Source organism: Solanum dulcamara, chromosome 8 (genome assembly GCF_947179165.1).
Source record: "Solanum dulcamara chromosome 8, daSolDulc1.2, whole genome shotgun sequence".
Lineage (NCBI taxonomy): Eukaryota > Viridiplantae > Streptophyta > Magnoliopsida > Solanales > Solanaceae > Solanum > Solanum dulcamara.
The window spans coordinates 3,292,528-3,353,475 of NC_077244.1; the positions used below are offsets into that span (position 1 = coordinate 3,292,528).

General features: G+C 35.4%; 5 protein-coding genes and 2 pseudogenes across 7 annotated transcripts in view; 3 read left to right on the forward strand and 4 right to left on the reverse strand.

Annotated features, from left to right (window-relative positions):
* The window catches only part of LOC129899030 (FRIGIDA-like protein 3), a 4,038-nt gene extending 1,587 nt beyond the window's left edge, over positions 1-2,451 (reverse strand). The window contains exons 1-2 of the mRNA XM_055973779.1: positions 2,275-2,451; positions 1-984 (exon numbers count right to left, since the gene is read on the reverse strand). The exon at positions 1-984 is cut by the window's left edge and continues 75 nt beyond it. Coding sequence (XP_055829754.1) covers positions 1-973 — 973 coding nt within the window. The 5' untranslated portion in view covers positions 974-984; positions 2,275-2,451. The remainder of the gene's footprint in view (positions 985-2,274) is intronic.
* An 18,485-nt stretch (positions 2,452-20,936) lies between these two features.
* On the reverse strand, positions 20,937-21,572 carry LOC129898918 (uncharacterized; annotated as a pseudogene).
* A 664-nt stretch (positions 21,573-22,236) lies between these two features.
* Positions 22,237-28,500, forward strand: LOC129898923 (mogroside IE synthase-like; annotated as a pseudogene).
* Positions 28,501-29,122: 622 nt separating this feature from the next.
* On the reverse strand, positions 29,123-37,430 carry LOC129900690 (mediator of RNA polymerase II transcription subunit 19a-like). Of its 2 annotated transcripts, none has more exons than XM_055975705.1 (7): positions 37,277-37,430; positions 32,456-32,522; positions 31,459-31,748; positions 31,033-31,260; positions 30,112-30,171; positions 29,842-29,984; positions 29,123-29,279 (listed from the first exon to the last, which is right to left on the reverse strand). In XM_055975705.1, exons 2-6 carry the CDS (start codon positions 32,484-32,486, stop codon positions 29,934-29,936), a joined length of 660 nt encoding a protein of 219 aa, XP_055831680.1. In that variant the 5' UTR covers positions 32,487-32,522; positions 37,277-37,430; the 3' UTR covers positions 29,123-29,279; positions 29,842-29,933. The 2 variants fall into 2 exon arrangements, with proteins under 2 accessions (XP_055831680.1, XP_055831679.1); XM_055975704.1 differs by having other exon boundaries at positions 31,459-31,751.
* A 3,600-nt stretch (positions 37,431-41,030) lies between these two features.
* LOC129900249 (60S ribosomal protein L5-like) lies at positions 41,031-44,568 on the reverse strand. Its single transcript, XM_055975180.1, has 9 exons — positions 44,430-44,568; positions 43,518-43,587; positions 43,333-43,424; positions 42,962-43,088; positions 42,789-42,868; positions 42,580-42,696; positions 42,000-42,134; positions 41,682-41,851; positions 41,031-41,333 (listed from the first exon to the last, which is right to left on the reverse strand). The coding sequence occupies exons 1-9, from the start codon at positions 44,430-44,432 to the stop codon at positions 41,219-41,221; spliced, it is 909 nt and encodes a 302-aa protein (XP_055831155.1). The 5' UTR covers positions 44,433-44,568; the 3' UTR covers positions 41,031-41,218.
* A 5,450-nt stretch (positions 44,569-50,018) lies between these two features.
* Positions 50,019-51,790, forward strand: LOC129898924 (uncharacterized). Its single transcript, XM_055973634.1, has 2 exons — positions 50,019-50,449; positions 51,499-51,790. The coding sequence occupies exons 1-2, from the start codon at positions 50,019-50,021 to the stop codon at positions 51,788-51,790; spliced, it is 723 nt and encodes a 240-aa protein (XP_055829609.1).
* Positions 51,791-56,034: 4,244 nt separating this feature from the next.
* On the forward strand, positions 56,035-60,666 carry LOC129899302 (F-box/LRR-repeat protein 12). 2 transcript variants are annotated; one of them, XM_055974215.1, is made up of 3 exons: positions 56,035-56,193; positions 56,309-56,382; positions 58,665-60,666. In XM_055974215.1, exon 3 carries the CDS (start codon positions 59,067-59,069, stop codon positions 60,237-60,239), a length of 1,173 nt encoding a protein of 390 aa, XP_055830190.1. In that variant the 5' UTR covers positions 56,035-56,193; positions 56,309-56,382; positions 58,665-59,066; the 3' UTR covers positions 60,240-60,666. The 2 variants fall into 2 exon arrangements, with proteins under 2 accessions (XP_055830190.1, XP_055830189.1); XM_055974214.1 differs by lacking the exon at positions 56,309-56,382.
* The last annotated feature ends 282 nt before the right edge of the window (positions 60,667-60,948 follow it).

Here is a 60,948-nt window from a genome sequence, read left to right on the forward strand (position 1 = left end):
GCTTGTACAAGTCTTCCTGGTTAAAGTTGGAGTTAATACCAAAAGTAGCTAGAAGCTGTAAGAATGCATGAGCCTCCAAGGAGTTCCCATTATTTGCATCAATGTCAAGCTCATCTAACTTTGGTTTCCACTTCTCAGCAATTGCATTCGCATGTCCCTTTACACTTGTTGATATTAAACTTGAAATACAATCCAATTCCAGGGTTGCTAATAAAATGCTGAGGCATTCCATTAGCATAATACAAGTACGGCGAAGACCTAAAAGATTTGCATCTTTTTTAGCATCTGAAATTGACACTTCTGAAGGGTAAAAACCCTTGAGTGAGTCCAGCACCAAATAGGCAGGATCAACAGCAGTTCTTAAAGCAGATGGAATTTCCTCCCTTACAGCAGCCAGGTTCTTGCGGTTGTCAGATATGAATTTGTGGAGGCCTTCTGAGTCCATATCTTGGCATAATTTAACTAAATCTGGATAACATTTGACTTCCACAACACCATTCTTGAAAGGCTTCATATTGTCCTCTGTATTCTCAAGTGGTATGAAATCAAGGGGCTTTGCATCAAACATAAACGACTCACCTTGCACCTCATGAGTAGCACCAGTAGGTTCCACGCAATTAGGCTTCGTATGTTTCTCCATAGCAATAGTAATGGCAGAAACTGCTGCATCTCTTTTCTCTTGGAGGCTCTCAAGTGAAGCTTTCTCGCTAGAGATAACAGCAGCTTGACGATTCTCCAATATCTTTTTAGATTGAACTATTTTTGTTTCAAACTCCTTCTCTTGGTCTTCCAATTCGGTGAAGCGCCTCTTCAAGGACTTTTCAAGCCCATGAAAGTGCTCTTCGAGTTGCTTCCATTTCAGGTTTAGAGTAACAGCACGATGACTTTCCAACTCAGCAAATGCTTTCTGTAGCTGCTGTATCTTAGAGGTTGTGGAGTCCATCAGTGTTGCAACTGATTGTGTATCTTCCATGGTAAAAAATCCTAAAAGATTTTGAGAGATGAAACGCGAGAAAAAGCTTTCAGTACTGTTAACTAAAACAACTCCATTTTTGTTAATTTCAAAACATTTACATTTTGAATTGTAATGTCTAGACAAATTGTTAAAAGAAATCATTATACAAACCCATACCTACCAATAAAAACTCAAAAGATAAACCTGACTAAGATTTGAGGTTAGAATCTCATAATACAAGTTCATGTTCTAATATATCAGAACCAGCCCTTCTTATCTTATTTTCTTTTGGGATTTTAGTATTTCAGAGTCAAGTCACAGATGCTCCTTAACTAAACTCCACTTCTTCATCATGGCCAATGGAACATCTTCCCATGACAAAGCATCTACTACTCTTTTTCAACAACATCGTTAGAAATAAGGCAAGATTTGCTTATAACCAACAGGAACACACCTCATAATACACAGAGAAGGAAAAGGAAAGAAAATATCCAAAATAGCCTTATGATAAAGTACCTACTACTCTCTAATTCTCATGAATAACCTTACATGAAAACGACAAGTTCAAAATACGCTGTTAATGTGCCAAAACAAGATCACTCATACACTAACATACAAGTCTTCAACCAAACAATGAGAACATACCCATTGTAATCCCACAAGTGGGATACGGGGAAATAGGAACTAGGATGTACGCACAGGGGCGGAGCTAGTAGCCCGCATGCGGATATGGTCGAACCCAGTAAATTTTGCTCAAACAGTGTATTTGTGTTAGTAAATTCGTTAAATATGTACAAATATTCCCAATTACTATCCCTTAAAATCGTCCTTATAAAATTCAAAACTCATTAGGTTGAAATCCTAGCCTCTGTAGTCTGTACGCACACCTTACACCTACATTTGTCGGAACATGCAAGTCTTCAACCAGACAGGAAAAGAAAAAAAATTAACAAACAAGGAAAAAAACACAGAAGTTAACATGAAGCACACAGCAAATTACTAAACCACACAGAGCTAACAAGAGCCTTACACACCAGTGAAATATCTCACTCTAATATCTCAAGGACCTAACTAAACGGCAAACAAAGATATTCAGATCGCAAACAGAATTAAGCTAAACAAAAACAAAAATATCAAATTAACATGTAAAAAGCTCTTACACTAGCTAATGGAGCTCTATTGAGCTCCAAATTTCCACAAATTTTGTAAATTACAGCAAAAAAAGGGGGGGAAATGGGGGAAAATACTTGATCTGAAGCTACTGAGTGACCTAAAACCAGAAAGAAAATGATAATAGAAGATGAGAGGTAAGAGCTTACGAGATCAACGGCGGAAAATGAAGTGTCGGCGGCGAATTTCGCCGGAGAAATTAGAGCATTTTCTGGAGGCGAGGGTTTTATCGTTAAAGAGAGAAAAAGAGGAAAGTAAGAGATAGAATGTTGACTGCTATTTTACGACAGCTTCTGACATACACACATTGGAGCAGCCTTTTTTTTAGGACACTCTATTTTCCTATTACTACAACTTTTTTTCGACTCAGTGTCTGATATTCATAATAAAGCTCAACTAAATTTGAATGTGTGTGAGAATTCGATAATAAATATATAGTCACACTAGAATTCGTTTGGTCAAGAGAATTTTATTTTTTATTTTATATGATGTAATACAAATCAGTTTGAATATATTTTACTAAATTTTTATATGAAATGTGTATATTTATTTATTCAATTTTATACGAATTTAAATGTCTATTTGTGCACACTTAAAAGTTGGAAGGCACAGATGTAAGTTGAGGTTAAATTAAAGAGCATGTTTATGTATTATGCCTTTACACAGTATTATTTATGTTTAATGATGTTCTAAAATATTTAGCTTAAGTTTGGACATGCAATATGTATTCATGAGTTAAATTAACGTTTGGACATACGATTTGTGATCATGATTTCAAAATTTTCAAATAAATGCAATAAATGTAAAACTTAACTCATAAGTTTATATTTTAAAAAAAATACTATCATTTTAAATTTTGTAAAAAAAAATACGCATGCTCACCATGAAGATTTTTTGTGTCATGTGAAAGAATTATATTAAAAAAAAAAGTAGTTACTACCATTAAAAGGAACATAAAAATATGTGATCTATCACTGTACCGCTTTAGGATATTTTGATATTTTGTTTATATATTATGATTTATTCATTTGATAAAATTGTTTACGAATTTGAAATTTTTTTGATATCTTTCACAACTTGTGGGATATTCATATTTATGGGGGGAAATACAGCTTAAGAAATCTAAATTTTTGTCTCCAAAATGGATGTGCTCTTATAATTTTAGATTCATTTGGATTTAATATTTTTTTTTTATATAATGTAAATTTATTTATAAAAATTAATTAAAATTATAATAAATAGAAATTTATAATTTTAAATATATAAATATTTAATGCTAAAATCTTAAAAAATTAAATTCATAATATTTAAATCTTAAATTTGTAAATCCAAACAATTCGATAATTTTGTTATTACAAAACCAAGGCAATATAATGGAATTGCTTTCCATGGGCCAAACAGAATTTAAAATTCGAATCCAAGAATCTTCATTTGATTGCCAAACATTATCCACATACTGTTTTTTCTTCTCTTTTCTTACAATTATTGGATGAATAATGCAAATCACCTTTTTTTCTTTTTCTTTTTTCATGAAGGAATTATATTGTACATCCTAATATTTTGTAAACATTTTTCATATTACTATCAATTTTTAACACGTGATAGTGTAATCTGAACTTTTTAATAATAATTAAAAATAAAATCAGAATTTTAATTTTATGAATTTTAAATTTTAGGATGATGACTTCAAATAATGATAAGTGGATTCTAAATTTACTCTCTCTAGTATATATTAATTGAATTGTTTCATAATTCAAAATAAGTGCATTGTTCAAATTTAAGATAAATATTTGATTTTTTTTTTCCTTCATTTAAATTTTTTTAGGCGATAAGTTCAAGATAGTTAATTGCTTATATTTATGATTTACTTTGTGAATCATTTCTATTTTCAAGAATAATTTGTGAATAACTAAATGGGCAAAAGTGTAAAATGGTGTTCAATTTATGTCGTAATTTTTTTTCTTAATGGTTGTTCCTTATTTTACAAATTCATTTAATATAGACTAAAGAGAGTAATATTTGTACATATCTGATGAAATAATTGATATAAATATACTATATGAGCAAAATATATCAGGTTCGACCGAATTTGTATGAGGGTGTCACGATCCAAATTCACAAGCCCGTGATGACACATATGTTCCCAACTGATAGGTAAGCCAATCCAAACATTCTCATCAATTCAGTAAAATTCATAAGGTAAGGAGACATGCGACAAGTGGAATATCCAACACACTAAATCTGTCATAAGTATGAAATTCGAAAAGCTAAAATACCACCCAAGATTTGGTGTCATAAGTACAAGAGCTTCTAAAATAGGATTCAAATATAAAACTAAAATGACTAGTTTAGACGTAATAAATATTCTGTCTGAATACTAAAATAACATAATAAATGAAACATAGAGGGAGGTGTGGACCGCGAAACAGCCAAACAGCTCACCACAACTCCAAGATAACCCAAGCTCGAACTCAAAAAGCTCCACGAGATACACTCGTATTCGCAATCAAATTTGAACCACAAAAAAGTACAACAAGTGTAGTATGAATAAGAAACTACGTGTACCCAGTATGTCTCATTGACCGACAATGAAGAAGTAGTGACAAGGAGTATATATAAAATTCTTCCTCAAATTTTATAATTCTACATTACACTTATCAATCAAGTCTCACCAAAATAAGGGTAATCAAACATCACAAAATATTTAACACATAATCAAGTAAAAATGAAGAAGATAATGAGATGCAATGCAACACTATGAGATGATATGCCTCAAATACCAAGTAACACAACCGTATATACACAACACTTCTCGAAATATACTTCGAGAGTTTGTGACCCATGGGGGACTCGCGAGATTCATATACCGACACAGACGATCTCCAGGTGTCTGTGCAGACGATCTAAACGCACTATCATAAAATCAACCATCCCCAGCACGAACGATCTCCACGTGCCCAACTTATAACCATAGAATGCTCTTTCACGAATGATTTTTCTTCTGTCAAACCTTTACTCATACTCAATCTCATGTCAATGCATGTGCACAATATAATTTCGACAACATAGGAGATAATGATGCATCTCAATAAATCAAATATCAGTATGACATGTAATCACCTCAACTATCACAATTATACAGGTTCAAATAAGAAGCACAATCACACAAAATAAATCAATCAATAATACATCAACTAATGCCCATATGCTTTGGCATTCTCAAATTACAATCCTTCATTCTATAGTAATAAACTTTCCTTTATAACACTGGTACTCGTATCAATGCCCGTCATACCATTGATACGAAACCCCCATCTTTCGCCCTTAACCGTTATCTATTTTAATTTTTAATCTTTAATTAGAAAAACGTCCTTCAACGAAGTTTAAAAGTCTTAACATACCTCAATGCCGAACACATGCCACAAATTCTTAAGATTTTCCGCTTTCTTTTCGCAAGGCCTCAGAACATTTCAAATTTATCAAAAATGCATTATTCATAAGTATGAATTGGTATACACCCATATTACTATATGTCTAGCCTAGACCCAAAAACTCATCCCAAATCTATAATTACTAAGTCTCAAGCCTAGTGTTAAGTCTAAATCCTTCCAATATCATAAATATGATGATATTCATATAATAAAATACACCTAACATTAAATTGCCAATCTTAATATACCAAAATTAAATCATAAAATGATAATAATAAGAAAAATACACCAAATTATGAACTCTTCACAGAACCACAATCTAATAACCTCACATTCCTACGCCCTATATCCCTGTATAAATCCTTAATCCTATTCATTACCCCTTCATATCACATCACATTAATTGTCTATTACAAAAAGTACACAAAATGAAAGCTTACGTATACCAGCAGTCATTCCAATTCCAAAAGAAAAACTTTTCTTCCTTCTTTCTGTTCAACCTAATGATAACAACTTTAATTCTTTTTTTTTTCAATCTTTCTACCATACATTAATAACAATAATATGCTATGTTCCTATATAAAATTTGCACGGAATCTTACCTGTTCACTCGACTTTCTCTTCTTTTTTTTTCTTCCGCTGCAGTGAGTCAAAGAATATCGCATGTCCTTTTTTTTCTTGCTTCTTTCACTTTACAGATTATAAAAATACTACTCCTATTTTATCCAACCTAATTATTTGGACTTAAGTAGTAGTGGGTATGACCCACTTCTAATTTAACAATAATTATTGTCTTTCATTAATAAATAAATTATTAAAATAATAAATTACCACATAAATTAATTATTTAAAAGAATATCCTTTAACTAAATAACGATAGTTTAACGAATAGTTCAAAATTCTTATTTAAAATTTTACGGGAAGAGTCAAAATAGTTTCAGTGCTCAAAATGACCTAATGAGTTGTTACATCATCTACCACTTAAACAAACATTCGTCCTCAAACGGTTAAGGATTAGGAAGTATCTGAACGCTCAAAAAGTTGAGGATATCTGATCCTCATATCTGACTCAGTCTCCCAGGTAGCTTCTTCCACCGGACGATGCTTCTATTGAACCTTTACTGAAGCAATATCTTTCGACCTCAACCTTCGAATTTGTCTATCCAATATTTTTACTAGCTCCTCCTCAAAGGTCAAATTTTGATCAAGTAACACCGAGTCCCATTGAATTATATGAGCACCATCCTGATGATACTTCTTTAACATTGAAATATGAAATATAGGGTGAACACCAGACAACCTAGGTGGCAAGGCTAACTAGTAAGCAACCTCACCAAAATGCTCAATAATCTCGAAAGGACCAATATATCTCGGGCTCAACTTGCCCTTCTTCCCAAACCTCATCACACCCTTTATGGGTGAAACCTTCAATAGAATCCGCTCTCCAACCATGAACTCCAAATCATGAACCTTTCGATCTACATAACTCGTTTGCTTACTTTGAGCCATATGAAGTGTAACACCCCAATTTTCTTTTTATGGTTTTTCTAAAGGATTGTCAGGTGATCCACGTTATCTATAAAGTTTTACGTAAGCTATTGATTGGGATACCTTACATAACAAAGCTACTTGAGTAAACATCGAGCTTAGGTAGCAAGAATTATATAGGTTCTTAAAGTGAGACGAGATTACAAACCCACAAAAGAAGGAAAAAAAGGCGTAGCACCTACCTGAAATAAGTAGGTGATGCACCTACTTGGACCAAGTAGGTGATACATCTACTTGGGGTGGACCCCACGCTGCCACGTGGCAGCTTTAGATTGGGCGCATGGATGAGGTGGCGCCCTAGGAGCTGGATATGTGTCACCCCTAGGGGCTTCCATGTCACGCCCCGGGAGGGTACCCTAGACGTAACCGGCACTCAGAAACCATTTCTGGCTCCCAAGCGAACCACATAGCCTGATCAGACATCCGTTCATCTATTTAATCAGCGGAAGACTTAAAATAAAGAGAATATTAGGCGGGCAACTCAAATCATCAATCTAACTCAAAGAATAAAGGCCATGGGCCTACAAATCAACTCTGATATTTGTCATTAAAAATAGTTTGACAAGAATAATTCTAGAAAAGAAATACTCAATCAACCCATCACTATCTAGTTTATGAAGCCTCTATCACTACTATCTAATTGGTGCCAATGACATGTTCATGGCTACCTCAAATCAAAATGAAAAGGGCTAAACTCAAAGCAAGAATAACATAAGCAGTGTCCTCCGAATGTAGGGGATGACTCACCAATACGCTGAGTGTGAATAAATCCCCAATGATGCTTCTATTGACGATCTCTTAAGCCTGTCTCTGCATCATGAAATGATGCAGGTCCAAATGGACGTCAGTACATGGAATGTACGAGTATGTAATATGGCAGAATGAAACATACCTCAAGGAAGAATAACATCGGCTCAAATATCTCAAATCAAAAAGATAAGAGAGACTCAATCAAAGTATCATAAGTCTAAAGTAAGGGTACATTCTTAGACAAAGGCCAATCACACACCATACAATCCAATCCAATCCAATCATATACCCTTCAACTCAACATTCAACTCAATAATCAAATCCAATCTAATCACATACCATTCTATTCAATCCAATCACAATTCATCTAACCCGATCCGATCGTATAAAATTAACTCAACAATCAACTCAAAGGACTCAACTCAATAAATATACAAATTAAATTATGCAATATTTTATAATTTAACTCAATCATCTACAATCACAATCAAACCAATCATATCAAGCACAATCCATTCAATTGGGAGTTTCTCTAACCGACAACCATCACCATATGAGCGAGTGATAGTACAATAAGTCGACGTTGTTGCCGCGTTCGTTCATACTTTGCCAGGGTATGAATGAATCAACCAATCATGAATCTAATCAAACCAAGTCCTATCATGTTAGGACAATAATTTGGGAAACATCTGACTTTAACGGTTCGATCCTCTCCTACATTTGACAACGTAGTTTATTAGTTCAAGTATGGACTATACTCTTACCCAATTCGGTGCTCGATACTTCTCCCAAGACTCAATATGCTCATATCTATCAAGTGAGTAAGATACTCCAAATACTCATTTAGTCTCATTGGACTCTTTTCAAAACTCAACTCAAATCTGGCCTTATTAGACCCTTTTTCAAATCGACTCATCTTAATCATCAAACTCTTCTCTTTAAAATTTATACAATCTCAACTAAATCTCAAAGATTGACATTTTAAAGTAAAAAAAATGCTCAAATCATTTATACTCCAAATACTCATGTTCAAAAATAATTAAAAGACTTTTCAAACTCAACTCATGCTTAAACTCTTTTTAAATCATAGATAAAAATAATCATTCTTTAAAACTCAAAATAGTGTATAAATAATTTATGCAAAAATGCTCACAAGCATTTATTTAAAACTCCTTCTCAAGAGATCATTTATTTTCAAAATGCTCATAAAAATCCAATCAACCAAATTATGCAAATCACATATCACATAATCACATTAGACTCTAATCCATTTCGTCACACAACCTCCTCGTCAACATAATCTCTTCATCAATCATTCTACATATATTAAATAATCACCATTCACATCATCATTCACACCATCATCAAAACATCATCATTCACATCATTATCAACCTCATCATCCACATCATTATCAATTATTATCATCACCTCATTGTCAAATATCATCATCATATATACACAAAATAATCCATCTCAACCTCAAGACATTTATGATAAGAAATCTCATCTTAGGTTCATGTGAATGAAACATGAATCCATACTTTCAACAAAATTCAACTCAAGAATATCGTCAATATCTATAAATCTATATACAAAGATACATTTGTAATCAATAATATGAAAGTTGACTATTTAAGAATCAAGTCATGAAATCATCCATCAATTTCCAATACACAAAAAGAATATTCTAGAGTTTAGGAAAGATTTCAAGAAAATCATCCTAAAAGGTTCACATCTTTCACAACTCCTATCCAACACATACATGGGCATATGGAAGAACTCAATCCATATTTTTAGGTTAGCCTTACATACCTTGCTTGAAGACTTTGAAGAAACCTTGATGTTAGGTCTTCAATGGAAGGCTTGTATCCTTGAAACTCTTGAAGGTACCTTTTGTTGGAGAAGGATTTGGAGAAGAAGAAGAAGAAGAAGAGAGGGAAAATACTAGGCCTTTTATAGAGAGAGAGAGAGAGGTACTGAAAAATGGTCCCAAAAATGTCCAAGGATAGTGTATATATAATTTGGAGAAATACCCAAATTGCCCTTTCTCAAAAATTCGGAAAACAGGCTAAAACTCTCCTGGCGCGATAGTGGCGCATTGCGCCACTGCGGCGCCAAGTCAAATTTAGGCTTAAAACCTGCACATCTGATAGTGGCGCATCGCGCCAAGAACCAAACTACTGAGGCTGTTTTGTGGTGCGATAGTGGCGCGTCGCGCCCTTATAGCGCCAAGCCCATATTTTCTAGGTTCTGGAAAATAGGCTTAAAAACCCTTCACATCTCCTAGTGGCGCACCGCTCCAGGGAACAAACTACTAAGGCTTGTTCCTGGCGCGATAGTGGCGCATCGCGCCACTGTGGCGCCAAGCCCAGGTTTCTTGCAGTCACAGCTCAGGCCTGAAATTCCTGCAGTACCCGTCCATCTTAGGATCGTCATATATTTTGACTCCGAACTCCAAAAATTACACTCTTAATGGCTTTGGAAAGAAGACTCGATGACCTTTAATTTAATAGGTCGTGGGCCACCCAGATCATCATATTTCAAATGATATGGTCGTTAGAAGTCGACCCTTATACAAACTCCTTCGACAACTTACCCAAGACGAATTCTTTTGGACTTAGGTTGGTTCTAAGGATCACTTATGACCCCACATCACCTCTAACACTCTTTAATTACTTAGGAACTCATCCTAACTCTTGCACACACTTTACAATAATTGAGTTTGACCCTACACGAATACAAGAAAGGTCCGAATTTTAGGGAATTATTTTTGGGGGGTGTTACATTCCACGTGTCACACTTCAAGGGAGAATATATATACATGTAAAGTGATGACTAATTCTTGATAAGTCATATTTTGCAATTAGAAAGTGAGAGAAAAGAAGAGAGAAACTTAGAGAAAAAAGAGAGGCAGCCACGGATTTGGCTTGAAGCGAGGTAAGTCCTCCAATTTTGTTCTATAAATTAATTATCTAAGGTATCCTTCGGTTAAGTAACGGTGTTTAACAACATAAAATTTATAGTTGGGGTAGCGAGGAGGTTCTTGTTCTTTGTAGAAAACCCATTTTTGGATATGACTATCGTTAGTAATATTAGTATAACTCCTTATGTAAAGCTTCTTTTTGAGTGATTCAAGATATTTTGGAAATATATTTCATAGGGATATAACTTTTATTTAGTCTCAGAAGTCTATTTTTTCTTTTAGATGCTCGAAAAAGGGTGATGAAGTATAGGAGAGGTGCTGCCCAAATTTTGTTTTGGAAATACTACATGGACAGTTGTTGGTATTTTGGGCATATCTTTTTGTACAGAATTACTGTAGGGGTGATTCGAAATTATATGCGACCCTAATACACATGTCTATAACTTTCATTGAGGCTACAAAACCTATTTCCCTCATTTACTCCTTCGAAACTGAGCAACAATACAAGACAGTAAGTTGTCCAAAATTCCGATTTGAATAGTTTGGGCTGATTTTTATTAATTTCATATTTAGTTTCGATATTATGAGACTCTTAAACTTAAGTAAATATTTGATTGTGTATTTCAGGTGTATATGTGGTTATGGAACTATTTGATGAAGTGGATTTTGGTTGGTCTATGGCGGAGAGAGATTGAGCTCCTTGAGTTGTGGTAGAACCTGTTGTATACTAAAACGCCAAGGTTTATGTATAAACTTGAACTTAAAATATTTTATTTTCTGAAATTTGAAGTATTTTGATGGGTTGTTTCCTTTCTTCTGGTTTTGTATTTTGATATGACTATTATCTCAAGTATTGTAAAACTTTTGCTAAACCGCCCATTTATACGAATTGCTTGATCATTTTGCATTCTTGATGGGACTTTGTCCTTTTTGTTATAGTGACTTGTCATCGATATTGGCATGCTTCTCGATTCAAATGTTTCCCATCTTGAATTTGGATTTACATTTTATCTTGACGATGAAGTTTCGCCCATTCTCAAGTACAAGTGGAAAGTCACTTTCAACATGGTTCTTGATTCTCTTGATATTAGGTGACGACCCTTCATGATATAGGCTTCATTCCTTCTTGATTTTGGGGCTTCGGTCTATCTTGATATTGATTGTACTTAGTGTGAAGGCATGACGTACCTATTGGGCAAAATTGATTATTTGGCAACTCTTTCGAATTGAATTATAAGTTTCTTGATACTTGAGCTTTCAAATATTGATATTGATTTTGAAACTCTTCAAGGTTTGTATTCGATACTTTGATATACTTGTTCACTTAGGCTTACTTTTATCTTATTGATCCACCTGCGATGAACCAGGGAGATGAAGAATTTAATGGCTCCAAACCCAAAGTGTATACACCACTAAGCTTTATGCTTAGCGATAGTTATTTTCTATCGTAGGTAATGTGCGGGATCAGATGTGAAGATGGCCATTTGGAGTAGACTTTTGGAGCACTTGTGAAGATCACATCTGCATATACACCTAGTTTTTGTAAATATTTTGGGGGACTTGTACATGATACATGTGACACTTATGTATGAAATTTTGAAGGCTTGTAAAAACAGAACTGTATTCTTGTAACTTGAACAAGGTGAATAGTTTTGCTATTTTGGAGTGTGTTTTTAACTCAAATCATGCTTGTACTGTGTTTATATATTGACTTGTCATTTTGCACAAAGGAAGATAATAGTTTTGTAATAACTGCTGGTTCGAGTTTTATGTATTTTATGGATCCGCAATGGTGTTGACTATTTATGATTTTAAAAAAATAAAAAAATTACCTTTTGTTTCGTAAGTGGCATCCTCCCAAAGGGGGCGCTACATGTGTGAAGGTGAAAGATCATTGACGTCTAATATCATCTCTGTAGTAGTGGCAAGGAAGATAGTTAGATAAGGTGGTGAAGCATATCTTACTCATATATTTAATACACGTCTGGAAGGTCCAAGCCTTAAGGATATACCCGTGGTGTGTGAATTTTCTGATGTCTTTCCTGAAAATCTTTCCGGACTGCCCCCGGAAAGGGAGGTTGAATTTCCCATAGAGGTTGTTCCTGGAACCACTCCTATCTGTATGCAAGAATTCCTTGAGAAAGGTTTTATTCGCCCGAGTATTTCTCCCTAAGGAGCTCCTGTGCTATTTGTGAAAAAGAAAGATGGGACTTTTAGGCTTTGTGTTGATTATTGGCAACTGAACAAGGTAATCATTAAGAATAAATACCCACTGCCTAGGATTGATGATTTATTTGACTAGTTAAAAGGTGCTAGTGTATTCTCAAAAATTGACTTAAGGTCTAGGTATCACCAACTGAAGGTAAGGGAACATGATGTCCCTAAAACTGCCTTTAGGACTCGATATGACCATTATAAATTTTTGGTAATGCCATTTGGGTTGACGAATGCTCCTGCGGCATTTATGGATTTGATAAATCGCGTGTTTAAGCCTTATCTTGATTAATTTGTAGTGGTTTTTATAGATGATATAATATACTCCAAGAATAATGAAGATCATGGAAAGCATCTTCGAATTGTTTTGCAAATTCTGCAAGAGAAGAAGCTTTATGCCAAGCTTTCTAAATGTGAATTTTGGCTCGATGAAGTGGACTTTCTAGGACATATTGTGTCGGCGGCCGGTGTGAAAGTAGATCCTAGTAAAATTCAAGCTATTGTTGAATGGAAACCACCTAAAAGTCCAACTAAAGTAAGGAGTTTCTTGGGTTTAGCGGGATAATATAGAAGGTTTGTCAAGGGCTTCTCCATTATAGCCTCCCCTTTAACTAAACTCTTGAGGAAGGATGTCAAGTTTGTATGGGATGACAAATGCCAGGAGAGTTTTGAGAAGCTCAAATCTTTATTAACACAAGCTCCTATACTTACTCCACCAACTGAAGGAAAGGAATATGTGATATATAGTGATGCCTCTCATCGTGGTTTGGGTTGTGTCTTGATGCAAGAAGGGAAAGAAGTTGCATATGCTTCCCAAAAATTGAAACCACATAAATTAAACTATCCTACTCATGACCTTGAGCTCGCTGCCATAGTGTTTGCCTTGAAAATTTGGAGGCATTACTTATATGGCGAAAAGTGTCACATATTTACTGATCACAAGAGTTTGAAGTACTTGGATACACAGAAAGAGTTGAATTTGAGGCAACGTAGATGGCTTGAACTCATTAAAGATTATGACTGCACAATTGATTATCATCCGGGTAAAGCCAATGTGGTAGCAGATGCGCTAAGTCATAAAGCCTTTGCTAGTTTGTCACTAAGCCACTTGCCTTTGTTTCTTAAATTAAGAGCCATGAATGTTTGTCTTACATTTAACTCTGAAGGCTCTATTTCTGTCGGTTTGCAAGTCAAACCAGTTCTACTTGAACAGGTGAAAGAAGCATAGAAGTTAGATGAGAAGCTGGTGAAATTGATCAAAGAAGCTCAAATTGGAGAAAAGCTTGATTTTAAATTAAGGGAGGATGGTGTTCTACTTTATCAAAACAGGTTATGTGTCCCTAAAGATGACCATTTGAGAAAACAAATTTTGAATAGAGCAAATACTTCACCATATGCAATGTATCCTAGAGGTACTAAAATATACCAAACCATTAAAGAACACTACTGGTGGAATAGTATGAAGAAGGACATTGTGGAGTTTACTTCTAGATGCTTAGTTTGTCAATAGATAAAGGCCGAGCATCAAGTCCCAACTGGTTTGTTACAACCCTTATCGATACTTGAGTGGAAATGGGAAAGAATAACTATGGACTTTATTTCTGAGCTTCTACGCACTCAAAGAAATCATAATGCAATTTGGGTTATAGTTGATAGGCTAACCAAAAGTGCTCATTTCTTGGCCATCAAGGTGGACTACCCACTTGAACGTCTAGCAGAATTGTATGTTTAGAAGATTGTGAGGTTACATGGAGTTCTTGTTTCTATTGTATCTGACCGAGACTGAAGGTTTACATCTAGATTCTGGACTAGATTGCAAGAAGCTTTGGGCACTAGGTTGAACTTTAGTACATCTTTTCATCCTCAGACAGATGGTCAATCTGAGAGGGTGATTCAAATCTTGGAAGATATGCTTCGAGCTTGCATTATGGAATTTGAAGGTAGTTGGGATAAACAACTAGCCTTGATAGAATTTGCTTATAATAATAGCTACCAATCAAGTATAGGATGCCTCCCTACGAAGCCTTATATGGGAGAAAGTGTAGGACTCTTCTTTGCAGGAGTGAAGTTGGTGAACGAAAACTGGTTGGTCCTAAGATTGTGCAATAAACTAAAGATAAGGTAAAAGTCATCAAGGATCGTCTAAAAATTGCTTCAGATAGACAAAAGTCTTATGCTGATCTTAAGAGGCATGAAATTGAATATCAAGTAGGAGCTAAGGTATTTTTAAAGGTTTCTCCATGGAAGAAGATTATGAGATTTGGCCAAAAAGGAAAACTTAGTCCTCGATTTATTGGACCATATGAAGTACTTGAGAGAGTTGGTCCAGTTGCATATAAATTAGCTCTTCCACCGGAGTTAGATAGAATCCATAATGTCTTCCATGTTTCTATGCTTAGAAGATATCGCTCTGATCCATCTCATGTTCTCCCTGTCGAATCCATTGAGATAAGTCCTGACTTGACATATAATGAGGAACCAATCCAAATCTTGGCCCATGAGATAAAAGAGCTTAGAAATAAGAAAGATACTTTAGTAAAAGTCCTTTGGAGGAATCAGTCTGGCAATGAAGCAACCTGGGAGAGAGAAGAGGATATGCGAATTCAGTATCCACAATTGTTTTAAGTATAAGGTAAATTTCGAGATAAAATTTCTTAAGGGGGGAGAGTTGTAACACCCCAATTTTCTTTTTATGGTTTTTCTAAAGGATTGCCAGGTGATCCACGTTATCTATAAAGTTTTACGTAAGCTATTGATTGGGATATCTTACATAACAAAGTTACTTGAGTACACGTCGAGCTTAGGTAGCAAGGATTATATAGGTTATTAAAGTGAGATGAGATTACGAACTCACGGAGGAGGGAAAAAGAGGCGTAACACCTACTTGAAACAAGTAGGTGATGCACCTACTTGAAACAAGTAGGTGATGCACCTACTTGGACCAAGTAGGTGACACACCTACTTGGGGTGGACCCCACGCTGCCACATGGCAACTTTGAATTGGGGTTGGACATATTCCACCCCTAGGGGCTGCCATATGTCACACTTCAAGGGAGCATATATATACATGTAAAGTGATGACTAATTCTTGATAAGTCATCTTTTTCAATTAGAAAATAAGAGAAAAGAAGAGAGAAACTTAGAGAAAAGAGAGAGGCAGCCACAGATTTGGCTTGAAGCGAGGTAAGTCCTCCAATTTTGTTCTGTAAATTAATTGTCTAAGGTATCCTTCGGTTAAGTAACGGTGTTTAACAACATAAAATTTATAGTTGGGGTAGCGAGGAGGTTCTTGTTTTTGGTAGCAACCCCATTTTTGGATATGACTACCGTTAGTAATATTAGTATAACTCCTTATGTAAAGCTTATTTTTTAGTGATTCAAGATGTTGTGGAAAGCTATTTCATAGGGATATAACTTTCATTTAGGCTCAGAAATCCAATGTTTCCTTTAGATGCTCAAAAAAGGGTGATAAGTATAGGGGAGATGCTGTCTAGATTTTGTTTTGAAAATCCTACATGGACAGGTGTTGGTATTTTGGGATATCTTTTTGTACAGAATTACTGTAAGGGTGATTCGAAATTATATGCGACCCTAAGACACATGGATATAACTTTTATTGAGGCCACAAAGACTATTTACCCCATTTACCCCTTCGAAACTAAGCAACAATACAAGACAGTAGGCTGTCCAGAATTTCAGTTTGAATAGTTTGGGCTGATTTTTATTAATTTCATGTTTAGTTTTGATATTATGAGACTCTTAAACTTAAGTAGATATTTGATTGTGTATTTAAGGTATATATGTATTTATACAAGCTAAAAGGAACTGTTTGACGAAGTGGATTTTGGTTGGTCTATGGCGAAGAGGAATTAAGCTCCTCAAGTTGTGGTAGAACCTATTGTATGCTAAAACGCCAAGGTTTGTGTATAAACTTGAACTTAAAATAATTTATTTTTTGAAATTTGAAGTATTTTGATGGGTTGTTTCCTTGCTCTTGGTTTTGTATTTTGGTATGACTATTATCTCAAGTATTGCAAAACTTTTGCTAAACCGCCCACTTGTACGAATTGCTTGATCATTTTGCATTCTTAATGGGACTTTGCCCTTCTTGTTACGGTGACTTGTCATTGATATTGGCATGCCTCTCGATTCGGATCTTTCCCATCTTGAATTTGGATTTATATTTCGTCTTGACAATGGAGTTTTGCCCATTCTCGAGTACAAGTAGAAAGCCACTTTCAACATGGTTCTTGATTCTCTTGATATTAGGTGACGACCCTTCTTGATATAGGCTTCAGTCCTTCTTGATTTCGGGGCTTTGGTCCATTTTGATATTGATTGTACTTAGTGTGAAGGCATGACGTACCTATTAGGCAAAATTGATTATTTGGCAACTCTTTCGAATTGAATTATAAGTTTCTTGATACTTGAGCCTTCGAATATTGATATTGATTTTGAAACTCTTCAAGGTTTGTATTCGATACTTTGATATACTTGTTAACTTGGGCTTACTTTTACTTTATTGAGCCACCTGCAATGAACTAGGGAGTTGAAGAATTTAATGGCTCCAAGCCCAAAGTGTACACCACTAAGCTTTATGCTTAGCGATAGTTGTTTTCTATCGTACATAATGTGCGGGATGAGATGTGAAGATGGCCATTTGGAGTAGACTTTTGGAGCCCTTGTGAAAATCGCATCTGCATATACATCTAGTTTTTGTAAATATTTTGGGGGACTTGTACATGATATATGTGGCACTTATGTATGAAATTTTGAAGGCTTGTGAAAATAGAACTGTATGCTTGTAACTTGAACAGGGTGAGTAGTTTTGCTACTTTGGAGTGTGCTTTTAACTCAAATCATGCCTATACTGTGTTTATATGTTGGCTTGTCATTTTTCACAAAGGAATATAATAGTTTTGTAATAACTGTTGGTTCGAGTTTTATATATTTTATGGATCCGCAATGGTGTTGACTATTTGTGATTTAAAAAAAATAAAAAAATTATCTTTTATTTCATAAGTGGCATCCTCCCAAAGGGGGTGCTACATGAAGCCTATCCTGAATCAACTTGAACTTATCCAAGGACTTCCTCAACAGATCTGTACCCCACGTCCTAACCTCAAATGCATTAAACCAACTAATTAGAGATCGATATCTCCTACCATATAAAGCCTCAAATGGTGCCATCTCAATGCTCGAATGATAACTATTGTTATATGCAAACTCCGCTAAAGGTAAAAACTGATCCCAATGACCACCAAAGTCGATGACACACGCCCGCAACATGTCCTCAAGGACCTGAATAGTCTGTTCAGACTGACCATCAGTCTGAAGGTGAAATATTGTACTAAGATCTACCTGAGTACCCAACTCATTCTGCATAGACTGCCAGAAATGAGATGTAAATTATGTGCCACGATCTGAAATGATAGAAATAGGCACCCCATGTAAGCGAACTATCTCCCGAATGTAGATCTTGGCTAACTTCTCTAAATTATAAGTAGTTTAAACTCTTATGAAGTGCGCAGACTTGGTCAATTGATCCACAATGACCCATATAGCATCAAACTTACCCAATCTACGCGGCAATCCTACTACAAAGTCCATAGCAATACGCTCCCACTTTCACTTAGGTATGGGCATCCTCTGAGTCACACCTCTAGGATTTTGGTGTTCATACTTCACTTGCTGACAATTTAAACATCGAGACACAAAATCTACTATGTCCCTTTTTCATACGACACCACCAATAATGCTTCTTTAAGTCATGATACATCTTAGTAGCCCCCGGATGAATAGAGTACCTCGAACTATGAGCCTCCTCCATGATTAGCCTAGTCAAATCACCTATTCGAGGAACACAAATATGACCTTTTATCCTCAAAACTCCCTCAACATCAAGAATTGCCTCCTTGGCTTCTTCTTTTAATACTTTGTCTCGAATTTTATACAAATCACAATCATTAAATTATTGAGCTCGAATCTACTCCAATACAGATGAGCTTGACTCTATGTAAGCCAAAACTCTACCATGTTATGAAATATCAAGTCTCACAAAACTATTGTCTAAGGACTGGACATCTATGGCCAAAGGACGCTCTTCAACCTGTAATAAGGCTAGACTATCCATACTCACTATCTTTCGACTCAAGGCATCTGCTACCAAATTCGTCTTACCCGAATGATAAAGAATAGTCATGTCGTAGTCCTTAAGCAACTCCAACCATCTCCGCTGCCTCAAATTAAGATCCCTGTGATTGAATATATATTAGAGACTGCAATGATCTTTGAACACCTCACAATGCACACCATAAAGGTAATGTCTCCAAATCTTTAATGCGAATACTATAGCTACCAATTCCAAGTCATGGGTAGAATAGTTCTTCTCGTAAACCTTCAACTGCCTCGAAGCATAAGCTATCACCTTTCCCTTCTACATCAATACTCAACCAAGACCAATTCGAGAAGCATCACAATATACAATAAAACTTTCTCCCTCCACAAGTAGAGTAAAAATTAGGGCAGTAGTCAATAAAGTTTTGAGCTTTTGAAAACTTGTCTCACAATTATCAGACCACTGGAAAGACACTTTCTTCTGGGTTAATCTAGTTAATGGAGATGCAATAGATGAGAATCTCTGCACAAATCATCAATAATAACCTGCAAAGCCTAAGAAACTCCTAATCTCAGTAACTGAAGCAGGTCTGACCCAATATCGAACTGCCTCAATCTTCTTAGGATCCACTATAATACCCTCCTTGGACACTACATGTCCCAAGAATGTCACCAAATTAAGCCATAACTCACACTTTGAAAACTTTTCATAGAGCTTCTTCTCCTTTAGAATGCCTAGCATAATTCTCAAATGATGCTCATGCTCCTCCCTACTATGGGAGTATATCAATATATCATCTATGAAGACAATAACAAACGAATCCAAGTATGGTCTGAACACTTCATTCATCAAGTCCATAAAGGCTTCTGGGGCATTAGTTAGCCTAAAAAACATCACCAAAAACTCATAATGGCCATAACATGTCCGAAAAGCTGTCTTAGGGATATCTTCCACCCTAACCTTCAACTGATGATAATCGGATCTCAAGTCAATCTTGGAGAAAACTAGAGCACCCTAAAGTTGATCAAATAAATCATCAATACGAGGTATCGGATACTTGTTTCTGATGGTAACCTTGTTCAACTGTCGATAGTCAATACACATACACATAGATCCATCCTTCTTCTTCACAAATAACACTAGAACACCCCAAGGAGATACACTCAGCCTAATAAACCCTTTGCTCAAAACATTTTGCAACTTCTCATTCAACTCCTTCAATTTGGCTGGTGTCATACGATAAGAAGGAAAAGAAATGGGTTGAGTGTCTGGCTCTAAGTCAATACAAAAATCAATATCGTAATCCGAAGGAAAACTTGGCAAATTCGTCGAAAAGACCTCTGAAAACTCACTTACCACTAGAATAGACTCAAGAATAGGACTTTCTACACTAGTATTTCGATTATGTGCCAAATAAGCCAAACATCCTCTCTCCACCAAGCGACGAGCCCTAAGAAACGATATCACCCTTTTTGGAGAATAACTAAGAGAACCTCTCCACTCTACTGTAGGAATCCCAGGCATAGCTAATGTAACTGTCTCAGTATGACAATTCAAAATCGTGTGATAAGGAGAGAACCAATCCATCCCAAGAGTAACATCAAAATCTACCATATCTAAGATCTTCAAATCCACATGAGTATCATATCCCATCAAAGTAACCATACACGATAGATATACCCAATTTATCACTACGAAATCCCTAACAAGAGTAGAAACATGTATAGGCAAATCAAGAAACTCACATGACATATCCAAACTCGAAGCAAAATATGTGGACATATAAGAATACGTAGAGCTTGGATCAAATAATACAGTAACTGATCAATGACAAACCGAAATAATACATGTGATAACAGCATCTGAAGCCTCATAACAATGGATACGACCGCCCTCAGACTGTGGACCTCCACGATCGCCACCTTGACCAGAATGGGAACCACCTCTACTAGAATGAGAACCACCCCTATCACTCTATGTACCTCCCCTAATCGAAGGTTATGTAGCCCTAGATGTCAAATATTGAGAACCCTGCTGTGAACCACTACGTCTCATCCCGGGGAAATCTCTCACAAAATGTCCCATATCACCACATTCAAAACAACCCATACGAGGCATATGATGATGAGAGGAACCTGAATGGCCAGAATGCCCTCTACGACCAGAATGTCTAAAAGATGAACCCTATAAAGAATGTGTCAAACTAGAAGTACTATGCCCAACATAATTAGCCTCGGATTCTAGTATAGCGGCATAAATGGGTCTGCTAGACTAAGAGTTATAACCTCTCCTTGAGTAACCTCGACTCCTAGGCGGAGCACCCTCATAATCACCTAAATTATGGGCCCTCTTGACCTCATGCTGCTCAAATCCCTCACATCGAATCATCTCTAACTCCTTGGCAATATCTACCACTTTTTGAAATGGAACACCAGAAGCAGCAACTTGAGAAACTTCCATACGAATCGGAATAATCAACCCCTTGACAAACCTCCTTACTCTCTCATCTTGGTGGTAAGTATCATCGAAGTATGCCTTGCAAAGGCATGGAATTTAACCTCATACTCAACGACTAACATGCCTCTATGCTGCAAACCCTCAAAGTCGTCCCTCTTTCGCTCCCTCTCACTACGTGGAACAAACTTATCTAGAAATACCTGATTAACCTGAGTCTGTGAGAGTGGAGACGATCCAACTAGCCTACCACTAATATAGTCCCTCTACCATTGCTTGGCCGGTCCAGTCATCTGAAACACTGTGTAGTCAACTCTATGAGACTCCACTAATCCAAGGTTGTGCAACCTCTCATGACAACTGACTATACATTCATATGCATCCTCATTCAAGTCACCATTATAGATCGGAGGATTCATCATTCAGAATCTCCCAAAACATCTTTTGTTCATCGGTGGTCATGGCAGGCCTATTAGCCAAATGTGATGCAACCCCTGGCAACACCATACTATCTAAATGAGGAGCTGTAGCAGCAGCTGGATGAGTGCCTGGAGTCTGAGAACCTGGAGCAACCATCTGATCTGGAGTCTGACCTCCAATACGAGTCTGTGAGCCATTAGAGGTGACATGCAATTTTCCCGCCTGAACCATCCCTTCTAAGAGTCCTAACATGCGAGCCAAGGTATGCTGAAGTACGGGAGTGGAAATAAAACTAGGTGAATCCTGAGCTGGTTCATGCCCCTCAACATGATCCTACACATCCTTATGAATCACATCTGCATTTGGAGATACTCCCCCAATAAATCCCTGAGTGGCTGTCGGTATTTGGCCTCCCACATGTGCTACAACACAACCTCGACCCCGACCTCAACCTCGTCCCCTACCTCTACCTCGTGTAGTGAACCCAGAAGTAGGTGCAGGAATATGCTCCTAATCACCACTCGTGGATGCACGAGTCCTCACCATCTGTGAGAGAATAAGACAACAATATTAGAATTCCAAAAGAGTCAAAAGTGCACGACAAGAAATAAAAGAATAGAAGTTTTCTAAATGTCCTATCGCCTCTCAAAGATAAGTATAGACGTCATCATACCAATCCACAAGACTCTACTAGACATTGCTCTTGTGCTTGTGAGACCGATAAACCTAGGGCTCTGATTCAAAATTGTCACGATCCAAATTCACAAGTCGTGATGGCACCTATGTTCCCAACCGATAGGTAAGCCAATCCAAATATTCTCATCAATTCAGTAAAATAAATAAGGTAATGAGACATGCGACAAGTGGAATATCCAACACACTAAATCTGTCATAAGTATGAAATTCGAAAAGCTAAAATACCACCCAAGATTTGGTGTCATAAGTACAAGAGCTTCTAAAATAGGATTCAAATATAAAACTAAAATGACTAGTTTAGACGTAATAAATATTCTGTCTGAATACTAAAATAACATAATAAATGAAACATAGAGGGAGGTGTGGACCGCGAAACAGCCAAACAGCTCACCACAACTCCAAGATAACCCAAGCTCGAACTCAAAAAGCTCCACGAGATACACTCGTATTCGCAATCAAATTTGAACCACAAAAAAGTACAACAAGTGTAGTATGAATAAGAAACTACGTGTACCCAGTATGTCTCATTGACCGACAATGAAGAAGTAGTGACAAGGAGTATATATAAAATTCTTTTTCAAATTTTATAATTCTACATTACACTTATCAATCAAGTCTCACCAAAATAGGGGTAATCAAACGTCACAAAATATTTAACACATAATCAAGTAAAAATGAAGAAGATAATGAGATGCAATGCAACACTATGAGATGATATGCCTCAAATACCAAGTAACACAACTGTATATACACAACATTTCTCGGAATATACTTTGAGAGTTTGTGACCCATGAGGGACTCACGAGGTCCATATACCGACACGGACGATCTCCAGGTGTCTGTGCGGATGATCTAAACGCACTATCATAAAATCAACCATCCCCAACACGGATGATCTCCATGTGCCCAACTTATAACCATAAAATGCTCTCTCACGAATGATTTTCCTTCTATCAAACCTTTACTCATACTCAATTTCATGTCAATGCATGTGCACAATATAATTTCGACGACATAAGAGATGATGATGCATCTCAATAAATCAAATATCAGTATGACATATAATCACCTCAACTATCACAATTATACAGGTTCAAATAAGAAGCACAATCACACAAAAGAAATCAATCAATAATATATCAGCTAAGGCCCATATGCTTTGGCATTCTCAAAGTACAATCCTTCATTCTATAGTAATAATCTTTCCTTTATAACACTGGTACTCGTATCAATGCCCGTCACACCAATGATACGAGACCCCCATCTTTCGCCCTTACCCGTTATCTATTTCAATTTTAATCGTTAATTAGAAAAACGTCCTTCAACGAAGTTTAAAAGTCTTAACATACCTCGAATGCCGAACATGTGCCACAAATTCTCAAGATTTTCCTCTTTCTTTTTGCAAGGCCTCAGAACGTTCCAAATCTATCAAAAATGCATTATTCATAAGTACGAATTGATATACACCATATTACTATATGTCTAGCCTAAACCCAAAAACTCATCCCAAATCTATAATTACTAAGTCTCAAGCATAGTGTTAAGTCTAAATCCTTCCAATATCATAAATATGATGATATTCATATAATAAAGTACACCTAACATTAAATTTCCAATCTTAATATACCAAAATTAAATTATAATATGATAATAATAAGAAAAATACACCAAATTACGAACTCTTCACATAACCACAATCTAATAACCTCACATTCCTACGCTCTATATCCCTCTATAAATCGTAAATCCTATTCATTACCCCTTCATATCACATCACATTAATTATCCATTACAAAAAGTACACAAAATGAAAACTTACGTATACCAGCAGTCATTCCAATTCCAAAAGAAAAACTTTTCTTCCTTCTCTCTGTTCAACCTAATGATGACAACTTTAATTCTTTTTTTCCAAGCTTTCTACCATACGTTAATGACAATAATATCATATGTTTCTATTTAAAATTTTCACGGAATCTTACCTGTTCATTTGACTTTCTCTTCTATTTTTTTTTGCTTCCGCCGCATAAATCAAAGAATATCGCACGTCGTTTTTTTTTCTTTTCTTCTTTTTCTTTATAGATTATAAAAATACTACTCATATTTTATCCAACCTAATTATATGGACTTAAGGAATAGTGGGTATGACCCACTTTTAATTTAACAATTATTGTCTTTCATTAATAAATAAATTATTAAAATAATAAATCACCATATAAATTAATTATTTAAAAGAATACCCTTCAACTAAATAACAATAGTTTAACGGATAGTTCAAAATTCTTATTTAAAATTTTACGGAAAGAATCAAAATAGTTTCAGTGCTCAAAACGACCTAATGGGTCGTTACAGAGGGTTTCTAATTCTACCCTAAAGACATTCATCATCTATAATAAGGCGAAATCAAAATTTTAAATATATAAATTCTAAATTCTAAAAAAAGAAAATTACAAGATTCTTGATAAATTATTTTTATGTATTAATAGTGATTTTACACACACAAATTCATGAATGAATAATGAAACTCACTAGTCACCACCTAACTTTGACAAGACAGCCAATTCTAGATATTTATTATGTAAGAATACTACAAGTTGTTCTCTCTAGATATTTAATGATGTATGTATCATAGAGTAAAATTTAAAAGATTTCAATAAAATTTACGCGTACGATAGAAAATATTGAAATATGAGTTGAACAGTTTTGATTATTTAAGTGGGCTTAAAATTAATATTGATAGTATAATCAAATATTTTTAAAATTAAAAAATATGTTGTTTTTTTTGGGATTATCTAAAAAAAATAGAGTAATATAAATTGGGACAAAAGGTATATCAGCTAAATCTAAACTCAGATTTCATGATAACAATTTTTTTTCTTACTTAATACTTCAATCTCATCATTTTTCTAATACATATATAACATGCTTTATATAGTAACCTATGATGACACAAGCCACGTCTAGAAACAATAAGTCATAACCTACTTTGAAAGTTGAGCAAACGCATTACGAACCCCATACCACTATTTTTGTTTTGTGAACCTCTTTGAAAAGCTCTTTATTTATCAAAATCACACTTTATGTGAAAATATAAATTTATCGATATTCATATTGCAATATAAAAAATTGGATTAAAATGTCAATCTCGAATCTCGAGTAATGGCAATGAGAATTTTAAAGAGGTAACTACCTCAAATTATGAGTGCAACAGGTATTTTAATGGGTTAGAATTTTCATCCATATGCCTAAATGGAGTTCTGGAAGTTAAAAAATCAAATCATAAAACATGTGAAATAAAACTAATAATGGTTAAAGGCACTTGTTATGAATATTATTGTGGAATTATTTCAAAGTTATTTTTCAATATATGATTAGTTTCAATGGATAATCTGTTCAAGTATAGTACAATTTACGTTACTTTTAGTACAATTGTTTGATGCGGTGATCTTCCTTTTGCTTGTTCACTTATAAGGGTAAAATAATATATAGAGAAAGAGGACTTCAATATTCAAGAAAACCATGCAAGAATTGATCACAGTTTCTATCTCAATTCAACCAATTTCTGATGGATATGATGATGTCAATGGACTTTTTTATGCCAAGTCCATTGAAATCTACTTGGAAAGTTATCAAAAAGTTGGATCACAAGCTCTCATTCAACTCATTGACAAGTTGAAAAACAAAGGAAATTCTATAGATTGTGTCATTTATGACTCATTCATGCCTTGGATTCTTCATGTTGCAAAAAAGTTTGAACTAGTGAGTGGTGTTTAATTTCTTCACTATGTCATCAAGGGCGGACCTACGTGGGTGACACGGGTTCACCCGAACTCGGCAAAAAATTATACAATATATATATGGTAGGTTTTCAATATTTTGTATATAGATTAATTTGAACCGTCTAAATCAAAGAAGAAAGATAGTCTAATGGTACTAGACTGCCAAACTTGGGCTACAAATATTATTCTCAATTTGCAAATTCGATTCTTCATGGGACAAGCTACCTAATTTTTTAAAATTGAATTATTTGTTGGTGTACAACTACTACCTTAAAATAAACTGTTAGAATAACTTGAAAAAATCTTCCCTTTGATGTTTGTATTTGCATTCTAGTTCAGACATTTATATTTTTATTTTTCGAACCTCCTGAGTGAAAATTCTGGATCCGCCACTGTATGTGATGTGCTGTTGAAAATATTTTTTTATCATATCCAACTAAAGGAACTAAAGCTTATTGTTGAAGGGAATCAAGTATTGCTCCCTGGATTGCCACCATTAGTTCCCTCTCACTTGCCATCTTTTGTTAATGATTTGGGGTCCTATCCACCATTCTTGAAGGTGCTTGTTGATCAATTCTCTGATATCCAAGAAGCTGATTGGATCCTTTGCAACACCATATATGAATTGGAGAAACATGTTTGTATTCACACACTACTTTTTTTATTTGCTTAAATAATTTGTTGCTTGAGGGACTCGTGACTATGTCATTCGGATCCTTTCGAAATATCGTTACACCTGTGTGAGATCCTCAAAGTATCAATAAATTTTGGAGAATTTGACACAAATGTACACCGTAACATTTTTTTTAAGGATTCCAAAGCCCTATGTATCACAAGCAAGCACCACAAATTCTTTACTTTATGCATTATAGCACATGCCAGGACTACCTGTTCTTTACTTTTTGGTGGGTTGGAGGGTTTTTGTCCATTATAGCACATGCCATGACTTCCTTTTTACCCTGATTGATGTTCCATATCAAAAACCGCTTCGTGCTACTTTGTTTGCTTAATACAAATTTTATTTAACCTACACGGACAACTTCACTACACTACCCAACAAGCTATGGCTTGAAAGCAAGAAGCAAGGGCGCAACAGCTTCGTGAGAGTCGTTGCGCCTTAGCGCTCAACATCGCTAAGGATTGAAACCGTGTGATCAAGGAGGTTATGGTTCAAACCGTGAAAATAACCTCTTGCAGTAATGCAAGAGTTTGTACATTAATAGATCAAATGTGATCCGACCCTTTTACGGATTTGTGCATAGTGAGAGCTTTGCCACTGAGAGACCATTTATTTTTTAATTTACTACTTATAGTTCATTTAGTTTGTGTATATTATCCTTTTTTTTCTTCCAATTATGAACAGGAAGTGAATTGGATAGCAAAGAGAGTTCCATTGAGGACTATTGGACCAACCATACCATCCATGTATGTGGACAAGAGACTTGAGAATGGTAAATCATATGGTCTCACTATGTACAATCCTAAAACTGATGTTTGCATGAAATGGCTAAGTGATTGTGCTGATGGATCTGTTAAGTATGTTTCATTTGGAAGTATGGCTGAATTGAAAGAAGAACAAATGAAGGAGATAGCTTGTGGATAGAAGAGAAGCAATCACAACTTCTTGTGGATAATTAGAGAATCAGAGGAGCCTAAAATTCCAAAAGATCTTTTAGAGAAGAACATCACAAGGGAAAGGGGCTAGTGGTAACTTGGTGTCCTCAACTAGATGTGTTATCACACAGCAATTGGTTGTTTTATGACACATTGTGGGTGGAATTCTACTTTAGAGGCCTTGAGTTTGGGAGTTCCAATGGTGGCAATTCCAATATGGTGGGTCTTAAGCTTTGCCTAATGACCTAAGTTGGTAATTAGTAATTACTTATTGTTTTCAAGAGGTGTTCACCTATTGTACATATACATAGTTTGCTCATAGAAATGTAGGAATGATGTGAAAAATAAAGGATGTGGATTATTTGATGATGTAATTCCATGACTAAATGTGCTTACCTCATCAATTATCATTTTACTTATGTTAATGTGCTTCCACACAATAATGCAAAACGTTCTTTCCAATTATCATTTTCTTTTTGCTAATGTCCCCCATCATAATTATGCTAAACTTGTTTCCCAACTTGTATGATCACTTTAGTCTAAAGAGGAAGTGTCACAAATTAACCAAGTCAGATGATTTGCTATACAATATGGTTACAGAAGAATCATATAGTTGTTTGAAAACATGCCTTAAATAGAAAACCTCATCAATATTAACTCAAAATATTAGAACAAGTGCCAAAATTTTACATGCTTATCACTAATGATACATTAAGAATTAGCTGAATAAAGCCCTGGAGCACACAAACCTCAATTATTACTCTATCCGAAAGAAATAACTTGATTTCTTTTTAGCCTAGAATATACCCAAAAAAAAATTAAAAAAATTCAACCCTAGCAACAAGAATTTCTCATACAATACATATTCCTATACTCAAGCTCCATACATAACAAGATCGAGACACGACCAACACTCATCTTAACCTTCAATGCTTTCTTATTACCCAGTGCCCCCAACTGGTTTAAGACTAAGAATAGAGATCAGAGCCCCCGATAGATGGGGAAAGACAGAAAGAATAATCAATCATTGTAAGGTAAGACAACCGAAAGAAGGGATCAAGGTTTTCAATGTCATTGCTAACTAAAGAAGCCCTTTAAGTATATGATACAATGAGGTTGTTTTTCAGCACTATGTACATTTCACTAAAATCTACTTTCAACAGGTGCATTCACCCTCTTGGCATTCTTTAGTTAGTCCAGAACCTATCTGCATGGAAAAGAGAAACAAACATTATGCAACACAAGAGGTAACAAATACTATGATGAGCTACTCTGCTCTTGATTGAAAACACCAAAAGTAGATCATTGCCAAATAACTCATTAATAAAAGATGTCTAGTAACTCTTCTATTTTTATTTTTTTACTAGTCTCGGCAACCCTTCCATTCTACAACAGAATATATATCCAACAGACAGACACGGAGAATTTTATTCTCTTATTTATAATATAAGCACACGCGACACTAAAAACCCATATTTAGGAATCTGCTTTTTATCCAACAAATGCAAATGTTCAAAATCTACAAACTGAAATACTTTAAAACATGTCTTAGTAGTAAATGTGAACCTCATGAGCAACTAATGGCTACAAAACAGGCTGGAAACAGCTTTTGACGTCAATAATTAGTGCATCTTTTCTCCCAGGAAAAAAAAGTGAAACTTTTGAAGCAGAGTGAAATAGGATATAGACGTTGATGGCATGGATGGAATGACTTGCATGCCATGGAGTTACTCAATTTGTGGGATATAGTAGGAAAAGAACTTCTGTACCTTGGATATTTTACAATAGTAAGAAAAGGATCCCTCCATATTCGTAACTGCAACTCACGAGGATAGTAAATTATAGCAGCACATGCAACATTTCAGCCTGTAACCTTTATTGCCCCAATTTCATCAATCTTTGAGCTCTTGTGCTGCAAATATTACCATTAGTATAAGGTGAAGGTACGGTCTCAATCTACTGAAAAAACTGCCCATATAATGAGCTCAGAAAAGAACTTAACGTTTGCACAGATCATGTTGAATACAATATTATTTTACCTTGTTTCTCTTGTGTTTGTTGACATCATTAAGATCCTCCTTGCCATCGTGCTTCTTTTTCTGATATCATCAGAAAGATCATAATCAGTGATGTCAAACAAAAGCATAATCACATTCAATACATTATAGCTATTTGCTAAAGTCCTAGAAGTGTCGCAACTATGGGATGAACTTTTTACAGCAAGAGTAATCCCAACAAGCCAGCTCAATAAAGTTAAGCTCCACTAGACCAAGACATCAAATCAAACACATAGAGGAAGAATACAATGTCAACCTCTCATTAAATCAATACATAGCATACAGTATGACGAGAAATATTACAGAGTCAAACTTCTCATAAAGTCAGTACATAGCACACTGTAAAAGATGACAACAATCAAACAAACAAGAAATTGCAGCTACTGTTACAAGCAAAAGGCTAGTCAAAGAAATGACAATGTATTGGATATCTTATTAAACTAAGTCAAATGACTAGCTTTTGATGCAGCAACTGAAAACTGAAAGTCAAGCAACAATTGATTCAACAAACTCTTGAGCTAGATATTTTCCAAAATTAAACCTTTTAATCCTGAACTATATTCTACTTGAATCCTATAAATGCAACTTATAAGCTACATCACAAACGATGTAGCGAATGTTCACGGAAGCAAGAGAAACAGACAGCACGATTCTAAGTGGGCCTATTTTAAAAAATATTTCTGTCAGTTCTGAAGTAATGCCATTTTCAGTAAAGACACCATTGGGTCTATTATTAAGTGGATTTACTGTGAACCAGTCTTATTAACTTCTTAAATATGAAACAACCACATGATATTCACAGTATACGGCATGCCAGGAGAATCACCGGATTTGCATCTCTTAAATTTGCTAGATATTTTTTGATAAGGTAAATAATTTTATTAACATTTGCTAGTAGCAGACCTTTTCGTGATGTTTCTTTGAATCGTCAGCACCAGAATCATGACGGCCAGTTTTATCTTTCTTTTTCTCTTTATCCTTGTCTTTACTTCGATCTTTATGACGGTGTTTGTGCCTCTTATGCTCTTTGTCTTTCTCCTTGTCTTTATCCTTGTGCTTCTTATGCTTCTTCTCCTTGTCTTTCGACTCACTTTTAGATGTTCCAGCTACAGTGGGGATCCCTTTTTCAGACTATGAAACATCAAAAAGACCTATTGATCAGGAATTAGTGAAACGGGCAAACTGGCTCTATAGAAAAGCACAGGATTAGAGCAAAAAATGCAGTTCTGAGCCTCCAGCTTCAGAGATCAGAAAGGAATAAAAGGGTTACTTAAAGAGCTGAATCAGACATACTTATATAACTCAAGCTTCACACAGTAGGTTTCTTACCGGAGGCAGAACAATTGGAGCTGCTTCACGTAGTTGAAAAGCTTCACTAAGAGCATCTAACTCAAATGGTTGAATGCGTGAATTTGTCTCTTTTAAAGACGATGTATCCTGTATAAGCTGATCCAACTGCATCCCTTCCCCTTTCCTAATCTCTCTGTCTCCCACCACATTGTGAAGGTAGCGTGTATCTGAAATTGACAATGGAAGAGGCTTCTTGCAGAAGAACTCGTGATGAGGCAACAACTTGAAGTGATTAATAAGATCCACAGCACCTGCAAGCTCTCTTGGCCCTACTAATGTATTTGGACCGACCAACCACAGTAAGCCAATGATGTCATAATCAAAATGAATACATTTCAAGGAGAAGAAGATCAAAGAGTCAAATGATTTCATTTTAAATTTTTCATCAGAATTTTTTTAAAACGGGAAGCACAATATTCTTTCGGCAATCACAACCTTTACAACACCTTAACTATGTGCAAACTGTGACCACTTCGGCAAAACTTCAAGCATTTTTTAGTAATTTGTGAGATCTTGTTAACCCTATGAACAAAACACTACCAGCCAACATCAATCCAAATGCTGCAAGACAAAGCTGGATAACACATTGCTTTGCACAGACATATTTTTGCAAAACCTCATTCAAAAAGAGACAAAACTAGCATCACTAATCTTTGTTTGTTTCCCAAATAGATGATAGTGGTTACATATGGAGTGCAAAAGAAATAAGCAAATACAAGTCAGAAGTAAATCAACCACTTCCACTTCCTGAAAGTAAAAACAATTGCACCAGAAAAGAAGAAAAACAGAAAAGAGAAATTCAACACCAAATAGATCGAGCAGGAAATTCACATACAAGTACAGATCAAATGCAATGCATTCCACCTTCAATCAAAACTAGCCATGCAATAAGATCCCAGGTAGAGTCAAATGTCAGCAGTATCATTTTACCCTAACATGCAAAGAGACTGTTCAGAGATTACAGTAAGAAGCTCACCTCTTCCAAACTTCTTGCTGTCTGGATCCATCAATTAGCGCTCAGCACATAGATAGAGCATTATTCCCTGCAAAGAATTGGCAGGTAAGACAATGTCCACAACTATCCAGCTAAGCAATGGTCTACTTACTTATAGGATTTGGAATGCAAACAAAATGGAAATGGCAATATACAAATTCACATGTAAGCTGGCTTAATAACCATGGTGAACCGATAAAGCGCATCAATTTCAGTATTTTTACAAAGTAAAAGACACCAAGACGCCTTGGGTTTGGCATGGATTAATTTTAGTCAAACCAAAATTGTCAAGAGTAAAAGAAACGTCAGCACCAGTAAATCCAGAATGAAACCAAATCTTAATCTGCCAAACAAATGAGACAACTTAGAATGGGGGTTCATGAACAGATCAGTCATCTAAAACCCCACATCCAGAGGGACATAGATACTTAAACATAACGTTGAACGGCAATAAAAATCCAGCAGTATACATTTTCTTTCACAAGAAGTACAAGGCTCTAAAGTCTGGAGTGATGGAAGCCCACGGCATAGAGGGGAAGGTAAGAAAAAGAGACAACAAAACATAACTGGTAATACATGTTCAGAGACGATTACTGGGAGATATTATGAAAGTTAAATAGGCAAAAATAGAATAAAAAGGAAGTAAGTTGTTTTCAGTCTAAACCTGTATTCTGGGAGATGCATGAAAGAATGCAAATGATGAAGACAAAGCAAGTTTTGGGATGAAATTAATAATGACATGATTCCCATGTATCAAGTCATCAAAATACATCATAACATGAATAGTGAAATAAGATGAATAAAAAGCTAGTGTTGAAAGCTGTCTCTCAAGGAAACATGCAAACGTAAACATCCCACTAAGCAACTATAGACAATTGACCCAGGAGACGAATACTCCCTCTTACCTGATAACATGACCTGCTTTTACTAACGGGGAGTTCACAAACAGAATGTTTGAATAGATTATTATAATGTTTGAATAGATTATTATATTGAGGTTGGGTAGAGAAGTATTATAAGAATAGTTTATTATTATCCGTGAAGGTGCATTACGCCCTAAAACGAGGCACAAAACATGTTGAGTGCTTCACCTCGCTTTAATGAGCACTTTGGTGTCGTCATCAAGGCTTTAAAACATACTTTCCCTTGCCAGTAAGTGCAATCTTGAAGAGGTGACACTAAACAATTGCTATTTCATTTTATTATAATTATTTTTCAATTTCTTTGTCTATATATGTATTGTTCATGCTTATGATTTTTTGTCTCGGACTACACATACATATTTGTAATTTTTCTCCATTTGCGGCTTTTCCATTATAGTGCATGCTTTATTTGCGCTTAGAGCCCCAAAGGACCTTAGAGCCTTTTTGTGCATTTAGCTTTTAATAACACTAATTATTATATGGATTTGAGGTGGAAAGGTCAATTGAAGAGATCTCACATTAAGTTGTAGTCAAGGATTTGAACTAGTACACAATAAAATGGATGAAAAATAGGGGAGACTACGATTCAAAATTCAAATCCCAATAGAGACCCAAAAAATCCTATGTGATTTCTTTTCATATGCCTATGCATTCATGAGAAAAGTTATTTGGTACTTATTCTTGTGGGAGGTAGTAGGTACCTGGTGGAATAGCCGAGATGCATCCAAGCATGCCCATATACCATTGTTATCAATGGATAAAATAAAAGGAGATGTCGCATTAGGAGTGTCATAAATACATGAATGTTTCAGCTGCTATGATATATATATATCGGAAAAGGGCCTAAAATACCCCTCAACTATGCGAGTTGATACAAAATTACCCTTCATCTACCTATCGGACCTAAAATACCCCTCACGTTAACCTTTAGGCTCTGTTTTACCCTTATCTCAAAGGGTCTAACTATTAAAAATAGTTAACAATTTCATTAATGATGTGTCACTATCCTATTGGCTATCCCAATATTTAATTAAACTAATTTTGAAACCCCAAAACCCATACCTACCCACTCCACCCAAAAGCCCCACCTGTAAAATTCTTCTTCACTATCAATGTTCATCTCCTCTCTTCATCACCATCAACGCTCATCTGTTTTTTTCTTAAAAATGTCGAACTCACCATATGTAGAACTGCACTTTTGAATTATTTGAAGAATGGATCTCTAAACAATCAGAGATCTATGTATACATGAAGCCCTACCACTGTTATAAATGCTTGTTAGAAAGAATAAACACAGTGGCGTGAGATGAAAATATTAGGATTGTGACTTGTTAGTAGAGCTTTAATTCGCATGGTGATTAAATTCCATTATAAGTTAATTAAACGATGTTGATTACATCGTTATGGCTACTTAATTTGAGGTTAATTTAGAACAGTCATTTTAATTTTTGCATTGTTTTTGTTGGCCTATGGAAGAGTTGGAAACTTATAGCTGGGTAATAGCTATAAGTTTTTAAAAGATGAGCATTGATGGTGAAGAAGAGAGGAGATGAACATTGAAGGTGAAGATGGATTTTACGAGTGGGGCTTTTGGGTGGATCGGGTGGGTATGGGTTTGGGGGTTTTAAAAAATTAGTTTAATTAAATATTAGGATAGTCAATAAGATAGTGACACGTCATTAATGAAATTGTTAACTATTGATGAAGGGTAATTTTGTACTAATTCGCATAGTTGAGGGGTATTTTAGGCCCTTTTCCGTATATATTGTGATTCTCCCTTTCTTGGGACTGTTACTTTGTGTCGACGGTCTTTCGAAAACAGCCTCTCTATCTCCATGAGATAGTGGTAAGGTCTGCGTACACTCTACCCTCTCTTGACCCCACTTGTGAGATATCACTGGGTATGTTGTTGTTGTTGTTGGTTCCATGTATCGAGTCCTTTTTAATTTATTTTGTTTGATTTCTTATAATTTGTTTCATTGCATAAAAAAAATCTTTATTATAGCTATACATAACATTGCAACCAAAAAAAATATTCTTTTAAATATTTTGAGAAGATTCCACATAAGTCAATTTGAGCTACATATTTATCCCAGATCTGCCCAACTTTTGATGGACTGAATCGGCATGACAAAATCGGCTGTTTTCATTGGCTAATTTTGCCACCCTTATGCCATAGTAAGTTATAAAAGATGGCAAAACACATTAGGGTGCCCTTAAACTAGCCACATTTTTTTCATTTTGGCACCTTAACTATAGCTTGTTTCAATTAGACACCTCAACATCATTAAAATTATATCTATTAAACACAAATAAGTGATGTGGCAGAGTATGTGCATCACACTTTCTCTAAGAGAATGAAAGCCTACAAAAGTATTCTCTTTAACTTTTTTTCCTGTTATCTTTCTAGTGTCATCTGAAACTCCCGAATCATGAAATACTATATGTATCAATTTAATTTAATTGAAAAAATAACTATCAATATCTTCATGATACAAAATAATGATAAAATTAGATAATCACTATTTGGCATTTAATAGAATAACCATTGGTCTGGGATACTAGAAAACAACGAGGCGTGGACTAAAGACATACATTTTTAGTATAATTATCTAGAGAGGAAGGAGAAAACAGATAACGAGAACAACTTATACAACTAATAATGCATAATACAAAACACAATACTGGCACTATTCTCTCTAAGATACAACTGCCCATGACAATTAGGACTGAAAATTAAGAAGAATATGAGCAAGGCTTTAGGGGTGGGGGTAGGAGACGATGGAAGGGGCTAGGGTTGAAGAACAATGGTATAACGATTGGGATTGAGAATTGGGAAGAAAATAGAACAATGGGAAGGGGGGGGGGGAATCATGCAAAAATAACATATATATATTATTTTAAAATGTTGTTTTAGTAATAAATGAGTCTTGCGACGTGTCTTCATTTTATTCAACACTTATTCATGTCAATGAGTGTGAATAACACACTTAATTTTTTTGAGTGATTATCGGTGAGATGCTTCATAGACACATTTTAGACTTACTTGTGTCTAATTGGAACAAGCCATAGTTAACCTGCCAAAATGAAAAAATGTGGAAAGTTTAAGGGGCCCTTATGTGTTTGGCCTATAAAAAATATGAAAGGCATCAATTTATCAGTTTGAATCATTTGAGGGAAATGTGCCATATGAAGAAAAAGGATTGAGTAATTCAAATGGGGCAACAAGGAAACTTGGTCACTATTTTGAGAAGGAAAGAATAACTCACTAGCAGGATATATGACAACGGAAAACTCACAATCTGCACAAAAAGAAGACAATTTATTGGGAGTCCTCTTTTCAGATATGACAAGGGCTGTCATGCTTTCTTTTAATTACTGCTTTAATTTGCTTGAGCCAAGGGTCTTTTAGAAACAACCTCTCGACGTTGGAGAGTAGTGGTAAGGCCTACGTACACTCTACACTCCCCAGACCTCACTTTGTGGGATTACACTGAATTTGTTGTTGTTGTTTATACTATATAATTTTCTAAAACCAGACATTTATAACAAGACATCGAAAAAAGACCAAAACTTAATTGACAATAAAGGATAAAGATTAATTCCAATAAGCAATAACTGGACTTTCAAACTCTTAGACCACCTTCAACGCCAAAATTCCAAAATTTGGCATATAAAAAATGCCAATATATTACAAATTCACTCGAAAAGCAAAGTTAAGTTATTGTTCTCCACTATCATCATTTAATACATTCCAGTATCAACCAAACATCTTCATCGCAGAGTTCAAATATATATAAAGACACAAAAAAGAGGAATCCAAAACTTACAATCATACAACATATATGAATTCAAATTCCGAAGTAGAAAGAAAGCATACTCGATATGACAGAGTGATCGGAAAAGCAAATTAGGGTTCCGACGACGAACGAATCTATTTTGCTCTCCAATTGAGATGGTATTAAAACCCTAATTCCTCTTTCGCCGAGTTGAGATGCTATTGGGCTAATGGCTCATGAAGGAGGGAAAATGGACCTCTAGTTTTTAGTTAATATATATTATCTAACCTGTCATTTATTTGTTAACCCAATAACTAATTTTCTTTATAAACATGGTGTTCGGATTGTTCCTCTTTTAATCAAAAAATTTTGTTCGAATTTTGAATATGAAAAAAAAGTGTTTCTCCTTAAATGAGGTTTTAGGCAATGCGGATTTGAATTAATCGGACTCCAATGTAGATATAAAACACTAGATAGAAAATAACAAAATATACAGTGTTCAATTCAATTTGCGTGCAACTCGATTAATGCTACGAGATAATCGTCACCTTGCACCAGAAATAGAAATCAAGTAACTATGTCCAAAGCTAAAAATGATGAAAGAAATCAACTACAATAATATTTTTATCTATGTTGTGATTTGAAGATGAAGGCTCATGATTTTCAATTCACTTTACTAATACTTAAATGAGATAATTACTTAAAAGTAGAATTAACTCAAGTATATAGCCAAAGTAGGTCAAGATTTTTGAACTTTACCAAATCAACTAGTAAGTTATGGTCATCTCTTTTTCCTCTCTCTTCCCTAAACACCCAAAACACTCTCTCACTCACTCTTTCTCCATATTCCATTCTCGAACTATCTTTGAAATTCTTAAATGTGATTTTATTAGGCGATTTATTAATTGAAGGAAATTTCTTCGATGAAGGTAGTGATGAGGGTAATTAAATGATTTGCTTGTTTTGCTGGTTCATTGTGAAATGAATGGTCTCACATGTATATATAGTTGAGTAATTGATAATGTTTATTGCTTTTGACAAATTTACATATTAAGTCATTGTTTTATCTCTGTTATTGAAGTTGTTATGAAATATTATTGACATTGTTAAAGCCATAGGCAACAAATGTTGAAGCCTGAAGCTTCAAAATTTGAAAATCGAATTTCCATAAATAAATTGTGTTTCAAGTGGGTATTTTTGCAAAAGACCGGTTACGTATTGAGGAACCTAATTATGAATTTTTTGGTGTTTTGATGCAATTTTTGAGGTGTTTTTGGAAGAATATGATGCTTGAATAAAAGAAAAAAGACGAATCCGATTTTTGTATAATATTGTATATTGAGGTATGAATATCTCTTATAATTTTATATAATATTGTATATTGGGTGTTTAGTAGTGTACATCAAGTCTTTAGTAGGTGATTCACTATTGAAGCACGAAGAAAGGGCTGGATTAATCAAAGGGGGTACTACGAGCCCTCTACCCTATGCAATTAATCAGCCTACGTGGTTCACCGATTCGACCGACTAGACCAAAAGAGTGTTTTAGTCGATAAAAAGATGCGCTTGAAATGGGGGTGTTTTCCCTATCCATAAGGCTCCACCGTGAGGGCATAAGTGCCCTCTTGCTACCTATATGTGCAGCGCCGTTAAGATCGCTCCAACACCTTTAGCGTTCGTGATCGGCCTCCTCAATTATATATCGATCGAAAGGCAGGGCGGCACAACCCCCAACCAAGAAAGTAGTTACATCAAGTATGTCCATCCTTATTCCCGACATCCTATGGTACCCCACAGTGGGTAGGAGTGGATCGAGTCCATATCGTCGCGGAGAACAGCTGCATTTAGATCTGATCTATTTACCCGGCAATTCATCTGGCGACTTCACGGTCGTCAAAAGAAGCCTCGAAAAGCATCAAACATTTCCAATGAGATCCATGGAACAATTCTTAGATAGCAAGCACTAGCCTCTGGTGCAACTTCATAAAAAGCAATCAAAGAGAAGATTGAAGAGAATGGCACGTACGTAGTGGTTATTATAGCAGTTCCTTCTTTTTCTAGAAACGTCTAAAATTACCTGCTACAAAACTACCAAGCAGGAGCAAAAATACGATAATTAGATACATAATTTCGAGTGTGTTCGTACAACCAAAAATCAGACAATAACAGAGTGGCACACCAGAAAAAAATTAAGAAATAGAAACGAAGAACGAAACTTTATGATAGTGTTTTTCATAGACGTTCGACTTGCATGTGTTAAGCATATAGCTACCGTTCCTTCGTAGATCTCTGAATTTCAACCTAACCCAAGAATTTGCTTTGCTTTATATAGGGAGACTCGTGCCCGCGTGCTGCAAGATCGAGTTTTACTTGCTCAACGAACTCGATTTCCTTTGTCTTTTTCTACTGAGCCCCATTCAGAGTTTTTATCTATTATCTCTCGCATTCCGAAAAGAAATCCACAAAGTCCTCGGTGGAATTGGCAGCATCCTTTCTCAAGGCACGATTCTGAGACAAAATCTCTTGAAAGAGAAAAATATAAATGTTTTCTCTCTCTGATTTGCAAATCTCTGTTCTCGAAACACTGTAATTTGTAATGCTCTTTTTGAGAGCACAATTGTAGAGTGTGGTCTTTACTTCTGACCAATACTCCCCTTTGCTTTAGAAAGCATAAAAAGACTATTTTGCGTTTCGAGCTTTCTTATTCGATTGAGCATAGAGGCCTTCATACTTTCATTTCTTCTTATGAAAAAAGGTTTCCCCTTTCTTGCCCAACTATTTCGGGTAGCGAAAAATTGGGAACCTACGATGAGGCTTCAGGTTACGAGAAGGAAATAGGATGTTGCATATGGAGGGAGATGATAAAGAGAGAGCTTCGTCTATCGATGAACAGCGGATTGATGGAGCTCTTGGCATTGCTTTGTTTTTCTCTCCTTTCCTATCAGTGAGTTCCAACCCTTTTTGTTCGGAATTTCTTCATTTGTACTGAACCGCATGTAGAATTAAGTCATGTTCCACAAGATCCTATATCAGTTATACATCCTCCTTGCATTTATGCCGGAGACATCGCCAATTCTATGGGCTTTAGCTTATGTAGATCAAAAATGATGAATGGTAAATATTTTTGTAAGAAGATAAATTTGTATATTATTGTATATCCGATGTATAATGTTGTATACTGAATTGTGGCTTTTGACTAAAGATTTGTAAAGCTTTTGGAATATATTTTTGCAATGTAAATTAGATAATTGTATATTTTGTAATTATCCTTATTTTAATTATATAAATTTATGAGACTTTGATTAACAATCTTCGTCGTGAGTTCGTAACTCAAAGAGAAAGACGTTGAAGTACAATCGTAACCTCCTGATTATTGTCTCGAAAAATCAATTTTATAGGCTCTTAAACCCAATGATAAAGATAAGACTAACATTTTGATCATATTAGTTTTTAACTTTATAGGCTCTTAAACCCAAAGATAAAAATAAAACTAAAATTTTGATCATATTAGATTATACGAGGACATGTGCAATATTCGACAATGAATTTATTCCAACTTAATATTTCAAACGAAAAGGATAAATTTATATGTAAAAACTAACTAAAATTTTAATAAATATTATCTTGAATTTGGATGCATTATCCTTTATGAGCCCTTTTACTATCTGGCTTGCTAGTATTATTATCAATATTTATAAATGATTCTTAATATTTTCCTTTGTCCAATCAAAATCATTCTTTAGAATAAAATTTCATAAAAATTGTACCATTATTCAGAAAAAGATCACTAAAAATTATTAGCAATAGTTATCTTTTAAAATACTCGATAGCATCAAGCTTGCTTATACAGACTATATAGAAGTTAAAACTCAATGGAATAGATGACTGAAGCAAAAATACAATGTGCCATACATTGTCAAAACTGAAAAGTTTAATTCTACTAAGCATGCAAAACTGAGGTTTCTACCTAGTAGCAAAAGAAAAACAATATTAATAGAAAACCATAAGGCAACAACGATTCAAAGTTCTTGTTCTACAATTACACTAATCATCGTCTTCCTCATCATTGTCATCATTTCCACCTGCTGCGTTCAAAGCATTGAGTCTCTCGATCAACTTAGCTTTCCTCTCTTCATAAGTCAGCTTCTTAAGGTTGTACCTGCAGAACAGCCCCAAAATGTATGGTTACAAAAATGCGATGGAATATCTGTCAAGACACATCTAAGCATTATGTAGTTCGGACAGTAATGTAGCACAATAATCAGTAGATGAAGATCCTCCAGAAATGCATCAAAACAAATTGCACCTCAAGCAAATGAAGAACAACCTCTACATGGACACAAGAAACGAACACTAGTGCACCTACGAATTTCAACTCATCATAATGATTTTCAATTTTATCATTTTTTTTGCTTTTTGCAGAATCAAATAATGCACCAAGGTTATCAATGATCATTTTCTATAAAGCTGATAAATTGAGAAATTCAACTAAAGACAAATCACAGACCTCTTGTGCGTCTTAGGAGGTTGCTTCCCGGACTTCTTTGGGCTTGGGTCTGCCCGTATGGCAGCATGAACCTTCTTGTACATCTCCTCAAGATTCTCTGCCTCAAGACCCGTCTTGATGTATAAGCTGAAGTGTGACTGATATTTCTCAGGTTCATCTTCCATCAAAGTCTGCAAACAATGGTCGAGCATATTAGAGATGGGGAGTAAGAAGAAGCCAGAATGAACACTGAAGATGAACAATCTTCTATGGCCTACCCATGGATTCTACAATAATAATAAATTACAAAAGATTCAATCTAAAGTACTTCTATCTCACATTCATATATGCAGCAACATGGCCACCATAGATATACTTGCGGTGAACTTCTGCATCGAGTTGCTTAGAGTCCTTGCTGAATCCAGCAAACCTTTTCTCGCTATGAGGGATGTCAATCCCACCATCCAATGCACCCTGAATCAAAAAATCAATATTCAAGAACACAGATAAACACAGATAAATGTCACACGACATGATTAATGCATAATTAATATTTCACCATCCAATGCACCCTGAATCCAAGAAGCAATATTGCAGATAGATAGTTAATGATTAATGCACCTTAAATAATAAAATGAAGGAAAACATGATCCCTCATAGAGAAGAATTACTACATGATCTACCCAACAGCCCAAATATTTAAGAGAGTTAAACAAACCACGTTGAGTTAATTTCTCAGGGATGGAAATGTTCTATACTTGGAAGTTTTAGCTGATTGGAGAACCATCCAATCAACAATTCACAAAAAGTACAAAAGCTGTTGTTTCACAAATTAAAATTTTCAATTTATTAGCAATCTAGTGCATTGTATAGGCTTTAGCTAGGAGAAAAGGAACCGAAAGCAAAAGCAGTTTAATACCTTGAGAGCACCAAAAACACGGTTCCCTGTGGTAGTTCTTAAAAGGCCAACATCCAAGAGAGCACGGAAAGGCCTCCTGCTTTCAGCAGGTTCAACAGAGTAATCCTCTCCGTTGACCTGTAACAACGGGTAATAAAATTTAGACATAAACGCAACTGCAAAAAGGACAAAAGATGCACCCAGAAACTTTGCTTGCAGCTACTACTTACATCAAGATTTCCTTGATATTCTTCATCCATCTCAAGCTTCTTGAGAACTCGCCTTGCCAAGAGAAGTCCGGTACAGTATGCTAAAATGTGTATTAAACCACTTATCATTACTTAAATATATAGAGAAGAATTTCATGTGTGATAACCAACAAATGAATAGCTTGTGGAAGTACCAGCAGCATAGTTTGTCAGTCCAACTTTAAGTCCAAAATGAGGCAACTCGCTTGCATAAGCAGAAGCAAGAATCATGTCACCAGCAATACTAGCAGACACAATTTGTGTGATTATGTCCTTGTTAGTCTAGAGAGAATGTTAAGATAAAACGAGGAAACAATCACCTCCCTACATCACCCATAAATTATTATCAGAAGTTCCATCACTAATCAAGTGAAAACATTCTAAGTGACATTCAACGAATGCACAGTAATAAGGAATCATTCTGTGGACAAAATGAAAAGTAGATCATTCTCTGAAAGAAATAGCAATGTAATCAAGTAGATGCTTTGCAAGTTAAAAGGGCATAAAAATGCATTAGAAAGGATACAAATCGGACAACGAAACGATATTTTGGAGTGTTGTACTTGTTTTTGTCCTGATTGATCAGACGGTTCCTGGCTCTATAGTCAGTCTTTCCCTCTGTACAGTAGCAAAACATTGAATTTAGTGATATTTTAACTGCAAACAAGATTGAGAACAGGCCAAAAAAATGAAAGAAAATGGTAGTTTTACCTCTCCTCCTCTTGAATTTAACCTGGAAACGCTTAAAGTAAGCCCTAGTCTTCTGGACTTTGATGAAGGCCTGCAGCACAATTCAGCAACAATGTCAAAACTCAAAAACAAAATGAAGCATTCAAATCATAGTTTACACAACTTGTACCAATCATTCATTTTTAGTTCACATACATTTTTTCCAAAACAAAATAACATGCTACTGGAAGGTCAAGTATGTAACATAAGCTTTATTTTAGATCTAGAATAGATTCATAAGTGGTGCAAATGGGATATGCAGTGGAGGATGGAGTTCATAAGTTACAGATTCATCAAAACCCAACCACAACATAAATACATGAAGAAAACACTTCAAAATCTTCAATAGATATTACATTTTTGAATCAATAACTTCAAAAAGTCCAATGAGTTCAACGATAAGAACCTTAAAACCTAAATCATCCTCTGGCAATAAGTTGTCATAAAAATCTAGCTCAAATCCAATATAGATTGCAAAATCCAAGTTCACGAAAGAGAACAACACAGCTTACATCACTAGTTCTACAATTTAACAAACTCAGTTAAGAAAATCAAACTACTTAATATTTATACGAAAAAATTTACCTAAATAAAATCCATTTTTTGTTAACATTTTCATATAGACACCAAAAAAAAGTGAGAAACAGCAGCAAATCAAACTAACCATATTTCAATAAGATAAAACAGATCCATAAACAAGAAAAATAACACCAAAACCACAATTTTATACTCTTTTATACACCAAATAACCATATATAATACAAATTATACATGAAAAACTTTCTAGTTGTAATTTTTTTTGGACAACAAAAGTATATCATGAATTTAAAACTAAAATAGAAAATATAAAGCATAAATTTTATTGAAATCATAAAAAAGGTTTATTAATCTTACCATTGTTTTCCGTCGATTAAGCCTCCGCCGGCGTTTGGGGCTGAGGGGAATAAGGAGAAGAAGCTTGTGTGAGAAAAATACTACTGATATGAAGCTAAAATACCTAACTGAAACCCTAATGGGCCAATCATGATAATTTGACCTTTAAGGCCCATGTAGGTTCGGCCCATGATATAAAACCCAGAAATTTTAATCTTAAAGATAGAATTTATTTTTTAGAAAATACATAAATTATACTTATTCCCCCGCCCCCCCAAAAAAAACAGTTATATAACTATTATTTTCGAAATTTCATTACCTTCTATTCTAGTACGATTGTGAAATGTTATAAAAGGTGTGAAACATTTTATATATAAACGATAAGCTACAAAATTCTCAAATGGAATAAGAAGTAGTAAGATCAATTGTTGAAGATACTTATAGTCAGTGGTGGATCCAGGATTTTAAATAAGGAGGTTCAAAATCTAAATAAGTAGACACATGAGCTAGTGAAGGGGTTCGATATCTATTTTATATACATAAAAAATTATTTTAACAATGTATAAATAGTATAATTTTCCGCCGAAGGGGGTTCTCGAGCCTCCTTTGCGCCGCCTTCTTCATAGAAGCCGCTGGGTTTACCCGGAAGTCCGAATTCTATGATAGAGAACTAATCTATTGGGGAATCCCTAACCTAAAGCGGCACGGAGAAAATCGTATCTCCATCTTTGGTCTCCCGCGACTTAAGAAAAAAGTGAACCCCCTCGGCACAAGGTAGGTCCGCCCCTGCTTATAGTATAGTCATGGGTAACATAATGATACATTGGTGAAAAAGGCAAAGTGCGTCCAAATAAGTAACCATATAAAAAAAAGAATTAGCTTTTTAAAACTTATCTTCGTTTTAATTGTAGTAACTATAGTGAGAAAGTATATTTATGACTTTTTTCTAATAATGAGTTTAGACTAAAAGCAGAAAAAAATCATAATTATCCAATTTTGAATGATACGATGTAATCGTAGAAATAATTGAGTTATTACATGATAAGTCAATAAAGTCTTGTACGAATTATAACAAGTAGTTTTTAATGTTGAATTCATGATTTTGTTTAAGCAATTAAGATGAAATCAATATATTTAATTCATAAAATAGAGAGATATAAATTAGTTCATATATAAAGGTATCATATTTTGGACTTTCGGTTAAGGTTCATTTTTCCATTTTTTCTCTGAATATGTGTTTGGACATGTGATTTTATCTTGTGATTTAAAATTATGAGATGAAATTAATATTTGAACATGCGATTTTATTTCATGATCTCTAATCATGAGATGAAATCTCAAAATCTTCAAAAAGTTTGATTTGAGAAGTTTATATTATAAAATTGACCCACAAGTTTATATTTTATTTTTAAAAAATATTGTTTTATGTCTACCAAACATTTATTTCATATATAAATAAAATTTATAATTGACATTATTATTTTTAGCAGACTTTAAATAATGTATATTGGATATAACCATTATTCTTACCAACTAAATTTATTATTGCTTCCTACTTTATCTATTATTCATGGAATATTGACACACAAGTGAAATAGAGCATGAATCATTATAATATTAACACATAAGTAACAATTGTGATAACTTGTGCGATTTATGTAATTTTTTGCGAGAATATCAAATGCGTGATGAACTATTCACAGAATATGAACAAGATAACATAATTACTAATAATATTAATCAACAAACGGCTCAAAGTAACAGCGCTGGTTCATCTTCTCGGTCATCTTATGTCCATACTATATGCGAGGATTGTATTAAAAAGCAGTACAATACAATTCATGTTCAATTTTATTTTTTGTTAAACTAAAGTTCGATCAATAAATGTTGTATTTTCTGATAATAACTTTGTGATAGTGTATTATACTTTTGTTATGAATTTTTGCTCATTTGGTAAGATAGTATAAGACTTAGGGAAATTTCGTTACTTTTCACAACTTGTGAAGTTTTCATAACCATGAAAGAAAAACTTCAAATTCATATCAATTTGAATTCAAAACACATCCAAACCAGATAATGAAGACATTACAATATGTAACACCCCAACAACATACCCAATGAAATTTCACAAGTGAGCTTATCCCTACCTCATAGAGTTAAAGAGACTATTGTCGGAAGATCCTGACTTGAGTTTCACATGTTAAACAGTCAAAGTAGGTAAGAAAAAGAAAAAAGGAAAAATGACAGTAAAACAAACAACTAATAAGGGAACAACAATAACAGAATAGTGTAATAACTTAAACATAATAAACACCAGATGATAGTAATCAAAAGCATGAGACACTATAATAATAAGACTAAACTCTTAGAAAAGTAAGATAATACTCTAAAACTATTAATTATCTACCCTAATATACAACTTCCACACCCTCTTATCTAAGGTTATATCCTCGGTAATATGAAGTTGTGTCATATCATGCTTGATCACTTATCTTTAGTATTTTTTGAGTGTACCTCTCTCCGTGTACCCATTATATCAAATCTCTCACACTTCCTCTTCGTATGCTCAAACAATTTTAGCCTCACTTACCTCATTTTTACCACAACTAAGGCCACTTCATGTTATCCTGGTTATATCCTCATTTATAATCATATGTCTCTTAATATACTCACACATCTATCTCAACATACTCATTTTCATAACTTATCTTCTGACACATGAAAAATATTGAATGGCCAACACTCGACTCATACAATAAAATGGTCCTTGAACTATTGTAGTAGGTCTAAAATAGTTCATTAATTATACATTTATCGAATTTGGTCCTTTAACTATTCAAAAAGTTATCAAGTTTGGTCCCTTAACTATACACTTACCGTTTTTAGTCCCTTAACTATATATTTATCGGTTTTTGTCATTTAAGTATTCAAAAGTTTATCAGATTTGGTCTCTGTCTAATTTTTATACAAATAACTTAGGTTTATATTAACAGAACTCATAGATTCGTGAAATTAAATTTTTAACTTATTTTTTGAGTTGTTTCTCTCCCCCACTATTTTTTCTTCAAATTACTCTAATGAAAAAAACTTTAACCTCAACAATTCAAAATAAAATTCACGAGAAAATAAGATATAAGTCTTGATTTTATCCAATGAAGCATAAAATGAAGCACATTATTGCTACTACTAACTTGAATATGCTAAAATTTATTATAAAAAAAATTACTCATTAGGTGTGGGGAGAGATTTATTTATGTTTAATACAAACAAATTCTTATAATGAGAATAAAATTTGAAGTTTTGTACTCACACGTTTTGATTCCAAATTTTATACTCCAACGATTTTATTGAAGGGAATTTGTTTAATATTTTAGAAGCTGAAATTATAAAATTGTAGATTTGCAACTTTTTTTTTAGATTTTTTTGAATTAGATCGATTTTATTATTTTGTTCGTTTTACTTTACGAGAGAAAATTTGAGTAATAAGATCAAATCTTTTAATTTTCTTTTGTATGAGAAAAAAAAATTTAAACAAGTCACGTTGATTATGAACTGTTAACCACCAAAGAAGGAAATATAATAGTTAAGTCATTAGCAATAGTAATATGCTTCATTTTATCCTCAATTGAATAAAATCAGAATTTATATCTTCTTTCCTTATTAATTTTATTTTGAATCGTCAAGGTTAGAGTTTTTTCATAAGAGTAATTGAAGGAAAAAATAGCGGGGAGAGAGAAACAACTGAAAAATAGGTTAAAGATTTAATTTCATGGAGGCATGAGTTTCGTTAATATAAACCTAAACTATTTGTATAAATAATAAACGGAAACCAAACCTAATAAATTTTTGAATACTTGAAGAGCTAAAACCGACAAGTGTATAGTTAAGGGACTAAAAACGGTAAATATATAGTGAAGGGACCAAATTTGATAATATTTTGGATAGCTAAATGACTAAATCCAATAAATATATAATTAAAGGATCGTTTGATGTGATGGATAAGAGGAGTTAATCCCGAAATAATTTTTGAGTGCCTTTTAATCTGTTGTTTGGTTGCAAAGGTTTGAATGACTTATCCCATGATTAACAATTAGTACCGAGATGAGTTATTCCTCCCTAGAGGTGAAATAGTAATCCTAGGATAACTTATTATGGATAAAGTGTGTAAAATAACAAAAATATCCCCCTTAAACTCTTTTTTATACACAACTTTTACATTCATGTATATTAAAATAATTTTTAACAACATTTATAATAACATTCATAACCTTAATTAATCGTTGTTTTATGATTATATATTTTTCTATTAAAAAATTATATTTAATAAATACAATTTCTATTTATGAATATATTATAAGTTGAATTTATTTGTCTAGTTCTTATGTTTATTTATATTTTGATTTCTCTTAAAATATTCACTCCACTACTAAATTACATATTTTTATTAAATAGTTTATTACTAACTTAAAAATTATATTTTATATATCAATTAGAATGTAGATAATTTTAATAATAAAATTTCTCATACTTTAATGAACTTAAAATGAAAGTTTTATTAAGTTAAATAAGATGAAAGTTTAATTTTAAAAACACATGGCACAATCATGGAAATGGCATAAATAAAAATATTTAAATTAAATAAGATGAAAATTTTATTTTTAGGAATGAATAATAAAGCTGGCAAAGAAAATGTAAAAAAAAAAACTAAATAAGGTGGCAGATACTTTTGTAAACAAATAACTTATTATTAAAAATTATGCAATGAATATAATTTTGAATATACCAACCAAACAAGCGATAAAAACTAGTCTCAATATAACTAATCTCATCATAACTTATCCCAACATAATTTATCCAGCATAACTAATTTAAGTATAACTTGTATCCAAATCAAACGTCCCTAAGAGATTAATTTAGACTTACTCCAATAGTCGTGAAACCACATTTTTTTTGGCTCTCTTTATCACCAAGTGTTCAAAATAATGACAAAAGTTTCATCTTCTCTCTAGGAAAAGACCCCTCCCAAAGATCCAGCCATGACAGCCCACCCCATTGCCAGCTCCCCCCCTCTGAGACCACCTAGCCCCCGGAACCACTGGATGGCGAGACAGGAATGGATGAAGATCTCTCCTAGACAGTCCTTTATGGAGGCTTTATTGAATCAGAATCTAAAAATCAATAACGACTACCTCACCACCACGGTAGACCAAATAACTAAAGACGACAATGACAATAAGAACGAAATCGCTTTGAACACGGAAGATAAAGAAAGAATCTATCTCCCTAGAAAATAATCTGTCTTTGTCAAACTTCTAGGAAGGAAAATATCCCACCAATACCTGAAAACAAAATTGATAGAACTCTGGAAACCAACTGAGGCTCTAACCCTAATCGATATGGGATAGGGTTTCTACATAGCAAAATTCTCACTCGCATAAAGCACCAATAAGGCCCTTTAAGGGGGCCTTAGTTTGTAGCAGGTAGCTTTTTATCATTGAGAAAATGAGAGCCTAACTTCTCCCCCCAAGAATCAACCATATCCCACAGTGCTATATGGAATAAGATTCCCCCAATTACCTACGAAATTCTATGATAAAATAATCCAAAAAAATGGGTAGAAAATTGGGAGCACTCCTGAAAATTGATACGTGCACATCGTCAACCCTGAGAAAAAGATATGCAAGAATATGCATCCAAGTGCCCATGGGACTACCAGTCAAAAGGAATATCCTAATCGAAAACCACCTACAGGATATAGTCTACGAAGGGGATGGAACACTATATACGGGGTGTGGGAGACTAGGCCATACCACCAAATCACGTACCCACCCAACTACTAACATACACACCCCATCCCAAAGCCCAAACTTGAACACGGAGTCATCAGGGAAGAACGCAAGCACAGAGTCTTGGCAGACTGTCTCTTTCCCTCGCAGGAACAAGTCCCAAGGAGTCGAAATCACATCCACTAACAAACCGGATATAAATAAGGAAAAGCCACCACACAATCACTCAGGTAAAAACTTACAATGCTACAACAGGTAAGTTCTCACCTCAATTTCATTCTTACTTTCAAAACTTGTTACACTATGCTAACATTCATAACCCCACCAGTTTGGAATTAGCAAAAGAAAAGAGAAAAGTAACTCCCACGGTAAGCCGGACCGCCGCTCTACCTCCCGAAGCGAGCAATAATTGCTCTGTAGGGAAATCCACCACACAATCCATTAATAACAATAACCCATACTTAGGCGCTCACGCACTTATTTTGGAAACCAAAATACATTGGCAAAAGGAACAAAAGGCTTCATTAAATAAAGCTTCATTCAATACTGTGGGACCCCGAAATGTTCTTCTTCTAGAGGAAACCCCATTCCCTCCAATGACTCTCTATCTTCCTATATGAGTAAAAATTCCAATGCCATCCCAGCCAAATACTCTCTTACCCCTTCTGAGTTTAATCATCATGGTGCCAGCCGAGATATGACAATGGTCATCACATCAATTAACTACGCACTAAGCCTAACCTCCCAATTAAGTATACCCCAATCCAGCGATGAAATTGAAACGCCTCCCAAAGATGGAAAACAACAACCCATACTCCCCCCCATTCTCCACTATTGTACTCTTGACTGCATCGTTACCAGCAAACCATGTTTCAGAATCATGGATAGAGCTTGCTCTCCACGGCTAACAGCTCACTTTGAACTTGGACATCGGACCCCAACTAATGTCAGTCACGATCAGGATCCATGATTCCTAGCAAACTTTATCCAAGAAGGGATGAATCTTGTAACCTCGAGCTTCGAACAATAGTTATGGATGCAAATTGTACTCCAAGCCCATCTCTATGGAGACCTCTTACTGATGAAGGGAGAGAAACTGAGTGCACTGCTCTCCCAAGTTCACCAACAAATGCCTTTCTTCCCTAAACCTCCACAAGATCCCTCAACTCTCATCCTCAAGTTCATCCCTTGGTTCCCACAAAGGTCGAACAACGGGGTAGAAAACCCAGGAGATGCAACTCATTCAATGCTAGATGCTCTAAAGTAGAGCAACAAGGAGTTAAAAGACTTTCTCCATTGAATAGAGGAGTAGACAACGGAGGTCTACCTATTGGATGGCCAAATAGTCAAAGAATTCAGAGAGCTATCCAGAGAAGTTATTTTAGTAGCTTGTCCAAATCCAGTGTGGATGAAAATGAGGAACCAGACGAGCGACCACCCTTCAGGAGTAGCCATGAAGCCTCTGAAGAATCAGAGCAAGAACCCTCTACTGGAAAAAGGGAAGGGAAAGCAACCAACCCCCAAATGAAAGACAACTCCATGAACTTCCTCATCTGGAATGCTAGAGGCGCCAACAACGCTGCCTTCAGAAGATAGTGCCAGGCACTCGTCAAGGTGCATAAACCCTCAATGATGGTGCTCTTAGAAACAAAAATGACGGAGCATAAGAGAATCACTGAGGATGCTCAAATCCAATCACCTGCTGAGGGCCTATCAAGGGGCATAGTCATTATGTGGAAGGAGGACATGATTAGGATGGATAATATTTCGGTCACTCCACAGGGGATCCACATCTTGGTTAAGGTAAGTAGCCTCCCCAATCCTTGGCTTTTCTCTTCTATCTATGCTAGCCCCATACCTAATGAAAGAACTATCCTCTAAGACAGCCTCTGGAGAATCTCCTAGAATTTCTCCGACGACTAGTTCATGGGAGGGGATTTCAATGAAGTCCTAGTCTCGAGGGAAAAGCTTGAGGGAAGGCATATCAATAACAATAGAGCTAACTCCCTATGGACTTGTCTAAACCATTGTAATATGATAGATTTAGGGTTTAAAAGGAGCAAATAGACCTAGTCCAATAAAAGATACAAGTCCAAAAAAGATCTCATCTTGGAAAGATTGGAAAAGTGCATGGCTAATGACTCTTGGATCTCGAGGTACCCTAAGACCTGTTACCTACCTCCACGCACTCACTTTGATCACTCTCTCCTTCTTGTTTGTATTAGTAATAAGAGGCCCAACAATGCCATAGGCTATTTATCTTTAAGCCCATGTGGTGTGGGCATCCAACCTTCACTAGCCTTATTGAAAGCTCCTTTGGCCCGTCCAACTCCTCAAAGGTGTCTATCGAAATCTTTCAAGACAAGGTAATTTTTTGGAACAAGAATGACAATATCTTTCATAAGATGAAAAAGCTAACTGCCAGAATTAGGGGTATCCAAAAATCACCCAACTACCCCACCAGCTCCTTCCTGCACAACCTTGAAACTGACCCTGTTGTTAAGTAGACTTCTTGCTTAAGCTAGAAGAAGATTTCTAGAAAATCAAATCCAGAATTAACTGGCTTAACCAAGGTGACTCAAATACTAGGTTTTCCATGCCTCTACTATCAATAGGAGGAGTAGGAACATGATCAATGCCCTCCAAGATGGAGCTGGCAACTAGATTCAGGATCCTGCCATCATTAAGTCTCATGTGTGTTAATTATATTCCAATCTTTATGAGATTGAGCACCACTCTTCTCCTAGCAATAGGAATAGGACTTCTCATGACCTCAACTGCATTAGTATTAAGGAGAGAATAATCCTCGATAGTCCTATCAGGGAGTCTGAAATCATTTTGGCTATCAGAAGTTTCAAACCTTCCAAAGCCCCTAGACCAGATGGCCTTCACCCCCTCTTCTACCAGAAGTATTGGAGTATTGTTCAGAAGCAAGTGATTGAATTTTGTAAGCACACCTTTAGGCATAGCAGGATGGACCCCCAAATGAACAAAACCCTTCTTTGCCTCATCCCCAAATGCCAAAATGCTTCTATGCTAAAAAACTTCACACATATTGAAATGTGCAACACTAGTTATAAAATTGTCACCAAAATCATAGCTAATAGAATCAAACCATACCTCAACAAAAACATAGGCCCTAGCTAGGCCGGTTTTATCTCTGGTAGAAGGGGCTCTAACAATGCAATCATTGTTTAGGAATACATCTCCCACTTCAACAAGATGAAAGGCACCAATGTTAGCATGATCCTTAAGATTGACTTAAAAAAAGCCTTTGACAGGTTAGAATGGTCCTTCATCAGAGACTCTCTAGAGTTCTTCAACTTTCCTACCAATCTGACCAAGCTTATCATGTATTGTATCTCCACCTCCTTCATTTCTGTCCTCATCAATGAGTCAAAAATAGACTATTTCTATCCCTCTAGAGGTGTCAGACAGGGTGATCCTATTTTCCCCTACATTTTCATCATCTGCATGGAAGACAGGGTGATCCCATTTCCCTCTACATTTTCATCATTTGTATGGAGAGGCTCTCCAGAAACATTGACATTGACAGAGCTGTAGCCAACAAGGCATGGAACCCCATCTCCATCTTCACTCCTGGACCAAAAATCTCTCACCTCTTCTTTACTGATGACCTCACCCTCTTCTTCACTGCCTCCACCCAAAGCTACTCTAATAGCTTTATCCTCCTAGACAAGTTCTGCTATGACTCTGGTCAAAAGTTCAACTTTGGCAAATCAAAAGTTATTTTCTCCAAGAACTATAGTTCCACCAATGTCAGCACTTACTCTACTATGCTTAGTATTGAAAGCAGTACTTTCTTTGGTAAATATCTTGGTTTTCCTATCTTCCACTCCAGATCAGTCAATGGTGACTTCCAATTCATCATAGAAAACATGCAAAAGAAACTAAATGGATAGAAAGCAAAGCTCCTCACCATGGCTGGCAGAACCATCCTCACCAAAGCTTCCCTTGGAACCATTCCTTCCCATGTCATACAATTCATTCAGCTCCCTGCTAAGACCATCCAGACTATTAATATAATTCAAAGGAACTTCATATGGGGTACTACCCTTGAAAAGAAGAAGTTACACTTGATAGGATAGGATAAGGTCACTAGCAATAGGAAAGAGGGAGGACTAGGCATCCAGAAGAGTGAAATAAAAAACAAAGCCCTACACACAGGTCTAGTATGGAGAGCCTTCAAACAACCCTCATCTCTTTGAGCAAAAACCTTGTACCACAAATACTTCCACAAGAAGATCAACCTTGAATAAAGCAAAGCCAAATTCAGAACTTGGAAATGCATCTCCCAAGGTTGGACCATTTGCACCAAAAACGCCAAATGGATCCCCAACAAAGGAAACAAGGTCAGATTCTTTGAGGACACTTTGATCCCCAACCTAGGACCCATTAGGGGCCTGGTGCATTGTCCCCTCAATAAAGAGGAAGCGCCTATCAAACTAGATGTCATTTATTACAACAATGAATGACACGTTGACACTCTCTCCATTCGAATCACTGAGAACATCATCCACTCAATTATATACAACCTTCCTCATCTTTGTCATACCAAAGATGATATGTTCATTTAGGGCCCCTCCCATAAAGGTCATTTCACCACTAAGAGTGTCTATCATGCAATTGCCATGAATGTGAGTCACCCTAACCCTTCTATCTAGAAAGACTTTAACTGGATTTGGAAGCAGAAGGTTTCTAACAAAATTAAAACCTTCCTTTGAATGCTCCACCATCACAAGCTGCCCACCAACCACTAGCATAGATATCAACATCGATCCTAGCTGCACTTTCTACAATAATCCCATAGAGGACATTAGCCATATCTTCTTCCAATGTCCTAAAGCCACTAGCTACTGTCATGATCTATTCCTGAGGAGCAAACCCTTGACTCGGCTTGATACATCCTCCATCAATGCTTACAATTGGACTACCACCCTTAAGTCCACCAGGAATAAACCCTCCAGCCAATGGGTTCCCTAGGACTCTGTGATTCTGTTCAGCTTATGGAACATTTGGATCAGTAGAAACGATAATGTTTTCAATAAGAATAAACACAAGGCTAGCGCTAATCATGTCATTAAAGCTTCTACTGAATACCAATTGTTAGTAGGCACTGAAACTCTTAAGAAAGATGCTAGTGTAACTGCTCAAGTCAGATGGGTTTCCCCTACGAAATTTTCTTAGGGAGGGAGGAATATGAGTGGTCTTTAGAAACCATAAGGGAGAATGGATATGGGGATTCAAGAAGAAAATCGCCCATACAACAGCCACCCATGCTGAGCTGCAAGCCATACTTTATGGCCTAAAAATAGCAAAGGAAAAAGGATTAACACCCCTGGAAATCAATACAGACTCTACGGTAGCCATAGACATGATCTTAAATGGCCTTCTACCTTATGCTAATATAATCTCTGACTGCAGATTGCTGATGGAAGAATTGGGGAGTCCGCTACTGCAGCATGTATTCAGGGAGCAGAACAGAGCAGCGGATGTGTTAGCCAAGGAGGGAGCTAGAGAAGGGAGCCAGAGCAGGAAGACAACAGTTTTTGAAGTTCCACCAATGTGTGTTAGGGATGCACCACGAGCAGACATTGAAGGAACTTTTCTTTGTTAAAAATTCGGCATGTACTAACAGACTCTTTTCAAGTCATATCACGGACCAAACATTATTTATGGGGATGTCCCATCAACTGCTATGTACCAGACTACTTTAACTTAGTAATATAAAATCTCGTATTTTACCAACAAAAAAAAATGTGAAATAACACATTTTTTGATATTTTTTAATCACACAACTTTTCTAAAACAAAGTTCCCCATCATCCACACCGTACCAATAAGACGTGTGACATTTGCATTACATCCAAACAAGCTGTTATAAATTCCGATGCCGATGTGAGTGATTAAAAGTAGTTCCAATTTCTTATCTTCTTCTCTCTAATCCTCTGTACTTCATCTTCTTCCATTTTCTCTCAGGTATGGCCTTTGGTTTTTTATTTTTTTTCTAAAGGCTGGTAACACCTTTCTTTTCCCTAAGTTGATAAATTTTGTGTATTTTTTATGGGATTTTAATGGAATTGTAGTTTTATAGAACCCAGATTTGGTAGATGTAGCATATCTACGATGAGTTCAATTGAACACTAGTGTTTTTCGGCAGATAAATAGGTAAAAAAACCACTAAATTCAATATTATTTTTTGAATCAATTATTTGTTTTTTTTTCTTGGAGTTTTCATGTGTAAGTTGAGGATTGAACAATTCCAGAACAGTTTTTTGTAGAGGAAAATGCTCTATATTTTCACTTTTTTCAGCTAATTAATATACTGGATTTTATGTAGTTTAATTCTAATTGTCAATGTGAAGAACAATTGCAAACTTTAGGTGTACTGTGTTATCTATTTGATTCAAATTATCTAAATCTGCAATGTTATATTTTAGTGCTCACCCACGATTCAGGCCAGGAACGGAGTCGTGGAGCTAGGTGGATGCATTTCAATTGAATCTCATTTGTCAGAAAATTACAACAACAACATAACCAGTGTAATCCCACAAAATAGGGTTTGGAGAGGGTAGTATACACATGCCTTACCACTAACTTAGAGGGAAAGAGTCTGTTTTCGATAGACTTTTGATTCAAGAAAAAAACAGTCCAAAGTAGTATAGGCAAAAATAACGGAAATGAAGACATACATGGCAAAATACCACGGACAGCCTGACAAATCATCCTAAACAATAGTCATAACAAGATACCACAATAATCAAAGTGTATAAAAAACCCACAAATAATAACCAAACTCAAAGGATGATCATTCGGACCTTTCAATTCATAGATGTTGATCTCGGACCTATGAATGGGACAAAGAAACCACAAGAGTAATACAATAGTAAAGAGGAATAAATGAGACAAGGCTCAACTAACTAACTAACCTCCTATCCTAATTTCTCGGAAAATTATGCTAGGAAAATAGAGTAAAAGCAAATGGTTTTGCATACATATATGTCAATTGTTGAGTTCCATTGACATGAGGAAGATTCTAGTCTAGCTTCAAAGATTGCCCAAAAACTGATTTAGGTCACACATTTTAATCTCAGGTGTGTCATCCTTGCATTTTTTTTAACCCCTTGTTAGAATTCCTTGCTATGCCAAGGTCATTCAAGAGTTGTTGTATCTTACTCTTAGAATATCTAAAACCAAAATGTTGACTAATTGGCGCAAGGGGGGAAAGCTATCTGTAATTACAAAAGAAAGTTCAAGTTAGAACGGGTATAAAGGCACTCTGCTGGGACATCTATTGCTGCTCCTTATGTGTTGAGCTTACTTCGAACTTGATTTTCCTTTTACCTATGTATCAGGTTCTACTTTGATTTTCTTATGGTATAATGAAACCCTTCAAAATATGCCTCCTTAGACATATTCTTACCCTTGAAGCTATTGCATACATGCTAGGACTTTGACCCCTCATCCTACCTCTTAAAGGACATTTGGTCCAAGGAATTGATGGGTTATCCCGGAATAAATTTTTTGATTAAATTTATGTGGTATTTGGTTGGAGGTATTAGCTAAAATCAGTATTATTTATACCAAAATCTTAGTATAACTTATCCCATATAAAAGGTGGGTTGATTATCCATGTTATACTCCCAGGATTATATCCTGGGTTTGAACCAAACAACCCCTTAGGAGAGATTTTTATACAAGCTGTTAGCAAGTGTGTCTGCAGGATGGTTAGTGCTTTTGAAGATCATTTTACAAGACGAATTGTACATCTCTTCCTGGTTGAGGCATTGTTTGTAACACCATAGATGCATGTTTATTCATGTGGCTTATAATCCCAAGTAACAGTGTAACGCTACTATCGTAGTTGGGACATTTCAAGACTTCACAAAATGTTGGATACTTATCTATGTCCAAATAATCAGGGCTCGAGATGAAGCTAAGCATACATATCAGTCTTGTAAATATTTTGTAATCCTCACTAAGATGTCCTTGGTATATTTCTAAGGAAATAGCTCCCGATGGTTTTATTGTCTAGCTACACATTGATATGCATGGAGATGAAGCTAAACATACATATCAGTCTTGTAAATATTTTGTAATCCTCACTAAGATGTCCATGGTATATTTCTAAGGAAATAGCTCCCGATGGTTTTATTGTCTAGCTACACATTGGTATGCATGGAGGCCAATTAAGTAGCTTTCATTAAGGGATTTTTTCAATTCCTTTAGTTTTTTCTTGCATCTTTTGATGTAGGTCGGTATAATCTATTGAAGTGGACATATGCATGCATGAAGCATCTTACAACATATTGATGAGCTTACAATTTACCTTTGTTAATTTCATAATGCTTGAAAACAGTTAACTATAAACAAAAGTCGAGATATTCATGTATGGTATGCTCAATGCTGTATAATGTCAACTAATATGCGATTTTCCTTATTCTTTGCAGTGTTGGTTTGTGCTGCTAATCTCTCGAATTAACATCCTCCAATCATTTCTCTATTGGTATTGGTCCCAAATACGGTAAAAAGTATAGATAAAACTGACCATTGGGTCCGTTGACATTTTACTCTGGTTGACAAGTAAACCTTCTTCCTAGTTCCTACTTTCTACTTCTTAGGGGACTTCATAGTTCAAAAACCAGATTTCTTTGCCATAAGTCAGTGATCTCATAGGTCATGCGTTTGAAGACTCGCTCTTTCTTATTTCAAGTCGTCTACCTCTTGTAGCCTCTAGATTGTCTTTTAACTAGTCCGTCTTTTAATAAAATTACTGTGAAGTCCTTACCAAAAAACAAATTTATTGTGAATTATCGAGCTTAACACCCTGCTGGAGTGTTAACTTGGTAGAAATGGATAATTCATCAGATGACTTCTCTGGACATATCATGCAGCTTCCAGACGATTGTTTACTCTTTATTTTTCAACACCTTGACTGTGGATCTGCCCGTCAATCATTTGGCTTAACATGTCATCGTTGGCTTCGAATTGAAAATCTAAATAGAAGATCTTTACAGTTCCAATGCTCTTTCACTATGCTTAATATCTCCTCATTATCTCAAAATAACACTCAAATCAGTTCATTCCAATTATCTAGGCTTCTGAACCGTTTCCAGAACCTAGAATCATTGTCCCTGTCCGGATGCACTGAGCTTCCAGATTCGAGTTTGGCTTTGTTACCACGTCATGGCTTGAAATTGAAAAGTCTTCATCTAGACTGCTGTTTTAGTATAACTGATAGCGGTCTTTCCTTCTTGGCATCTGGCTGCTCTTCGTTGGTAATACTAAGTCTTTACCGGTGTAATATTACAGATTATGGGTTAGAGGCCTTATCTAATTCTTGCCTAGCATTAGAAGATCTGAATCTCTCATATTGCTCTCGAATCTCTGATTATGGCGTAAGAGCTATTTCACAAAACTGCCGTCATCTTAGAGCAATCAGGATATCCTACTGTAGAAATCTAACTGGTGCTGGCTTTCAAGAATGTTCTCAAACTCTGACTTATTTGGAAGCCGATTCTTGTAGGCTTGAACCTAATGGAATACGGAGTATCCTAAGTGGAGGTGGTATTGAATACTTGAGTGTGTCTAACTTGACCTGGTGCACTCGTGTGGATGGTCTGGTAGCTATTAGCATCGGATTTGCTGCAAAGTTAAGAGTGTTGAATTTCCGTTCCAGCAGAACGATTGGCGATGATTGTATCATGACAATAGCAAAGGGTTGTCCATCGCTTCAGGAATGGAACTTAGCAATATGTCATGGGGTAACGATAGCAGGTTGGGAATCTATTGCATCACATTGTCATAACTTGAAAACGCTACATTTGAATCGGTGTAGAAATCTTTGTGACCGTGGATTGCAAGCTTTAAGAACCGGATGCAAACGTCTCTCGATTCTTTATGTCACCAGATGTTCTCAGATCAGTGTTGTAGCATTGGAAATTTTTAAACTTGCAAGAGGAAATGTAGAGGTCAAAGAAGAAGAAGTAATGTGTATTTGCCCTCGTGGAGCCTTCAGGTTTTAATAGGTGGCTATAATCTTCAAAGTTTGTAAGCTATCGGGTATCAGAAAACATTCTGATTTTACTGACTCGGAAGGAAAAAACTGTCACCCCAGTCAATCCCATCCAATTGGGATGCCCTGTAATTAACGCGTTACTCACTCGTCCACCACTGGAAACATCGTTTCCCCGTCCAACTCTTTAATGGAAATGCACAACAGTTGTGCCCAGTGCCCACTGCACACAAGTATCAATATGTATGTGTATAATTTCTTGTAATGTTTTTTCTCCTATTAGAAAAAAGTGGTTGTATTAATGCATCTATATGCAGTGAAATAGTTACAATTAATTGTTCATTTCCCCCACACCCATTCATACTTTTTACTCTTCATGTGACCTGTAGGCTACATTGCAGAACAATTATTTGATACATAATAATGGAAGGATTGTTATATATGTATGGTAGAGAATGTTATGTTTTACTAATACTAATACATAACTAGAAAAAAAGGTCAAATTTGCCTCTGTATTATTTGGAACAGCTCAATGTTGTCCTCCATTATACTATTGGGACAAAAAGAGAACTCCTCAAGTACCAAAAACACACTTCTCCACTAATTAGTCTCCCCGGAATTTTGGAAAAAAGCCGCTTCCTCCTTGAAGGCCTAAGGAAGAGCAAGGTGGAAAAAAGGTCGGACTGTTATAAAATTAACTTTGCAATTGATTAGAAGAA

What these genes read in the sequence shown, in the direction of transcription:
- LOC129899302 (XM_055974215.1), top strand. Translation starts at nt 59,067, where the DNA reads ATGGATAATTCATCAGATGACTTCTCTGGACATATCATGCAGCTTCCA.
- LOC129900249 (XM_055975180.1), bottom strand. An exon ending in TAAATTCAAGAGGAGGAGAG is followed by an intron (nt 43,425 to 43,517) that starts GTAAAACTACCA and finishes GCTACTGTACAG; the next exon opens with AGGGAAAGACTGACTATAGA. An exon ending in ACTGACAAACTATGCTGCTG is followed by an intron (nt 42,869 to 42,961) that starts GTACTTCCACAA and finishes TACACATTTTAG; the next exon opens with CATACTGTACCGGACTTCTC.
- LOC129900690 (XM_055975704.1), bottom strand. Translation starts at nt 32,486, where the DNA reads ATGGATCCAGACAGCAAGAAGTTTGGAAGAG. An exon ending in CAGCAAGAAGTTTGGAAGAG is followed by an intron (nt 31,752 to 32,455) that starts GTGAGCTTCTTA and finishes CAAATACATTAG; the next exon opens with TAGGGCCAAGAGAGCTTGCA. An exon ending in CAAAGAAACATCACGAAAAG is followed by an intron (nt 30,172 to 31,032) that starts GTCTGCTACTAG and finishes TGATGATATCAG; the next exon opens with AAAAAGAAGCACGATGGCAA.
- LOC129898924 (XM_055973634.1), top strand. Translation starts at nt 50,019, where the DNA reads ATGGGTAGAAAATTGGGAGCACTCCTGAAAATTGATACGTGCACATCG. An exon ending in AACTTACAATGCTACAACAG is followed by an intron (nt 50,450 to 51,498) that starts GTAAGTTCTCAC and finishes TCCATTGAATAG; the next exon opens with AGGAGTAGACAACGGAGGTC.